General features: G+C 41.7%; 4 protein-coding genes, 1 long non-coding RNA gene and 1 other non-coding gene across 9 annotated transcripts; 5 read left to right on the forward strand and 1 right to left on the reverse strand.

Annotated features, from left to right (window-relative positions):
- Window positions 1–867: 867 nt before the first annotated feature.
- On the forward strand, window positions 868–3,375 carry LOC130990635 (protein FAR1-RELATED SEQUENCE 5-like). Its single transcript, XM_057914859.1, has 3 exons — window positions 868–1,030; window positions 1,137–1,976; window positions 2,240–3,375. The coding sequence occupies exons 1-3, from the start codon at window positions 868–870 to the stop codon at window positions 3,373–3,375; spliced, it is 2,139 nt and encodes a 712-aa protein (XP_057770842.1).
- Window positions 3,376–6,098: 2,723 nt separating this feature from the next.
- LOC130987462 (uncharacterized) lies at window positions 6,099–9,412 on the forward strand. Its single transcript, XR_009089760.1, has 3 exons — window positions 6,099–6,280; window positions 6,363–6,415; window positions 7,040–9,412. It is a non-coding gene; the product is annotated as an uncharacterized LOC130987462 (long non-coding RNA).
- Window positions 9,413–23,332: 13,920 nt separating this feature from the next.
- On the reverse strand, window positions 23,333–23,665 carry LOC130990636 (uncharacterized). The gene has a single exon (XM_057914860.1). The coding sequence runs from the start codon at window positions 23,663–23,665 to the stop codon at window positions 23,333–23,335; it is 333 nt and encodes a 110-aa protein (XP_057770843.1).
- A 4,445-nt stretch (window positions 23,666–28,110) lies between these two features.
- Window positions 28,111–28,217, forward strand: LOC130991098 (small nucleolar RNA R71). Its single transcript, XR_009091061.1, has one exon. It is a non-coding gene; the product is annotated as a small nucleolar RNA R71 (small nucleolar RNA).
- Window positions 28,218–32,001: 3,784 nt separating this feature from the next.
- LOC130987465 (uncharacterized) lies at window positions 32,002–32,739 on the forward strand. Its single transcript, XM_057910993.1, has 2 exons — window positions 32,002–32,117; window positions 32,472–32,739. The coding sequence occupies exons 1-2, from the start codon at window positions 32,018–32,020 to the stop codon at window positions 32,681–32,683; spliced, it is 312 nt and encodes a 103-aa protein (XP_057766976.1). The 5' UTR covers window positions 32,002–32,017; the 3' UTR covers window positions 32,684–32,739.
- Window positions 32,740–32,998: 259 nt separating this feature from the next.
- Window positions 32,999–35,847, forward strand: LOC130987463 (methionine aminopeptidase 1A-like). 4 transcript variants are annotated; one of them, XR_009089761.1, is made up of 4 exons: window positions 32,999–33,869; window positions 34,223–34,273; window positions 35,156–35,235; window positions 35,480–35,847. XR_009089761.1 is itself a non-coding variant. In XM_057910992.1 (3 exons), exons 1-3 carry the CDS (start codon window positions 33,778–33,780, stop codon window positions 34,738–34,740), a joined length of 330 nt encoding a protein of 109 aa, XP_057766975.1. In that variant the 5' UTR covers window positions 32,999–33,777; the 3' UTR covers window positions 34,741–34,787. The 4 variants fall into 4 exon arrangements, 1 of the variants encoding a protein (XP_057766975.1); XR_009089762.1 differs by having other exon boundaries at window positions 35,632–35,847; XM_057910992.1 differs by lacking the exons at window positions 35,156–35,235; window positions 35,480–35,847 and adding an exon at window positions 34,554–34,787.
- Window positions 35,848–71,885: the final 36,038 nt, after the last annotated feature.

Below are 71,885 nucleotides of genomic sequence, written 5' to 3' on the forward strand. Positions count from 1 at the left end.
AACTTCGCCAATTCCATGAAATTTGGATCTGAGCATAGTCTTGACGAAGATGAAGAAGAAGAAGAAGTAGCTGACGAGATCTTGAAACTCTTCAGCATGCTTGATTGCCATGAGAGAAGGAAAGGTGACAGAGACACAATGTTGAGCAAGGGGTGTCAGGTAGTTCTTGAGAAGTGTGAGCGGTGTCACCGAGGATGATGATGCAGCATTGAGGTCAGCAGGTTCTGCAAAATTGACCTTTTTGTTGAAGCCTTCGAGAAAGAATTTGAAGAATCCGATGAGAGAAGGATGAAATTCCTCTTTTGGGCTTTCTTCTTTGTCAGCTGCTTGATACTTGTGTGGCAGCTGTTCTTCTTGACGTTGAGGAGGATCAGCAGAGGATGACGGTGGTTGATGAGGAGTTTTGCAATCCAGAATTGGTACTTCCTCTTCTGTGCAGTTTCCTCAGAGTGTTCTTTGGGTTGTTGCTGAGGAGAGTCAAGAAGGATCTTGATTGGAGTTGAAGAACTATCGAGGTTCCTTTTGACTGAGCATCGAGTTCTATAGTGAGCCTCTGTTGTTGAACAAGGGTTTCACTAATCACACTGGGAATCCCTCTGGTTGATCTCTTTTCCCCTTCAAAGAGATGAATTAATTGTTGAAGGAACTTTGGTGGTGTTCTTCCAGAAGCATTGAGTCCTCTTCGTGCTGTGAAGGATCAAGGATGACACTCTTGTCCCTTGTCGTAAGTGTCTGGAGGAGTGAGTTTCCCTATTTTCTTCAGCAAGAATTTGAAGATATGCCCTTTCCCAATTGAATGGGCCTTCTTGTAGCAGTGCGATCAACACAAGTTTGTGCGGTCTTGACATATGATCAGGTGATCCAAGAATGCCAAACCATCATCTCTTGATCATCTTGGCAATAGGTCTGAGATGGGGATGCAGTCTTGACATGCTCAAAACGTTCTTGATGTTCGTATTGGATGAGGCATCATCCATCAGGGTATCTCTCATGAGATTGGTGGCTTCTTCATCTGAGAAGATTGGAGCAGGTCCTTCAGCAGAAAGATTAAACAGTTCTCTTGCTGCTTGAGAGATGTTGACAGTAAACTTTATCATATGTCAATGTTGAGGATGTGAATCATGTGAATGTTGAAGACGTTAAATCTGAATTTCTCCATGAGACTGAAGATGTGGCCAATGAAGTTGGTCATTCAACTGCTGTAGAGTTGGAGGCTGTAGAGTTGGAGGCGAAATTAGCACCTGGATGTTTAGTTGATGGTCTCGATGAAGCATTTTTGTTGTATTGTGACTATGCGAAACACACTGGATTCAGTGTAAGGAAAGGGAACCAAGAGCGTTTCAGCAAGACAAAAGAGGTACGTATGAAAACATTTGTATGTTCTTGTCGCGGTTTGACACCTACTACTCATATTGAAGGCCGTTTGGCAGTATATAAGAAACATAGCAGTAGGTGCAATTGTCAAGCTCTTTTGAGGATTGCCCGTGTTGAAGGAGGGCCGTGGAAGGTAACGACATTCATTAAAGATCACAACCATGAGTTATTTCCCAAGGATCAAGCCTATTTGCTCAGTTCTTCTCGTCATATATCGCATACTAAGAAGTCTATGTTGGAGGCTTTGCATTCTGCCGGCATACCAATAAGCCGTGCCTGTCGTTTCATGGAAAATGAAGCCGGCGGCCCTGAAAATACCGGATTTATTCGTAGAGATGTCTACCATCATATGGACAATGTTAGAAGAAAGTCGAAGATGGCGGATGGAGTTTCCATAGCCTTTATGCAATACTTTGTAGACAAGTCTAACAAAGAGCCCTTTTTCTACTGGAATATGCAAAAGGATGACGAGGGACGACTTATGAATTTCTTCTACCGTGACTCTCGTAGTGCCCTTGATTACGAGTATTTTGGTGATGTGCTATTTGTTGACACAACCTACAAGACGAACAAATATGATCTTATTTGTGCTCCTTTTGTAGGTAATACTCACCACTTTGGAAACTTATTATATGCCTTTAATACTTTTTTCTGTCATTGCATGTAGTGGTTATAATTGCTGAATTTATTTAAATACATGATACAGCTTGTATACACATAAATTCGGACTCCAGTGTTCGTGGTTAACTGTTGGAGCTTCGTTAATGGTTGGACTCCAGTTGACCTGTAATAACATTACCCAAGTCTTTTGAAACTTATTGTGTTATTATTATGATCATTCATCTGCTCTCTGCTCCTTTTGTAGGTATTAATCATCATTTGAAAAATTGTATGTTCGGAATGGCTTTCCTTTTAGATGAGACGACTGAGACATTTGAATGGTTATTTTTGACATTTTTAGAGTCAATGAATGCAAAGGAACCGGAAGTGGTATTCTCCGATCAATGTCAAGCTTTAATGAATGGTATTGATGGTCAATTCAAAGCTGCGAGCCATCGCCTATGCCAATGGCATATCAATCAAAATGCCCCTTCTCACTTTGGTTCCTTGAATGGTAACAATGACTTCAAAAGAGCATGGCATCATTGTATGAATTGGTGCGAGAGTGAAGAAGAATTCGAAAGCTTGTGGAAGAAAATGATTGAAGATTATGGGTTGGCTGAGCATATGTGGTTTGGAAGTATGTACAAATTGCGCAAGAGATGGGCTTTAGTTTTCATCAATTCTCGCTTTTCTGCTGGACTGCATGCTACTTCACGTAGCGAAGTAACGAATAAGGTTTTGAAGGATTTGTGTGCCAGCAGTGGTTCGTTATTTGATTTTGTTCAAAAATATGAACAAATTCAAAAGGATTGGCGAGTGAAAGAAAGAGCTACTGATGCTTTATGTATCGGGACCCCCGGTCAATTTGTTGAGCATAACCCGTTGGTGATGGCTGCTGCAAAACATTTCACGCGAGCTGTGTTTGTGTCTTATGAGTTCGAGGCAAATCATTCCTTGAATGTGAGCATAATTGGAAATCCGACTGTGGACGACGTGCAACAGTTGCGCTTTGTTGTCAAAACGACAACAAATCCATTGCGTAGTAGATTTGTTATATTCCATCGAACTTCTCATGAAGCCTCATGTAGCTGCCGTTTGTGGGAAACTAGTGACATCTTGTGTCGCCATATTTTTCGAATATATTATCATATGAATGTGCAAAGTATACCGAAGAAATATTTGTTGCGGAGGTTCTCAAAGGATGCTAAAACAGGCATTGGACTAGCTGTCGGAGAAGGGAATACTAGTCACACTCATTGTCATATTTCGTTGCCTAATTCAGCCATGAACAGCCACATCATGCGTGGGATGTACGAGCTCTTGAACGATGATAAATTGGATGAAACTTCTCGTCAAATAATTGTCCACAAATTCGATGAGCTACAAAAAGAAATTTAATTGCGGTTACGGGCTGTTAGGCAGATGGATACATCCCATGATGACGCATCGATTCATAATCCAAATCCGTTACTGCGTACACCCTTCCATGATCCGGCGATTCCTGTGAAGCGAAGGTTTACCAACACTCGTCTTAGCCGACATTGGGAGAGGTCGAAAAAAAAAAGGAAGAAAAACAAGGACTGCTTTAGGTATTTTTATTTGTTTGATTTAGGAGAAAATTTAGTATTAAGCATAAACATTATTGCTTCTAATTACAAAGTTGTCATTTTTCTGTAGGCAGAGAACTAGACTCTCAAGCAACCACATCCAATAATGGGGTAATTTATAGTTAGGATGCAATTTTTTCCTATTTTTGTATATATAATGAAAGGATTGATTTTTTCTAAATTGATTCGATTATTATTTAGTTAGTTTATTTATTTACTTAATAATAACCATGTTGTGTATGTAGGGAATGGATCAATTTGAGCCTTGCTTTTTCTCAACTCAATAAGTGGAAGTGTTCTTGTTTTTTGGGTTTAGTAAGACCTATTATTTTGATGCATCAGGTATGATTCTTTACTAACCAACTTCGTATATATTAATGCTACCATATAGTCTAGTTTTGTTTTTTTCCTTAAGACATATTGATAGGTGCATGCATACAGAGAAGCTTTAACTTGAAATTCAACAAATCATTATTTAAGAGATGCTGCCATGTGATTATAGGTTGAATACGTTTTCATTTTTTGCAGCATGGCAGGTGTTGAGAAAAAGGTCCATTTGAACATGATTGCAAACTAACAAAATTCTTTTGGGTAATTATTTCATAGATTCTTTCATGTGACTTTTTTTTTCCTATTATAACCTGCTACTTAGTTCATAGCTATTCTCAATACTATTTATCATTCGATTTATGTTAATACTTATACTTATATTATCCAGAAATGTCTACAAGCGAGTGACGGGGAAGGGCACGAATGATGATTGTATTTGCTATTTACAAATTAGTAAGCATTTTTTGATGAATTCGTGTAATATAATTGGAGCTCCATTCGTCCATAATTTGTAGCTGAAAATGAGGCTATGCAAAAGGTTAGTTGTTGTATATGGACTGATATGAAGTTCTGGACTGGCATGAAAAAAGGTAATCCAAATGCTGCACTTGAAGATGTCTTGAATTTGTAGCATTACTTTCTTCCATGTGCTTTTGTACCTTTTGGAATCTCCTTTTTGAAATTCAATATTCCATTATAGTTTATGCAGAAATGGTTTCTTTAGTTGAGTATAAATATAGTGAACCTTGTAGCTCTTTTGTATGTGTTCTTGCCTTACTAAAATCCTTGTTTCGCTACTTAAAAATGCCTCCCAACACTCAAGACATATTATATTATAGAGAGCCTTGGACTAGAGTTGTTGAAAAAATAGTTTTGCTACAATTGAAAAAAGCCTACAACGAGGATAGATGGTTCCCGCAAAATGATTATTGGAACAAAATTTGTCTTGATGAAGTGTGTGACGAGTTATCGGGCCGCCCTTTCTTCCTCAACTACATCACGCAACATCAATATCATTTAAAGTATATCGAATGGAAGGTAAGGCATCTGCAATTTAAGATGTTGCTTGAACATTTTACTGTTTGGTACGATTAAGACTCCAACACTGTTTATGCTTCTCAAGAAACATGGGACCTCATTAGTCGTGTAAGTATAATTATATGAAATAAGAAACACGTTTGCAATGTTATATTTTTTTGATGAATTGTAACATTTATTTTATAGCGGTATCCCGATTTGATGTGTTACAATCCAGAAGGAGAGGAAAATTGGGCAATCTTGAAGGAATTGTATGACGAGACTGATACTACTACAAGCGACTCGAGCGCAAACGACGAATGAAAATAATTTATTCAGCTAATATATTAGGATGTCTTTAATTTTGTGTGTTTTCACGCTTTTACTTATTGCAATATTTATTCGAGTTCTCTTTCTTCTTTAGTGGTTTTGGTGTGTTTTGTTGTGTTTTCTTTTCTTTTTTATTCGAGCCTGGTTTGGTGTGTTTTGTTGTGTTTTCTTTTCTTTTTTATAAAAGCTTAATGTAATAAGTGAGGATATTTTGGATATTTTGGATATCATTGCATTCAAGAATTTAGTGGTTTTGGCTCCTATATATTCGGCCTTTAAATTACAACCTTTACAACCCATTTCTCAAAATAAACAAGCATAGTTATTCAAAATGCCTACACCAATTTCTCAAGACATTGTTTATTATTACCCACCATGGTCTCGAGCAATTGAGGGAAATCGGGAAGACGCGCGAACAAGTTTTGCGGTAAAAAATTATGCAGCCCAAAGGTAAAAGTAAAACTTGAAAATTAAATTGAAATTGTACACTTCTATACTGTTTCGGCCGAAAGCTTCCAAGGGAAGCTTTACCAAATGTAGGACCCGCCAAAATAAAATAAATTTTCATAAAAAAAGTTATATATCCAAATCAGTTGCCACTTCACAGCTCTGGGGCCCACGAATCCTAATCACCCGCCCGGCTGGCATGTGGGGCCCGTTTCTGAAACCTGGGTTGAGTTTAAACACAGCAATTAATAAAACAAAATATGAAATCAATGCTGGGACACGTGTCGATCACAGGGACCTAGGTGCAATGCACCTAGGTGCAAGATGGAAGTTACCCCCACACGGCAGCAATTCACATTTTTCAAAGGCTGCAGAAATCTGCTTATTCCCCCCAACAGCAAAATCCTCCAACTCTCCACTTTCCACCATCCCCTTCAACAGCAAAATCCTTCAACCCTATGCAAGACCTCTCCAACTCGCTACAAGAATTTTCATCAACATAACTTCCACCAAAATTATCAGCTCAAAATTGTTAACATACTTCACTCAGCAAAAAATTCTAAAGTGCGGAGGTAAGAAATCTTAAACTCTCTTCATTCTCTTAGACTTGTAAATAAAAGTTATAAACCAACAATATTACTACTATTATTTCAGCTGTTCTTTTACTAAGAAGCCTGGAGTAGAGCGAAACTGCAGAGACAAGAAAGGTAACACTATCTCAACTTTCTTTCCTTATACATAAATATATTACTTCCATTGCTATGTATTACAGATGAAGAGAAAACACCATAACTTTATAGAAAATCAAACAACAGAACTTCTATATCGCTAAGTAGAATACAGAGGAGCATTTTCAAATAGTTGAGTTTTTCTAAAAAGTCTTTTCAAACCATGAACCTGTAAGACTTTCACTTTCTGAGTTTCCAATGATGGGTCTGGGAATACTCGAGGCTAAGCGCGGTGGCTACGACCAACGGCGATTCCGGAAGGCGACTCTAGGCGAGGCAGCGGCTGCGGCGGCTTAGTGGCATCGAAGGGAGGGAGACGATCCCTGCTCGAATGCAAGGTATCAAGGTTCAACAATGCCGATTTTCACCGGAGCTACGTTGTTGGGGAATGAGTCTCAAAGCCCCAGCTATATGGAGAATACAAAGCCTACAAAGTATTGGTGAAACCCATCATTGACGAAAAGCGTCGGTGACTTAACGAGAAAGAAAAGTTCACATGCTACTAACAGAGGAGAAAACCCCTAATTCTTTGAAATCAAAACGTATTTTTTTTTTAGCAATTTCGTGTAAAGCTCAGTGAATCCTGATGATTTTGTTTCACAGCTGCGCTAATTCACAACTCGGGAACAAAGCAGCGTGCGCAGACCTCAATATCCAATTCAGGCTGGGAGAAAATGGACCTGAGCAGAGACCGCTGCTCTTCCACGGCCAGCGGGTCACTGATTCTCTTAGGATAAAATGGAGGAGAAGCAATGTTCAAATTGGAGGTTACTTGTTTTCTGGGAACTACATCAGCGGGAACGTCATTGTTGTTCTTAAAGGGTCTGAGGCTCATGTACAGGGAAAAATAGGGTTGCAAATATGGCTTGGAGAGTAATGTGTATAGAGCTTAAGCTTTACAGAGGCCATGATCGCGACGTCGTTTCGCAATTCGTCAAGCGAGCGGGCAGCAGCCCAATTCATTCTAAAAGCTAAGTTCTACTGCCTCGTATGAGTATAACAATGTTTGATGCATCTTATGTATATGTGAGGGTTTGTGTTAAGCTATTATAGTTCGATTCCTTTTTGTTTGTTTACAAAATCCGTATAAGTATGGGTGCTTCGTGCTGGTATTTGATTCATGTTGTTGTGTGGGGGGAGTCTTCATGGCTTTCGGTTCTAATTATAGTGGAATATACTCAAGCATGAATCATTCTATCGTTGAAAGGTACCGAGATGATGAGGTTGTTGGGATATTTAAGTTTTGGTTAACTAAGTTCTTGACATAGCTTTGTTAGCTCATTTGCTGGACTGATTCCTTAAAATTCATACAACAACTAGTTTATCTCAAGTTTCCATTCTTGTTCATGGGCAATTATAGTTGGGAACCTTGTAAATCAAATATGGTTTATGTAACAACGGTTGCTGAGTTGCTTTGCTTTGTGATAGGGGAAAATTTGGCAATGCAGTGACTAGATTATCGACGTTTGCAAGCACCTGCAATGAAATAGCCAGGACATCAAATTTGGGCAGCGAAATTCGTTGATCTCAGCGAAGGGTGAATTTTAGTTCAGGGCCTATTCTAGCATTTCAGTCCTGGGTTCGCTGCCGCGCACAAAAGACTTGTGACAGCCCTGTATTTTATTCGAGAAAGTTCTTGAGCTTGGAGGGACGTGTAGCAGCCCAGTTTTTTGCGGAATCCAGAAAAACATTATGAATTGACTAATGAAGTTCCAATGCAAAAGACTGTGTATGAGATTAAGATGGGCTCATATTATTGAAGATGCACTCTCAGATTCAGAACTCCTTGACATACGAGGAGGTTGCCTTTCAAAATCTAAATCACGTCTTCGGTAACTCACACCCACCACTGAGGTGAACTAGCTGGGATGACAAAGTCTCAGTTCTTATGATCACCAAGCCAAACAAATTACTCTAGCGTCTCAACTCTATGGGATTTATTGATCTTGATATAACGAAGTTTCCAGCGCTGTGCTGTTATGCTTTGCTCTTCACCAGCGCTGTTGCGCATTCTTTGTTCTTCACCAGGTCAATGCCATATACCGGTACATCTCATTGCCTGCACTGAATTTTCAGCGTTGATAAACACCAATACAAGACGAAGCTAAGTTATCTCTGTTCACTGTGTTAATTCTTGATGAATTAGTTACTTTCTTTGGCTGTGCTTGTTGATTGTTGGTTAAGTTGGTTGGGACAGGGTGTATACTCGGGTTTTATGAAGTTTAATTGGCTGATATGCATTCTTTTCACTGTTTTGGCCGAGTCTTCCTACTAGAGAGATCCACAAGAGGGTAGCGCTGCGCTGAAGAACGCCATGGCTCAGCCTAATTTGATGATATTTAATATCTCGTCAGCTGCGTTGATGCATCGCAGGGAGGGCAGAGGAGAGGGCTCACCCTTCTCCTCTAATTGTTGTTCAGCTGCGCAGCCAGCTCTGGCTTGCCCTTCTCCTCTGTTGTTCAGCTGTACAGCCAGCTTTGGCTCGCTCCTCTCCTCTGAGACCCTGATCATGTTCAAGCGATCTGCGCAGTCGCCCTGATTAAGTTTTCGGTGAAGACATCAAGGCAGCGCAGGTACTTCATGCGAGTGGAGTACTCCTTCCCGTCTTTAGGGTCGATATGGAAGCTGATTGCGAGACATACTTCTGCATGGAACATGAAGGCATTGGGGAGTGAATAGAGAAGAAACACCATTCCTTTGAACATCCGATATGATTGGAAGACCTATAGGTTAATTATAGCTCAATATCAACTGTTTTATAATTTACCTGACACGGTGTTTTTGCCTGTTGTGTCATCAATTGTTGGGTTGATTGTTAAGGTTGCGCTGATCATGTACATTGAACTCAATTCATGATTTGGGTGCTGTTGTATCACTCTTTAACTTCATGAGTTGTTTTTACTTTTATTGGGAATATCATCTTTTGCATGTGCAACAACAATGGGGGATTGAATAAAACGGGTTCTGAACTTTAATGACTGTATTGGGGATTGTGCTATTAAATTTAAGAAGCTTTGATAACCTTTATTTGAAAATATTGATCGGACGAAATGTTTGGGAACCGATTGATAATCTAGCTCGCTTGACTAATCTTATCCACGAGTTCAATCAGACAATGTTTGGGAATTAAAGAATGATATGCTATATGATGAAAATGATTTTCTTGTTCATAATTATGAATTCTTGGCCAAGTATGACGTTGAGAAATGAGTTCTTCAGGCATGTCATTAAGGGCTCATATATTTTTCTAACATTTGTGCTTAAGAAACCATACAGCACAAGATAAACAGATTTGAGGAAAGTCAAGATGGTAAACACCATCACTTGAAAGGTAATCCACTAAGTGGTGACTCGGGTACTTCGCGGAATGAAAACTTGTCGTTACATGATCTTAGTTATTTTATCGAAGCACGTGAGCATGATTGAGATTTGAAAAATATTCTACTTGAACACTTGGGCATACTAATGATTTATATCTTCTGATGGGATTTGGGAATTTGATATTATCTTGGAAGCTGTACAACTTCTGCATATGTGCCTAGACTTGAAATATAAATTGATTAAGTACATGAAGTTGCATACCTTCTGCATATATGCTAGGGCTTGAAACATAATTTGAATATCTTACTTCGGGACTATAGTCATTCATGTCAGCGCTGCCACTAGCATCACAAGTAAGGACACCAAGCACAAGTATACACATAACATATTTAGTTGAATCATGTACATGTTACTAAGGGGGGGGGGGAGTGGAGTATATGCCACCATGTGTATTTTCTCGAAAAACTTAGCAAGATATTTGAGCCTTAACGGCAACTCAACCGCGTAGCGGATATTAAAACCTTAAATGGTAACTTAGCCACAATCTGGAACTGTAAGCTTCAGAATTTATCTGAGCTTTCTCAGCGCAGTCAGGACAGGTTATCTCAGTCTGCGCAACCATCTCAGTTATTTCAGTTATCTTGGCTGGTGGAACTATCTCAGTTATCTCAGTAAAATCAGTGCTCAAATTATCAGCGTAACTATCTCAGTTATCTCAGTACAATCAGTGCTCAAATTATCAGCGTAACTATCTCAGTCATCTCAGTCTGTGCATTCGTCTTCATCTAAGTCATCTGCAACGCAGATTGCATAAATTGTCTCAACGCTGTCAATGTGATTATCTCAACACAATCAATGTGATTATCTCAGCGCAGTCAGTGCGATTATCTCAGCGCAATCAGGGCGATTGTATCAGCGCAGCCAGTGCGGTTATCTCAGCGCAATTAGTGTGATTGTCTCATCTAAGCTACCACAGATTACCTAAGTCATCTTCGGCGCAGATCGTCTAAGTTATCTTAACTAAGGCATTAATTGCAAACTCAGGGGCATTAATTGCAAATTTAGGGGCATTAATTGCAAAACTAAGGCATCAATTGCAAAACTCAGGCATTAATTGCAAAACTTAGGGGCATTAATTGCAAAACTCAGACATCAATTGCAAAACTTAGGCCTTCATGGTAGCGCAGGCCTCAATGTCTATGCTCCACACAGAAACATCGTAAGCCGTGAAAGTTAGACAGAGGTCGAAAGACATTCTTTTAAGGGGCCGAAAGGTATTTTAAGGGGCCATAACATCGGCACATGGGCTGTAAAGCATTTGGGAAATTCCAGGAGTAAATTATATGAAATTTGGCACTCTCAGCACAGGTTCTCTAAGTTCCTGTCGTCTTTAGCGATGACCAGAGAATCAAAAGGAAAATTACTATCTTACCTTTTTACCTTAGTTTGTTTACAACGTTTAAATTTTCGCCTCTATTATTATACAAAATGGACAATGGACAGTTCTTATGAATTACAAGGAATCATGTATTATAAGTTGACTCGGGATAACAGCATTGCGCTGACTCGATATCACACACCACTGGTTGAACACAAAGAAGACACAGATCAACAGACTAGGGGGAGTAGCTGATGAGGACTAGAATACTCATCAGCGCTGTGCTTAGCAATACAAGAACATTTTACTTGATTACTATTATTGTTATTATTATTATTATTATTATTGAACGAAGTCAACCAGCGCAGGTTTAATTGAAGACCTCGGATAATAAAGGGACGACTCACCTGCGCAGCTCAAGGGGACACTACAAGAAACTGGGAGATTAGCGACGGAATTTTCTGTCGCTAATCGCCAAAAATTCGTTGCTAATTTTGATCACCGATGGATCAACGATGGTCGCCATGTGTCGCTGTAAAAGTGGTCGGTAATAAAATTACCGACGGAATTCATTTCCGTCGCTATTTTTTTTACGAATATATATATATATATATATATATATATATATTTTATCAATCTAGATTTATTCTCCACAAGTATTTTGGTATTCTTAATGTATTTTGAACTTAATTGCATACGTTAAGAAGAACTTCCCAGTGGGTCACCCATCTTAGTTGTGCTCTAATTCAAGCACGCTTAACCTTGAAGTTCTTTTCGAGTGGTCACCAGTACAGAACACACGTATTATTGATATAACTATCACCTATTAATTTATTTAAACTTTATTTCGATATACAATTTCATTTATTCATAACCTTAGAATATACTGAAGTCATATCTAAGACTTGTGGTGCCGACGAAAGAATGACGGTAAATATACGATCAAATTTAAAATAATAAAAAATATTAATATTATAGTTAGTTAAAAAAATATATATTATTGTTGAAAATAACAATAAATTTAAAATATTCTCAATAATTTAAAAATAAGAATAAATTAGAATATAAATTAAAAAATAATAAAAATATTTTTAAAAAAAAATAAAAATAACAAAAAAATTAATAATATTTACCGACGGAATTATCGACGGATCATTAATTAAAAAATTAAAATTAAAAAATAATATTTAACGACGGAATATTTTTCGTCGCTATTCCGTCGGTAAATTTAAAAAAATAATTAAAAAATAAATTAAAAATAATAAATAATATTTAACGACGGATTATTTTCCATCGCTAATAATTTTGTCGCTATTCCGTCGGTATATTTAAAAAAAATAATTAAAAAATAAATTAAAAATAATGAATAATATTTAACGACGAATTATTTTCCGTCACTAATAATTCCGTCGCTATTCCGTCGGTAAAATTTTGAAAACATTTTCATCGGAATTCCGTCGGTGATTACCAACGGATTATTTTTCATCGGTAATTCTGTCGGTGTCCGATATGTTTTTTGTAGTGGGACTACTCAGCACGGGCAACGAGGGAGTTCTATTTTCATTACCCGAACCAGCGAGGAAGTCAAAGTGCCTGCGCAGCCTAAAGAGCTCGAAGCACCTGTGCAGGATAAAGAACTTGAAGTCTCGGCACAGTCATAAGATAGCGAAGCTTCCGGCGCAGTCAAACCAGCGCAGATGGGTCAAACCAAGACTAAAGTTAAGTGTATTAAGGCATTAAAGGGCATAAATCCAATTATTAGAGTTCATGGGCCTAAGGCCTTTAGGGCTTACTCTCACATCTATAAATAGAAGGTTTAGCATTATCATTAGAGGAGGATGATTTATTTCTGAGCAATACTTGTAAAATTAATTATCTGGAAGTATAGTGGAAGAACTCGAAAACACCCGTGGATGTAGGTCTTAATGACCGAACCACGTAAATATTGTCTCGTTTATTGTTTTATAGTTTAGGTGTTGGTTTCAGGCTTCACCAATAGGAATTTTGGTTCCTTTCCGTATTTTTGCAGGTGGAGGAGGTTCAGAACCTTATTGATGAGCAGCATAGAGCTGCATTCAAATTTAAAAAAAAAAAAAAAAAAAAAAAGAGGACCTTAAAGAATGTTGTAGCTTTTTGGATGTTGAGATGTTGCAAAATAATGGATTTTATTTGTATATGTTGAATGGTTGATTTCTATCAATGTTTAAATGAAATTTTCAATATGTGTAAATTTGTTATTTTACATAATTTATTGATATTTATAAATTTAAAATAGAAAAAAATAAATAAAATAGGAAAAAATATATATTTTAAATTCTGTAAAAACATAGATGACGGTTGAAAAGTGTCAAGTATGTATAATACAAATGTCATGAATGTCTACATACATGATGGTTACTAAATGTCAAATATAATACCATGAACCGTCATGTTTTGTGTTATCCATGACGGTCATAAATCGTCAAGAAAAATATTACTCCCTCCGTCCCATAATAAGTGGCCACATTTCCTTTTTCGTCTGTCCCACTATAAGTGGCTGCTTTCTAAAAATGGAAATAATTTAACTTAATTAAGATCATTAATTAAGTTACTAATTAAACCCTAAATTATGTTTAAAATAAACACATACACCCTATACACTCACATAGAGAGCAGCCGCCCCTCTCTCTTCTTTCCGGCGGGATGCCACCCCCATCGTCGCCGCCGCCGTCGCCTCTCGCCTCTCCGGCCGCCGCCGCCTTTCGCCCATTCGGCCGTCGCCGCCTCTCTCCCTCTCTCTCTCTCGTTACAGATCTCGTGATCTCTCTCTCCCTCTCTCTCACCGTCGCATCCTTGGGCGATTTGGGGGATTCGAAGCTCGCCGCCCAAATGCGTGAGGTCGTGCGCCGATTTGGGGGCTAAGGCTTGCCTGCGCCGATTTGGGTGAGGTCGGCACATCCTGTGTGCCGATTTGAGGTCGTCGTCCAGGAGAGAGAAGGGAGGTGAGGGCGCCGATTTGGGGGCAAGATCTGGTTTTTGATTTCTGGTGGTGGTGGTTGTTGTTGGCGGCGGTGTTGGTGCTGCTGTCGGCCAGGAGAGAGAAGGGAGGTGAGGGCGCCGATTTGGGGGCAAGATCTGGTTTTTGATTTCTGGTGGTGGTGGTTGTTGTTGGCAGCGGTGGTGGTGCTGCTGTCGGCCAGGAGAGAGAAGGGAGGTGAGGGCGACGCCGGGCAGGAATAGGTGGCGGCTTGGCGCGGCGAGGAGAGGCGAGAGATAAGGGAGAGGGAGAGAGGTCGACGGGGAATGGGAGATGAGGGAGGAGGAAGAGGTCCAAGGTGAAAGGAGAGAGGGGAGGCAGAGCCGCCGGCCTCCGGCGACGGCTCGGCCGTCCAGTGGCGGCGGCAGGGAGAACGAGGGAGGGATAGAGTGAAAATAGGAAGAAATTATTTTAATTAACTCACTAATTTTGATGGGCCCCATTCAATTAAAACATAACACTCCATTTCTTAATCTCCGTGCCGAAAAGAATGTGGCCACTTATTATGGGACGGAGGGAGTACTATTGTCATGTATTATATAATACTTGACAATTTTCAACCGTCAAGTAAACATATATAAATGTCATGAAAAGTAAGCATACATGACAGTTTATAACCGTCATCTATAATAGGGCTATACACTACACCACTATACTTGACAGTTTTCAGAGAGCATAGATGACAGTTTTTAGCCGTCATGTATGAGCATTTTTGTAGTAGTGAAATTACCCTCCATGGCCTTAACAAAATCATAGGCCAACTTGGAACAAGTGGAGCCAAACACAATGTCGTCGACATAAATTTGAGCAACAATGAAATTGTTGTCAACAGAGCGTACAAACAAAGTTCTGTCAACAAGACCTCTGTTAAAACTAAACTGAAGCAAGAAATCAGTTAAACAAACATACCAAGCTCTAGGAGCTTGTTTAAGCCATAAAGAGCTTTCTTGAGTTTGAACACATGGTCAGGAAATTGTGGGTCCTCAAACCCTTTTGGTTGAGACACATAGACTTCTTCAGCTATCAGACCATTTAAGAAAACACTTTTGACATCCATCTGTTGAAGCACAATACCAAACTGACATGCAACAGCAAACAACAAACGAATAGACGACTCAAGTCTAGCAACAGGAGTAAAAGTTTCATCAAAATCAATCCTTTCGATCTGAGTATAACCTTGAGCAATAAGCCTAGCCTTATTTCTAACAATAGTACCATTTTCAACAGACTTGTTTTTGAAAATCCATTTAGTTCATATGATATTGACATTCGAAGGTTTAGTAACAAGTTCCCACACATCATTTCTAACAAACTCATTGAGTTCATCATGCATAGCTTGTACCCGACATTCATCTTTGAGAGCTTCATTCACATTCTTGGGTTCAAAAAATGAGATGAGACAAGTATGAAAAGCGTTATCAAACATAGAAATAGTGTAGGCAAGGTTTACCACATCATGCAGTTTTTCAGACACACGACTCCTTGTTTGAGTTGAGCTAGAAGGTTTACCAATGATCAGAGATGGAGGATGATCTTTCCTGATCCTTCCTAGTGGACCATGATGTCACTGTTTGAAAATCGTTTTTCAGACACACATTGTCACTGTCTGTGTTTGATAGCAGTTGTCGGCTGATCTGCAGCCTATCATAATTGATCTGTTAGATTCATCAAATACCTTACAGATATTTTTATCAAATCTAATCCATCATCACAAAGTTGGCTTATATTGATAAGATTTGCCCTTAACCCATCCACATGAAGCACATTCTTCAGATTGGAAAAATCTTTGACATTTAAGGTACCACGACCAACAATGTTGCCTTGAGCTCCGCCTCCATATGTGACCTTCCCTCCTTTGGATGATTCATAGTCACATAGAACTTCTTTTGATCTTGTCATGTGCCTTGAGCATCCGCTATCAAAATATCAGTTTCCTGCAACGTTAGCTTTCAAAGAAGAATAAATAACAAGACACTTATCATTAGACAAATGTCTCCTCTTATTAAATCGAGAAGTGGCTTTCACGCTCAAACGTTTCTTTATACTCCTGTTGTTGTCAGATGTGGTAGCAGACACATCGTCAGTGTTACCAGTTACTTTCAAAGTGTGTGAGAACACTTTTCCAGCGTTTGTCACACTTTTACCGGGTATCTTTCCTGAAGGATGTAGCCCCACGTGGATCGTTTCTTGGATATCATAATTCACCATACAACGATTAATTCTTAACATGCTCCTATGAATTTAAGTGCTGCACATTGGAGTTAGAATCACTTACTTGTAAATTGGATGCAGAGGCTGTTGACAGCTGAATCGAATGACTCAAATTCTGACCTTCTGAACTGTATCCCGCTCAATTCCCAACGTTGGATGGACAACGAACTATGAGAACTCCCACAGAGAATTCGACCACCTTGAAATCGCCACCCCTTACTGCTCTCTCTAAAACCCTAATTTTGTGTGTCTTATTCTGAGAGCAGATAGTTGTATTTATAGATAAAACACAATCCTATGGCCCTAATAACTATAATAGGCGTCCCTTACTCTTTACTGGGCTCAGGAGACTTTGGGCCAGTCTAGGGATCAGATACAAGGAATAAAGATGGGTCTCTAATGAATTAATTCTTATGATCAGCCCAGACATAATTAATTCATTCCACTAGAGAATCAATACTGACTTACCCCTTTATTACCGATGATGAGTCGGGACTTGTATTTAGACTTATAAAATCTCCGTATTTAAAATATCCGACATCCATTAATTAAATTAAGCTCTGGCAGCTTAAATTAATTAATCTCTTTGTAATCCTTAAGCAGTACCACTCAAACCTTATTATTGCGCCTGAACTTAATCAACCTGCAGGGTTTAACGCAATAAACCTTATTGAGCTCCTTAAGGGGATGTCATTATCATATACCTGATACGGGTACTAATACAGATAACCAAATATCATATATTGACCGCTATCACCCAAGATACAAAGTACTCAAATTAATATATAACTCTTACCCATAGTAAATCAAAGTGATACACGAATCAACATATATATCTGAAATCTTATTAGTATTAAGATTTTATTAAGTCATCGAGATCTTGATTCTTTACTTATGTCAGATAGAAAAATACATCTCACTGTAATCCTATCAATACGTTATGACGTATCAGTATAGACAAATAGTCAAGACAAACTATTTCCATCTATACTACAGCCTATACCAACGACTCGTCCTAGAGTCATCTCGGCTGTGATCTATTTATATCTCTTAAGTTTATTCCAATTATATGACCTTCTGTGATCTGTTAATCACCATATAATCTACTTATATAGAGATAAAGGACATACATATGCAATCATGAACACAATCAGATAGGAGATAAAATAGTGAACACAAGAATCATTGTATACAAGCGTAAAACATTCTTGCTTTCAGTATACAAATCCAACATTTCCATCAGTAATATCCTTCAAGAATGTCTTACAATATGGTTTGAAATTACCATAAATACCACAGTAATGACAAACAAACGCTTTACCTTTGCCTTTGATGTTTTTATGACCTCTGTCAGTTGCTTCCTTAACAGACATGATATTTCCTTGTCCATCTGACACACGAGTGTTGGTTGGTTCATTATGATGACAGCCAAGTCCTATTTTTGCTCTTTGACCAACTGAGAGTACTTCATTCAGACTAGAAGTACCTCTGTTCATTCTTTCAAATGTTTTCTCTGGGCCCTACACTTTCCTGCTGAGCACCTCTGTCTCCGAATCTTTGCGAGTCAATCGCACCTCAAGTCTCATGACTTGACTTTTGAGAATCTGATTTTCATCTAACAGAAATAGAATTTCCTTTCTTTGATCTTCGCACTGGGCTTGCACAACATCGTACAGCCTGCTCACTTCCTCGAGTGCCTTTGTTTGATCAAACTCAGTGAAAGGAACATCAGGGATCTCTTCTTCCTGTAGAGATAGTTCAAACCAAGTTTGTTCCAGGGTAGACAAACCTTTGTTTTCATCAGTGTCATCTTGAACTAACATAACACTGTCATCAGTGTTAGTAGTGACCATATTCGACAATTCACTATTTCCATACTGATGAACACAAGTATGCTTAGCCAAACAAAGATCCCCAACTTGATAATTCATATCATCATCAATGGAAAACTCCTGACACATATCTTCTTTTTCCTCCATAACTATGTCATCAGCCACATCATCGATGTTAGACAAAGCCTCGATCATGTCATTCTCTTCATGTTCATCAATGATGAAGAAAAGTTTCTCTTCATTTGTCTCTTTCTCTTCGTTATCTGAGTTGTCACTCAGGGTAGCTGATTGCTAATTTCTTAACAATAATAACTGCAACTAAACAGTATAATTGTAGCACGAAAACAGCTAACAGAGTATCGTATCCACAAGGACTATTACATAGTAAATAAGAGAACAATTGCAAAAACTAAATTATATAAAATCGTAATAATTGAATGTAACAGCTTGAATCTTCACTCTTGCAGAAATCAAAATCCAGTACTCTAAGAATTTAAAAGCAGTGAAAACTAAAGCTATGAAACTCAAAAATAATAGTTGGGAACCCTAGATAGGTCAAAAGAGGACCTATTTATAGTCTTAGGGTAAAACAAGAGTTTAAAAATTGAAAATAACATTGAAAAGCGTAAAAACGCGGAAACTTCAAAACACACGGCCAAAATGGCGGCCCGTTCGGCGGTCGCCGAACAGGTCGTCGAATTTGGCCATAAAATTGCCCAAAAACGGCGGTCGCCGTTTTTCTTCCACCAAGCGTAAAACCAACTCAGAGATTTCGGCGGCCAACTCGGCGATCGCCGAGTTGGTCGTCGAATTTGCTCTTCAAAACACCAAATTTTGGCGGTCAACTCCTTTGACCGCCGAATTTCCTCCTTCTCGCCCCGACTTCAGAATCTTCGTCTTTTCTCGATTTTTGGGTTCGATTCTCTCAAAACTCTTCTCTTAAACATATCCCTTAGCTCCATGCTCCAGTACCACTCATTTCTTCATCAAAACAGCCAAAACTACACCCGACCGTGATATCATGAAATAATAACCAATGAACTCCAAATGATAATAAAACGGGCGTAAAATTGACTTAAACCGCAGAGTATAAACCATAAAAACCATGCAAAATTAGTGTTTATCAACTCCCCCAAACTTAAGATGTTGCTCGTCCTCGAACAACGAGAAGAACAAAAAAATAAATATGAATGGGTAAGATGATTGGATCATCGATGCCTCAGAAAAATAAAACTTTTAAATTCCCTCAAATCCTCAACACATGAACACAATAATTACCAACAAGCATAATCAATGGCAAATTCAACCTTGACATTCCAACAATTGACTCTCAAGATAAAAGTGTTTCACTCAACTCACAATTGATGGAAAAGGACGTGTATCTCTCATCGACACTCATGCAATGTAGATTACTTACCATAGGCTTGCCAATCGTCTCAAGTCTCCATCGCTAAAAGTGTGCCAAGGGTAGGATCAGATAGGTCTTTATATCGGGTTCTAATGTAGGGACATTGGATTAGGTGGGGAAATTTGGCTAAGTGCTCAAATTAAATTGATTACACCAACCTTATGACTTCACCATTCAAGCATGGAATAAATTCCATCTTCCACCTAACAACATCTCCATAATCACCCCAAACCAAGGGTATAATCATCATAAATCAAAACTAGACATTCTTTTATGCTCTCACTTTTCTAGTAACACACAAAGTCGACTATCCATGAAATTTTCAATTATACACTCGACTTTCTCAACCAACTTTCATCAAAAAAATTCTTTTTTTTAGAGCTTATAAGAATGACTGGTATCATGTTTCACCCCTTATTTCAATCAACCCACAACCAATACCACACAACGATCCCCATATACTCCATCACCCCTATCATCCGGTTAAACAATCAAAGCTTAAGAAGGCTCAAACACGGCTAACAAGGAAATAATATTTTCAAGAAAGTGTTTGGGATATAACGTCGCTTACGAAAGATGGCCTAAGATCATCTCGAACTCTTGGACACAACAAGCAATCTCAACCAAGACCCATGGCAAGTTCTAGAAGTGCACTACATGCATGACAACACTCAAAAATAGAGAACAAACTGCAAAAATGGGCAGTTAAGGCTCAATTCCTCACAAGCTTGTTCAATGTCAAAAGTCAAGGCAAAATATACTCATCAATCGTACATGTCGGTTCAAATCATGTCACAATATCAAGAAAAATTGGAAATTACCTTCTTTTTCGCAGAATTCCTCATAGGCACCTTACCAATCAAACAAACTGGAGCACTAAACATTCAAAAAGCAAAGAAACTATGGAATATATTTGAGAATATATCAATTTAGTTACAGGCCCAAAAATCAAAGACTATGAATACCTCCTCAAAGCAGCAAAAAGAACAAAAATATACTAGGCTAAAAATGCAAACCATAACCAATCTCCCTCCCCCTCCCCCAAACTTATTAAGGAGCGAATGCTCGAAAATAAGTTTGGAGGGAATAATAGATAAAGGTTATGGTGAGCATACTTACAAAGCACTCAAGATGGCGGTCCTCCCTGTCTCCTCTGGAACTCCTGAAACTGTCGTAGGATTTCCTCCTGCATCGCCATCTGCCTAGCATACTCCTGCTGCTGGCTCTCCATCTCTACCCGCTGCCAAGCCTCAAAAGTCGTCTACCGACCAAACTCCGCCCGTGCATACGTCTCAAAAGCGTCAAAATGAGCAAACTGCTCATGCTGATAAGCATCCATAGCTTGCTGCTGCAGGCGAACTGCCGTGACGTCCGTGCGCATAACAGTGAGCTGCGCCTCCTGTTGCTCGGCAAAGGCCTGCAACTGCTGCATCCTCTCGGTGAGCTCGATAACATCAAAATGAGCTCCCTATCCCCATTGTTCTCCTGCTGCTGCTGCTGCGGGCTCCTCTTGCTCTTCTTCCTCCTCATTCACATGCTGAGGGTCCTGCGCGTCAGCCTGCTCACCTGTTATAGCCCTCACATGGGCGCCTGTGTTCATCAACCAATTCTGGGTCTCAAAGCGCCCGCCCACACGGGTGAGAGTCGGGTTCGGCAGAGGAAAGTGGTCACCTTCACTTTGCACCAACTTAAATGGTGGTTGGGCCCTCGACAGGAATCTCATTCGGACCATACGTTGACCATTGAGCAGTTTATCACCCGCTAACGATTCCCATTCAGCAACTGCGGGACAAACGCGGCGCGCGAGGGGTGTAAGCATCCCTCCAATCGTGATCACTCCTTCATTAGCCTTTGATGCCTTGAACAACTGCTTGAGAAGGATTTGGGTTAAATCCATTGGTGTGCGTGTGAGCATCCCCCAAATGATAAACAGCTCGTGCTGCGTCATGTGGCTGTTGTCCTTCCTAGCAAGCACCGTATAAGCCAGAATGCGGTGCGTCATCCTTAGGACAAGATTCCGAATGTCCGCTGCATTTTATGTCCCCGACACAAATGGACCGGCGCTTGGCAGAGCTATCTCTCTCCAGAATGATGCAGCGTTGAACTCTGTACCGCTCGAATGTACGGTGTAGCCTCCCACTCTGCAATTAAGCGCCGTGGTGATCTCCGTCACCGGGATATCAGCCTCCCAAATGTTGTTAAGCTGGAATGAGATCCTGCTTGGTCTGGATTGATTGAAGACCGACTGGTCCAACGTGCTTAGGATCTCTAAAGCTGCTCGTTCATAGGTGGGCCATCCACCATTGAAGATGTAGGTCCACCCAACATGGTAGGACAGATCACGGACGTCATCATAGATTCCCATCGCCCTAAGAAGGTCATGATCGGCATAGCGTGTTATCTCGATCCCCTTCCTTGCAAGCTTTTGAAACCGAATCCGATCATTGTCTGATATGAGAGATACCCCATGAAACTCGGGGTCCTCACGAGTGTACTCGGCCGGTTGGCGGGAGCTTGAGGTGCCAGTAGCTCTACGTTTCTTGGGGGCCATTGTACCTGGATTAACTGCTAGTTAGAAACCATTTATCACTCCATATGATTTTAAAACAGGTTAAACTAGCACCACCTATCAATCTCCCTCTACAATTTCAACTTCATTTGTCTATCATAATCCCCCACATCATGCTTAATCTTCCCAAAGATACAAAGTCTCATGGATTTTATCAATACCACAGTCAACATCACATATAATCATCAAACAAAGACCAAGCAAAAACAAAGCAAAGATAAGAACCCCTTGAGACTTAACAATTCTAAAACTAGCATGCTCTTTTGGATTCAACCACTTCATCATCACCAATAAGCTCAAACAACAACACTAAGCATCAAAACCCCATCTCCTTAAACAATTAAGCTCAAAATATTGTTCTAGCATAAACCCTAGCTCTACTAAATCATCAAAATTCCACATTCAAACCAAAGAATCGTAGTAGTAGCGTAGGAATAACACTAAATCAAGAATTAGATACACATACATTGAAGATTTAGGAGCAAAATTCGAAAATTCTAAATTTCTTGAGCAAAACCCCCAAAATCATGAATCTCCCAATGTGGTGGATGAAAACTCGAAGTAATCGGATGGAATGGAAGCTAATGATGTGGGTAGTAGATGTATGGAAGGAATTGAGAAGATTCAAATCCGTTTGGGAGTAATTTGAAGATGAAAAATTGAAAATTTCGCCACTATGTGTACGGAGTGTGTGTTTTGGGTGTGAAGTATGAAAATTTGGGTAAAAATCGTAAATAAAACATACCTGGGCAACTCGGCGACCAAGTCGGCGATTGCCGAGTTGGTCGCCATTTTTCGGCAAAATGAGGAACAAATTCGGCGGTCGTCGAATTCCAGGCTCCATGTGTAAATTGCGTTCAGGGATTTCGGTGCCCAACTCGGCGATCGCCGAGTTGGTCGCCGAATTTGACGGCCAAAATTCTGAAATCTAGGTCGCCGAGTTGTGATTTCGCCCCTTTTTTTTAACTGCAAAAATGAAAAACACTAGGAAAAACATCAAAAATGAAGATAAACTAACAAGGTAAAACTAGCAAAAACGAGAAAAAAACAAAGACAAACGAAAACAACAAAAAACAAGCAAAAACTAACAAAGCAATAAAAATTGGGTTACCTCCCAACAAGTGCTAAAATTAACGTCTATAGCTTGACGATACCTCACAATCATGGATCAACGAAATTGACCACTTCCACGTCGCGGTCCAACTCTGCTTTGAAGTACGGTTTAAGGCGATGGCCATTAACAGTAAAAGTGGAACCATTCGATGCAAGCAACTCGTAAGTCCCATTCCGATTGCTCTTGTGAACCACATATGGACCTCTCCATTTAGACTGCAGCTTGCCAGGAAATAACCAAAGCTTAGAATCATATAAGAGTACCACATGTCCCGGCTTGAATGTCTTTGTGCGGATGCTCAAATCATGGAACTTCTTGGCTCTTTCCTTGTAGATACGAGAACTCTCATAAGCTTCATTACTCCACTCATCCAATTCCATCAATAAATCACGCCTTGTATGACCGGCCTCCTTAAACTCCAAATTGATTCTCCTCGTCGCCCAATATACCTTGTGCTCAATCTCAACAGGTAAATGACAAGATTTGCCAAAAACAAGTTGATAGGGAGACATACCAATTGGAGTCTTGTAAGCAGTGCGATACGCCCAAAGAGCATCATCCAAGTGTTTTGCCCAATCTTTCCTATTTGCGATGCTCTTCTCCAAAATCTGCTTGATCTCTCGATTGGCCAACTCCGCCTGCCCATTAACTTGAGGATGATATGGAGTCGTCACCTTGTGCTTTACTCCATACTTCGCCAACACGCTTGCTAGCAACTTGTTGTTAAAGTGCGACCCCCCATCACTAAGCAACGCTCTCGGTGCTCCAAACCGAGTCAAAATATTCTTTTGCAAGAATTTAATGACTACCTTGGAATCATTGGTGACAGTTGGGATCGCATCCACCCATCTAGACACATACTCCACAACAAGCAAAATATAGGAAAAACCACATGAAGGAGCGAAAGGACCCATGAAGTCAATTCTCCAAACATCAAACAACTCCACCTCTACAATGATATTTTGTGGCATCTCATCCCGCTTGGTAATATTGCCCATGCGCTGGCATCGATCATAAGACTTCACAAAAGCATGGCAATCTTGGAAAATTGAAGGCCAATAAAAACCACTATGGTTTACCTTCATGGCCGTGCGGTTGGCAGCAAAGTGACCTCCACTAGGCGAGCTATGGCACTCATCAATGATCTTTGGCCATTCATGCTCTCTAACACATCGCCGAATAAAGCCATCGGCGCACCTCCGGTATAAGTAAGGATCCTTAAATAACTTGACATCATGGAGGAACTTCTTCTTTTGATAGTGCGACATCCCCTCGGGAAGAACTCCAATAACCAAGTAGTTGACATAATCCACATACCAAGGATCCTTAAATAACACAGCCCAAATCTGTTCATCGGGAAAAGACTCATTGATGGCCATCTTCGGATCATCGCCCTTGATCGGATTCTCCAAATGAGACAAGTGGTCGGCTACCACATTCTCACATCCCTTTCTATCACGGATCTCCATATCAAACTCTTGAAGCAACAAGATCCAACGAATCAAGCGGGGCTTGGAGTCCTTCTTCGTGAACAAGTAGCGGATGGCGGCATGATCAGTGTAGACAATTGAATGAGTTCCAATCAAATAAAAATGGAACTTATCAAAAGTATACACCACAGCTAGCAGCTCATTTTCCGTGGTAGTGTAATTCATCTGAGCATAATCCAAAGTTTTACTAGTGTAGTAAATGACCTTGAATAACTTATCTCTCTTTTGTCCCAACACAGCTCCCACGGCTCAATCACTAGCATCGCACATCAACTCAAATGGGGCACTCCAATCCGGCGTGATCAACACTGGCGTAGAAATCAGCGCTGCTTTCAACTTCTCAAAGGAGACGAGGCACTCATCGGTGAAGACAAACTTCACATCCTTCTCAAGCAAAGCACAGAGAGGCTTGGACAGCTTGGAGAAATCTTTGATGAAGCGCCTATAAAATCCTACATGCCCAAGAAAGCTCCGCACAGATTTCACAGAAGTAGGAGGCGGCAACTTTTCAATAGCCACGATCTTAGCACGATCCACCTCCAAACCTTGGGCAGAAACCTTATGCCCCAAAATAATGCCCTCACGAACTATGAAGTGACACTTTTCCCAATTGAGCACGAGCGTCGTTTCCTCACAACGCTGCAACACTTGAGCAAGATTGTCTAAACAATTATCAAAGGAGGAGCCGAAAACAGAAAAGTCATCCATAAATACCTCCATAATGTTCTCAATCAAACCATGGAAAATCATCATCATGCAGCATTGGAAAGTGGCAGGAGCATTGCAAAGACCAAAAGAAATCCTCCTAAAAGCAAATATGCCATAGGGACAAGTAAATGCGGTCTTATGCTGATCCTCCGGGGCTATCATAATCTGGTTATAGCCCGAGTACCCATCCAAGAAACAGTAGTACTCATACCCTGCCAAACGGTCAAGCATCTGATCAATAAATGGCAATGGAAAGTGATCCTTACGTGTGGCTGCATTCAAAGCTCGATAATCAATGCACACGCGCCATCCTGTGACCAGCCTCGTAGCTATCAGCTCATCTCTCTCATCCTTAACCACAGTCATGCCTCCTTTCTTAGAGACCACTTGAGTCGGACTCTCCCACTCACTATCAGAGATGGCATAAATGGTACCTGCATCCAACCACTTGAGCACCTCCTTTCTCACCACCTCTTTCATAGCCGGATTTAAACGTCTTTGTGGCTTCACCTTAGGCTTGTATTCCTGCTCCAACAAAATACGATGCATGCAAATAGAAGGACTAATTCCTTTGATGTCAAAAATAGACCATCCTATAGCAGACTTGTACTTCCTCAAAACTCGCATCAACTTTTCCAACTCCAACGGAGATAAATAAGCAGACACAATAACAGGAAAAGTCTCATTCTCGCCCAAAAATTGATACCTCAAATGCTCGGGAAATGGTTTCAGCTCAAGTTTGGGTGCAGCTGCAGCTAGTGCAGATAAATCAACTTCCTTTTTCCACCGACTTGCTTCCCCCATCAACAGGTTTGTGAATATCCATGTATGAAACAGGATCGATGGGATGACTCTCTACGGCCTCCAGCTCTGCAATATAATCCAAAATCTCATCACACGCTTCATCAAGCTCGGAGTATGGAAATAACGACTATGTGATGCACTCCTCCAAAGGATCCTCTACAGCTGCAGGAAAATCCACTACGGCCTCAATTAAATTGCAATCCTCAAGTTGTGGCTCAGCTGGCTTCTTCATCGCATCATAAATGGACAACGTCATCTTTTCATCATTGACGCGGAAAGTCAAATCTCCCTCTTGCACGTCTATCAACGCATGGCCCGTAGCTAGAAACGGACGCCCCAAGATCAATGGAGTATTCTTGTCCTCCGGCATGTCCAAAACTACGAAATCTGCAGGAAAATTAAATTGTTCCACCTGCACTAGAACATCCTCCACAATTCCCTTGGGATAAGTAAGGGAACGATCTGCCATCTGCAAAGCAATAGAGGTAGGCTTGATATCTCCAATCTCCAACCGGTTGAAAATATAGAGAGGCATCAAATTGATGCTTGCCCCTAAATCACAAAGAACGCGGGAGAAATTCTGCCCTCCAATCACACAATCGTTAGTAAAGCTGCCAGGATCCTTCTGCTTCATTGGTAGCTTTCTTTGTAGCACAGCACTGCATTCCTCGGAAAGATTAATCGTCTCATATTTCCCCAACTTCTTCTTGTTGGAGGCTGCATCCTTGAGGAACTTGGCATAGCCTGGCATATCTCTCAAAGCATCAAGTAAAGGAATGTTAATGTGAAGCTTTGAAAACATCTCCATGAACTTGGCTAACTCCTCATCCATCTTTGGCTTTGCCAGGCAACGCGGGAAGGGCGCTACAGGCTCTGGCCTGGGAAACGTAAGAGTAGGAATAGGCTCCTTAACAGCAGAAGTATTTGACGATACCTTAGAAATAGGCGGCGAATCGCATACAATCGTCTCCAAGTCATCCTCCTCCACAATCTCTACACTTTTTTCCTTGCCATCCTGCAGCTCTGGATGATTCTGATACTGAGTCCCGCTCCTTAATTGAATCGCATTACACTGATTTTTTGGATTGACCTCAATGTTGCTAGGGAATTTTCCTGGTGTGTGCTGCGCAGCTGCTTGGTTGGCCATCTGACCAACTTGAGTCTCCAATATCTGCACTTGCTTGGACAGTGCTGAAAAATTATTCCCAATATGACCCACTTGAGACTCCAAATTGGTCATCCTTGTATTAACAGTTGTCTTCATACTAGACACCTCTGTTAACACCTGCTGCATCATATCCTCAAGTGATCCCTTCTTCGGCTCATTTATAACTCCTCCGCTAGACACAGAAAACCTAGGTGGAGGCTGCACAACATTGTTGGGATTTGAATAGGAAAAACTTGGATGATTCCTATTATTGGGATGATACGGTGGATTTCCGCCCTGATGTCCCTGATAGTTTGGTCTATTGAATTAGTACTGCCGCTGGACATAATTAGCATCTTCAAACTGTGACACATCAGATAAACTCGGCTGCTGAGGAATTTTAGCTAGCAGTGGTTTTCTCTCCAACTCATACTGCTTTTGAAGAGCTTCATATTTCTCCTTAAAATCATCTCTCTCCTCATGCACAGCTGCAATTCTTCTCGTAGATTTTCTATCATTCGGCCATTGATAACTATTGGAGGCCATCTCTTCTATCACACGATAAGCCTATTTTGTATTTCTATGGAGAAGACGTCCACCTGCAGTAGCATCCACCATACTTTTTGTTAGACCAGTCAAACCATTATAAAAATGAATGATCTGCTGATCCTCCGTGAAACCATGTTGTGGACAGTTCCTGAGCAGCTCACGAAATCTTTCCCATGCATCATGAATGGTCTCATCTCCTAGCTGAGAAAAATGAGAAATCTCTGCAATGATTTTCTGAGCTTTAGAAGCAGGAAAGTATTTTGCCAGGAACGCTCTACACAAATCCTCCCATCCAGTAATAGCACCCATATCCAAACTCTTGAACCACTCATTTGTGTCCCTGAGAGAGAATCCAAACATCTTCATTCTGATGGCATCTGGTGGCGCTCCATTCTGCTTAATAGTGTCGCAAATATCTAGAAACTGAGTAATGTGAGCATGCGGGTTTTCAGAAGCCGTTCCACTAAACTGTTCATCTTACACCATGTTTATCAATCCAGGCTTCAGCTCAAATGTGGTAGCCTGCACAGTTGGTCCCCATCTGCCTCCTTGAAATTGATCAACCCGAGGCTGATACATGTGATTCAGTGGTGGCTCTGGTGGAGGAGCCGAGTTGCGCCTGCTCTCCTCTCTCTCTTCATCTAGCTGCCTCTGAAGGTCTGTCACTGCTCTCATAAGGGTTTCAAGATCCAAGTTATTACGTTGCTCTGCCATTGCTTGCTTCTTCTTTTTGCGGTTGTCTTTTTTATATTGCTTTTCAATTTCCAAATTCAAAGGTACAAGATGTTCCTTTCCTTTGGATCTCGTGATCATACACTCCTGAGACAACAAACAAAAATCAGAAACAGAAATTAAAAACTATAAATAAAATTAAAACTTATAATGCTTGAAATAATGCTTAAGTCTAGTCAGAAATATTAAAGTAAATTCTAAATAGTCCCCGGCAACGGCGCCAAAAAGTTGATTGCTAATTTCTTAACAATAATAACTGCAACTAAAACAGTATAATTGTAGCACGAAAACAGCAAGCAGAGTATCGTATCCACAAGGACTATTACAACGAATCACTTTAAGTAATCCTAAATAAACTCTAGTAATATTCAGGCAAACTCAAATAAGAATGAAGAATAAAACTTAAATCAAAACAAAGCAAATAAAATAGTATAAAAACTCAAATAATAAAAGACTCTGACCCTAGGGATGTACTTTTACTAATCAATTACATGCATTTAATCTATTGATTTAATTACCAATTCAATCCAACCCTGGTGAAAGATCACTATATTATTCACAAGCTTCTCTAACGAACACCTATGAACGTAGATTAATTTACCCCTTTTCACATTCAAGACTCCAAGGAATAAATTAACTCCAAATAGCACACAAAGAATAACTTCCTATAGCTTCACATGTCGCATTCAAGACTCAAGGCTAACACTATATCATGCATTCCTGAATCGACTGAACAATTATCGCATTCAAGACTCAAACTGAACAGCTAAACATGTAAATTATTGATCAGATAATTCACAAGAAACTAAGCACCAGAAATCATGAATCACAAGTTGGAGGGCAAATTGATATCAATAAATCATAAACACATAATTAATCAGCTATGTACAAACCCTAGGTTCAGATTAACGAACTAGCCAGACATCGTAAAATAAAACATAAACATAGTAAATAAGAGAACAATTGCAAAAACTAAATTATATAAAACCGTAATAATTGAATGTAACAGCTTGAATCTTCACTCTTGCAGAAATCAAAATCCAGTATTCTAAGAATTTAAAAGCAATGAAAACTAAAGCTATGAAACTAAAAAATAATAGTTGGGAACCCTAGATAGGTCAAAAGAGGACATATTTATAGTCTTAGGGTAAAACAAGAGTTTAAAAATCGAAAATAACATTGAAAAGCGTAAAAACGCGGAAACTTCAAAACACGCGGCCAAAACGGCGACCCGTTCGGCGGTTGCCGAACAGGTTGCCGAATTTGGCCATAAAATTGCCCAAAAACGGGGGTCGCCGTTTTTCTTCCACCAAGTGTAAAACCAACTCAGGGATTTCAGCGGCCAACTCGGCGATCGCCGAGTTGGTCGCCGAATTTGCTCTTCAAAACACCAAATTTCGGCGGTCAACTCCTTTGACCGCCGAATTTCCTCCTTCTCGCCCCGACTTCAGAATCTTCATCTTTTCTCGATTTTTGGGTTCGATTCTCTCAAAACTCTTCTCTTAAACATATCCCTTAGCTCCATGCTCCAGTACCACTCATTTCTGCATCAAAACAGCCAAAACTACACCCGACCGTGAAATCATGAAATAATAGCCAATGAACTCCAAATGATAATAGAACGGGCGTAAAATCGACTTAAACCCACTACTACAAAAGTTTACATACATAACAGTGCATAGATAACGGTTTTTTTCAAAAACCGTTATGTATGAGCGCACTTTTAGGAATAGATAACGGTTTTGGAAAAATCCGTTATCTATGTAGTGTTGTCTATATGCATAGATAACGGTTTTTGAAAAACCGTTATGTTTTTGCGTTATCTATTAGTTGCATACATAACGGTATTACAAAACCGTTAAGCCACCGTTATCTATGACCATCTTTTATAACAGTTTATTCATAACGTTAAAGAACCGTTATGTATAAGAGTCATTTATAACGGTTTTGGAACCGTTATGTTTGAGCGTATCTAAAAACTGTTATGTATAATTTTTTTTTAATTTTTTTAATTATTTTTTTAAAATTTTTTTTAAAACTTATATTTTATTAAATCATTTGAAACTTTCAAATTTTACACAAAGAACATTCTCTCCCTTATCTTTCAAGCTGAGCGGACCAGCTAGGGCTCCGCCGCCGCGGCCGCCGAAGTTCCGGCGAGGAGCGCCGGCCTCGCCCACCTTATCTCTCATTCTTTTGACTCAATTCGGGCATTCACAAACTCACACCACCGCCCAATTTCTCAATCTCCGGCGAACGGCAGTGAGGCCGCCGCCACTCTCCCTCAAAATCTCACTTAACCACCGCCTCAATCTGAAAAGGTTCCAGCCGCCACCACCGCCTGTATCTCAAGAGGCGGCGCCGCTCTCTCCTCTAAACCCTAGATCCCTAATTCCTCCGTCTGAAACCCTAGGGCCCCAGATATATGAACTTACAATGCGTCGGAAAACTGGAAATCGCGCGGCCGAAGCCTGTCGGTTTTTTCTGCGGCTCAATTCCCGTGACCACTGATGAGGCTTTTCACGATTTTAGCTCCGCCGCGCTAGTTCCGTCTCCGAATACGTATGTGAATCTTGTTGTTGAATAATGGTAGTATAACATCTGTTTTAGCGTTTTTTTTTTGTTGGATTCATAATTTGAGGTGATAGGAGGTCGTTGCTTTGGATGATGAATTTCGGAGTCGAATTGTGGGAACAGTTTTTGGACTAGAAGATAGGGTGATCGTGTTTGTGTTGATGCGGTTTTTAGTATATTTTAGTATGTTTATGTTTGGGGTTCTGTTTTGCAGGGAATCCATGTGTATTTTGTAACTGTACATGCATTGATTAGTTTAAATTGCGTTGTCTCTAAAGTGTATCCGCGTCTGAATACAGGGATGTGGTAGATGATAAATGTATTTTTGTTTAGGAAACATCAAACATTAGCATGGGTGGTGCAAGATAGTGTTTGTTTTCACTTAGGCTCTCCTTTTGTATCATATACTCCCTCCGTCCCACTCCAATAGGCTCAGTTTCCTTTTTGGGTTGTCCCACTCCAATAGGCTCAGTTTCCTTTTTGGGTAAAAAAGTTGTACTTAATTGGTGTGGACCACACCACTTTACTACCATTTTCCTACTAAAAAGTAAGTTTTCTTAATCTCCGTGCCCAAAAGAAGTGAGCCTATTGGAGTGGGACGGAGGGAGTAGAAATTAGTGTTTCTGTTAATTTAGAACTTCAATGATGCACGTGCTTGAGTAATAAAATTATCTATTGTTATTTAATTGAGTTTTGGGTAACATAGGGTAAGTGCTCCAAGGTTTGGGATGATTCCAACAGAAACTGATCTGAATGCGCTCCCTTTACTATCAAGTATTCCTGAAAGAGTGCTACCAGTTGCAGCCACACAGGCAAGAACAAATGGAGGTAATGATTCTTACATTCTCTCGAAATATTTTTAATCATTTAGGGGCCAGTTCATACAGAAGACTAATGCAAAATACATAGACATGCACCAAAATACAACAAAATACAGGATAAAGTGATAATTCCATAAACGTTGGTCCATGAAGCAAATACTGCATGTTCATAGTGGATGATATGTCATTTCTCGTGCATAACCTTTTATCTGATAAATGTTATGGAAATTCTTATCTTACTATGACCATCAGAAGGAGTATGGTATTTCCTTGATTTTTTTGCATTTTTCTGAGCTAGTGAGCTCTTGCCTGTGAGCTATAGCTATGTTATCATGTGGTTAAAATATGTTGATGCTGGCAGATTCATCCTGGCAAGGTGCGCCTATTACGTCTAGTCTTGCAAGGAAAGGGGAAGCACTTGCTGTAACTGGCTTAACTGAATATGGAGATGAGATAGATGTGGTAGCCCCAGCTGATATTCTAAAACAACTTTTTAAGATACCATACTCCAAGGCTCGAGTCTCAATTGCAGTTCACCGTGTTGGACAGACACTCGTCCTGAATAGCGGTTAGGATTCTATTCATATTGTAGTTTTCTTTGTTCTGAATGCTTTAGTTCTCAAATGTTGTTTGACAGGCCTGATACTGAAGTTCCATAATTTTCGTATGCTTTTGGGTAGTGACTTGCTAATCTTTAGTAATGAAAAGTTCGCAGCCGTGAGTTTGCATTTGTGGATGAGTATCTACTATTGAATACCTTTCTCGCTGGTTATAGCCTCACAATTGTAGATGTTGCAGTCTGGACTGCTCTTGCTGGTAAAATTTATGCAATTCTATTATTGAGCTTCTTTATATCGATGATCCTTGATGTGGTCTCGACTTTTTTTTTTTTCCAAAGGACTTCTTTTCGTGAAAGAGATTACTCATGTTTTCAATGTGTATTATAGCTTGCCTTTGATTGCTATGTCTTTTCTATATAAATCATGGCACACAAGTGTTCTACTTCTCAGAGAATATATGTTCTTTTATTTCTATTACAGGAGCTGGTCTGAGATGGGAAAGTTTAAGGAAATGTTCTTTTATATTCTCCCAAATTGTATATTATCCAATTCGAAGCTAAGTTTCCTATCCCATCTCTTTTCTATTGATGATAGTGTAAGAAAGATATCAGAACTTAACATCTATCATTGAGCTTGCCATGGCTATCTTGTTCATCTATTTATGACAATAGTGGGCTAAGGTTTTTCCCATATTCTGTGTGTATGCTATTTGTTCATCTATTTGAAAGAATTGAAGACAAGGTTTACCTTGAAGTCTGGTAGAGTAATGAATGAAGGCCCTCTTACTTTTCGGCTGTTGAAGTATTAAGAACTGAAACTTGAAGTTTCTGGTAGCAGGTAGATCAATTTACTTCCCTGGTGAATAAGGAATGAATAAGGGTGTGTGTTGGCTGAAATGTTAAAGAGTGTAGGGTGGTTGGCTGAAGACTTGAGTACCTACGAAATGGTACAATGTTGGGTGGCTGATTTGAGCCCTTTGTGTACTATGGTATGGCTGGAGTATGGGGTAGCTCAGCTGGTGTCTGGTGAGGCAGAGCTACCGTGAAGAATATATGCAGCGAGGCAGACAAAATAATTCAGATTGGTAATTTGAAGCACCTCTTTCAAATGTTAATTAGTGTTTCTGATTTTGCTGCAGGTTATTTCGGAGAAGAACAGGAAAGAGATCTCCAAGTACAGGCTATTTTGGAGAAGAACAGGTTATGTCACGTGCTTTTTTTTTTGTTGAATGCGGTCAAGCGATAATCAGCTATGAATCTACAAACTCATTTTGTCACAGAGGATATCAACTCAATTTTCGTCTTCTTCTTTTTCCCAGTATTTAATTATACTATAATTTAGGGTGATTTTGTTTAGTTCAATATGAGCGTGGAAGGGAGCTAGGATAAAACCCTTCAATCTCATCTATTGACTATTTGGTTAACTTTGGTTTGCTGGTGACTGGTGGCGGGTCTTTCATTTACTGGATTTATGTTTTTGTTTTGGAAATTTTAGAAGTGTGTTGAATTGCTATGAACTGTGCACTATTCATGGTGGTGTTTGCTGATTACAGGTGCCCCAAGTGCGTAGAACTAAAGCTTCGCCGTGAAGGTGCTGCTTTCTGGTTCGTTCTTTGATTGCGCTTTTGGAGTGTAATTTTACTAGCTTCTAGTTTTATTTCCATTGAAGCTGGATTAAATTTGTCCTAGACTTAGAAATTGTAGGTAAGACAATTGGGGATCTTCGAAGCTAGGTGCGTTGTAGACTGACTCCCTGGCCTTAGTATTGTATTAGCCTCTACAGAGCATCTATCTGACTTTGTTCTGCATGAAACACTTCTGCTGATTAGGCTTCATTCCTTTTGGAATTGGTTGCAAGTAATGCCTATTCTTGATCCTTTCCAGTTCCCAAGAGTGTTTCAAGGCATCCTGGAGTTCCCATAAATCTGTTCACTTGAATGCAAAATCTTCTTTAATTGCATCTGAAAGTTATAGTGAACAGAACTTAGGTCTGCCGGGTGACGGCTGGCTCTACTGCTTGATAGAAGGACAAGCACAGACACCAAAACTTCCACATTTTGACTGGTTTTAATTTATGTTTGTCCCAACTACAAAATTTATGTTTAATTTTTTTATCATTTTAATTACCTCTAACCCCAAAAATAAAACAATGCTTGTCCCAACTACAAAATTTATGTTTAATTTTTTTATCTGGTTTATTTCTCTATCCTTTTCAGGCCATTAAGACCATATCCAATATCACAGAAACGTATAGTACCTACTCATATTGATCAACCTGACAATTAGTTTGAATGTTAAGATACTTTAGCAATATACAAGGTGTGGTTACTTTTTGTTTGGCTGTGTAATTCTCTATGTTTAATCATATATGATTTTGTGGTTGATATTTCCTGATACTCATGATAAATAGTTATTTGGATCATATATTCTCGTCTTGTTTCATTTTCCAGTTTGAATTGCTATGACGTTAGTTTCATGGTTTGCAGAGTCAATTTCATGCCTGGAGGAATCTGTAAATATCTTTCTGGATATTGGAAGGTTTAATATGTCTGCAAGGTATTATAAGGTAAAAGATTAAATGTTTGCAGATATCTGATTTTCCAATTCTTTCTTTTGAATTTCACGTTAGCCACCGGGTTGGTTCTGTTCCATATGCTGAATTTTTCAGCCTTACGTAACAAAAGTAGTTCTCTGTATAAGGACATTGGTATGTTATTAGTCACCATTTAGGCATAATCTTGATTCTTGAGTATTATTACAGTACTGAGAAGTAATTGAAAGATGGTAATTTGAGATATCTTAATATGCAGGAAATTCTTGAGTATTATTATCAGCATTAGTCACCATTTACACTTATGTGGAGATGGATAATTTTGAAAAATAGATGCCTTTACTTGAACTGAGCTTTGGAAGGAAAATTCTTGAGCAAATAAATTAGTGTGCATCAGTGTTGGACTTGTAGTTTGATGTATTCCAGCTGAGCCTTTGTGTGCACGCATATGAGTTTTTATCAAGGGAGGAAGATCAAGATGGAGATGTTACTTTCAAAAAGGGAGGAAGATCAAGATGGAGATGAGCGCGAAGGAAGCCTTTGAGAGGTCGATGAGGACTTTGTCGGAGTGGATAAGCCAGGAAGTGAATCGAAATATGTAATGATCTTAGATACTTGATACTTGGTTCATTCAGATGATAATATACGAATATTTTGGATAATATATAATATTGTTATTGTTGATTTTATCATTTTGTTGTTTTAAAGTTATTTATTTATTTCTTTATATAAATAACATAAAAATTGAGAAAAAAATATTAAATATTAAAGATAATGGTTAAAATCGTTATAAAAGGTACAAAAAACCGTTATCTATGTCTTACAAAGATAACGGTTTAAACTGTTATAAAAAGTATAAAAAACTGTTAACTATAATATGGAAAAAAAATATTATATAATACATAACGGATAAATTCTAATACATAACAGTGGAAAACCGTTATCTATATCTTACAAAGATAACGGTTTAAACCGTTATAAAAAGTATAAAAAACTGTTAACTATGTTATGAGAAAAAAGAAATATTATATAATACATAACGGATTAATTCTAATACATAACAGTCGAAAACCGTTATCTTTTTCTTACAAAGATAACGGTTTAAACCGTTATAAAAAGTATAAAAAACTGTTAACTATAATATGAAAAAATATATATTATGGAATAGATAACGGATAAATTATAATACATAACAGTCGAAAACCGTTATGTATAATCAATATAGATAACGGTTTTATAACCGTTATGTATGTGTGGTTGTACTGTTATCTTTTCCCTTCATAGATAACGGTTTTATAACCGTTATGTATGTGTGGTTGTACTGTTATCTTTTCCCTTCATAGATAACGGTTTTTAAACCGTTGTGTATGACACCTATAATAGATAACACTACTATACACAACACTTTTTTTGCTTATAGATAACGGATAAAATCCTTTATCTATGAGCGTTTTTCTAGTAGTGACCGCAGAGTATAAACCATAAAAATCATGCAAAATGAGTGTTTATCAATAGCACTGTGACTAGTTCTTTGTTTTCTGAGAGCAGTAGGACATTTTTTAACAAAGTGTCCCACACCATTACAACCTTGACATTGAACAGAATCAATGTTTGTTGGATACTTCCTCATTTGCTGTCCAGACACCGTTCTATTTGTTGGTACCGAGGATGGCATAATATACTTTGGCTTGAACCTTGACTTATCTTTGTTTCTTCTTAAAGAACGTACCACAGAATTGAACCTCTTTGTCAGAAGAGCTAGATTTGGAGAATCTTCATCAATGAGCTCAACATCTGACAGGTTCATGTTATCTTCTTCTTCTTCTTGAATCTTTGAAGATTGAGCCTGGAATGCAATGGCTTGGGACTTCATCATAGATCTTTGTTGATCCAAATTTATCTCAATGTGAGCAAAATGCTAATCAACTCATTAACACGAAGAGTTGATAAATATTTGGTTTCTTCAATAGTCGAGATCTTAACATTGAAGCATTCGGGCAAAGATCTCATGATCTTTCTTACTAAACGTTCGTTACTGATAGTTCACCCAAACTTATAGCTTCATTCGCAATCTCACTCATTTTTTCTGATAGAGTTAAGGCAGAACTCAAGAAGTAAAATACGTACTATAATATCTCTCCTCAATTGAGGCCTACGGCAAGCCGTCCCAAACACAATAATAATTCTCAATACCTAGAATGATCCAGAAAACTCCTATAAATACTAACCCTAAGCCCATGCACAGCGGGCTGACCCAATTAATTAAAAGAACAATAAAATGAAATAACCAAAACTATTCTAAAATAATAATTTAGTACTGGGCCACAGCCCTCTTCCCGCGAGTGTAGACTCTCCACGGAACTCGGCCTCGATCTCTATCAACTGCTCGATCTCTATCAACTGCCTCTTCTACTGAAACAGCCTTGTCCTCAAGGCTGAAGTAAGGAAACTGACCACGAACGTCTGCAATGTCCATCCAAGTCACTTCCTCATCATGTAATCCATTCCACTTGATCAATACTTGCTCAATCGATTGGCCATCTCGTACTGCCGTTCGACGTTGTAGCACCGCCTCCGGTAAGTAAGGAGGGTCAACAGATAACAAATCTTCAGGTAGCGTCGGTTCGGCTTGTACCTGCCCAATGGCCTTCTTAAGCAGCGAAATGTGGAATACCGGGTGAACTCTACAAGTCGCTGGCAGCTTCAAACGATAAGCCACTGCACCCACGCGGGCTTCAACTTCAAAAGGCCAGAAGAAAAGAGGCTCCAACTTGGGATTACCAGCCTTGAACAAGGTTGTCTATCGATACGGTCGAAATTTTAGATAAACGAAGTCGCCCACCTGTAACTCCACATCCCGGCGGTGCTTGTTTGCTTCTCGAACCATACACTGATGTGCTCGCTCAAGATGGAACCGTAATTGATCCAATATGACGTCACGAGAATGTAATGAGTCAGCTAAGGCCTGAACTCGAACCTCCCCCGATAAAAAATGCATCAAGGTAGGCGGGGGCCGACGCCGACCATAAACCACTCAAACGGCGTGGTACCTGCTGCAGTGTGATATCCTGTATTGTACAATATTCGGCCCATGACAACCATTTTCCCCACTGTTTTGATTTTTCAGAGGAAAAGCAACGAAGATACGTCTCCAAACAACGGTTGAGCACTTCGGTTTGACCATCATTTTTGGATGATACGCCGAACTCATCTTCAGTTTAGTGTCGGCCAATTGAAATAGCTCATGCCAAAAAGAACTCAAGAATATTGGGTCACGGCCTGATACAATAGAACTAGGAATGCCATGTAATCGCACACTTCTCGAGTGAATACTTCAGCCACTGTCCTAGCTGTGAATGGATGGCGCAAGGCTAGGAAATGACCGTATTTGGAAAACCGGTCCACTACTACCAACACGCTATCAACCCCTCTAGAACAAGGCAATCCTGACACAAAATCAAGGCTAATATCCTCCCAAACCGCCGAAGGTATAGGCAAAGGGGCCAACAATCCTGCTGGTGACTTTGCTTCGTACTTATTCCGCTAGCACACTTCACACTTTGCCACAAACTGTGTCACTCTTTTCATCATGCTCGGCCAATAAACATTGGAAGCTAAACGGTGATAAGTACGGAAAGCACCTGAATGGCCGTCTGTTGGAGTCGAATGAAACTCCACAAGAAGTCTAGGAATCCAATCAGATTGCGGTGGAATGACCAGCCGCCCTTTATAAAATAGCAACCCATAGACCAAGGTGTAGTGTTTAGTACTTGCCTGACCCACCTATAATGTTGTAGCAGTCTGAGACAAGCGTGAATCTGCTCTCAATTCTTGTTGTACGGCAGTCCAGCCTACCTACTGAGGAAGAGAGATAGCAGCTAATTCTCCCTTCTCATCCCAACGCGACAATGCATCCGCTGCTCGATTAAGATCACCCGCCTTATACACCACAGAAAAGTCAAATCCCAGTAACTTAGCAGCCCAATTCTGCTGAGCTGGAGTTGTCAAAGGCTGTGTGAGTAAGTGTCGTAGACTTCTTTTATCAGACCGGACTAAAAATCGGTGACCCAATAGATACGGTCTCCAATGCTGCACAGCTAAAACGAGTGCCATTAATTCCTTCTCGTAGGCCGACTTGGACAACAATCGAGGAGAGAGACTCTTACTATAATAAGCTATAGGTTGCTGCTCTTGCATAAGCACGGCACCTATACCTCTTCCTGACGCATCACATTCCACAACAAATTCCTTTGAGAAATCTGGCATACGCAAAACTGGTGCCATGGTCAAAGCTTGTTTGAGATTCTGAAAAGCTAGCTCAGCATCGGCCGACCACACCCAAGGTCGCAGTGCCTCTTTCTTCAGTATTGCAGTGAGGGGAGCCGCAATTTTCCCATAATCTCGAATGAAGCGCCGATAATATCCTGTAAGACCTAGAAAACCCCTCAATCCCCGGGCAGATTTCGGAATCGGCCATTGTAAAATAGCTGATATCTTCATCGGGTCCATTCGCACTCCTTGGCTCGAGACAAGGTGGCCCAAATACTCCACCTCTTGCCGTCCCAGCAAGCATTTCTTGGGATTGATGACCAACGACTGGTTATGGAGAACTTGAAATGTCTGCTGAAGATGCTTTAAATGTTCTGGCCAGGAACGGCTATAAACCAGGATATCATCAAAAAATACCAACACGAATCTGCGTATGAATGGTTGAAAAATGTCATTCATCAAACTCTGAAACGTAGCTGGAGCATTTGTCAAACCAAAGGGCATGACCAAGAATTCATAATGTCCTGAGTGAGTTCGAAAGGCGATTTTGGGTACGTCTGCTCGAGCCACTCGAATCTGATGATACCCAGCTCGAAGATCCAATTTGCTGAACCATGCCGCTCCATGTAACTCGTCTAATAATTCTTGGATCACTGGTATTGGATATTTGTCTGGTACTGTTATCTTATTCAACTCACGGTAATCAACACAGAAAAGCCATGATCCATCCTTCTTGCGAACCAAGAGCATAGGACTGGAATACGGACTATTGCTCGGCTGTATAATCCCTGCCGCAATCATCTCGGCCACCAACTTCTCCATCTCATCTTTTTGCAAGTGATTGTATCGGTAGGGACGCACAGAAATAGGTCCAGCTCCTGGTTGAAGCACAATTCGGTGATCACACTCCCTTGCTGGAGGAAGACTCGTTGAGGGCGCACTCACAGATGGAAAAGCTACCAAGACAGCCTTCAGTTCGTTCTTAGCAGATGGTGAAAGGGACTCAGAAACCCCGAATTGCTCCAACGTCGCACCCCCATCCAAAGACCTCAACACCCAGCACGCATCTCCTTGCTCACATGAACAGAGCTCGTGAATGGAACAGGCCCTGTGAGTGAGTGAGGGATCTCCACGCAGGCATTGTAAACGCCCATTCAACAAAAATTCCATGGTAAGATTTCTCCAATTTGCTTTCACCTCTCCTAGGGTAGCCAGCCACGACACACCCAATATCATATCCACACTGCAAATAGGAAAAACATAGCAAGAGATATAAAATGTCTAAGTATCCAATGTGAGTGGAACATCCTTACATATTCCTCCAGTGCAAACTCGAGAGCCATCACCGAGTACCACCGAAAAAGAAGTTGTGGGCTCAATTTGCCAATTTAGCTTTCGGGCCACCTTTTCGGACACAAAATAGTGGCTCGCCCCACTGTCAACCATCAGTAACATAGGGAAGAAGCGTATCTCAATCACCTCTTCAGCGATCGTCAGAACACAAGGCCGGCAAATCTACTTCGATAGGGAAACAGGGTATCCCAGATCATCATTCACGGGACGAAGGATTATCCCAATGTCTACTAGCCGGAGATGTTGCCATTTTCAGATAGATTCTGATTTCTCAAAGTTGCAAAAGGTGGACCCAAACCTTCTCCTAAAACGAAGGTAATCATTCTCTCCTCCCCTGAGTCAACTGAATCAGAAGTCCCTGAACCCCCTGCTTCAAATCCTTCCATCCTCACAAATGTGCCCCATCGATCTCGTTCCATCCTTCCTAAAACGACATCCAAGAAAATCTCTAAATCAAAGCCAAAAACTGCCTCCAGAAAGCTTATCTCTCCTAAATCCAAAGGCAAAGCTGTTTTGGAAACTATCTCTGAACCAGCTCCCACTGGTTTATCTGATAAAAGTCAAGTAGTCGTTGAACTGCAGTCTGAAGCTCTACAAGATGCAACAAATCACCTCCGACGTCTTTTTGGTGATTTTGATACATCTCAAGAAGTCTATCAGAACCTTCATAGACTTCTTACCTACACTTTCCTAAAGACGGCACCCTACCCTCAGGTCAACAGTCTTCAAAACACCAAAACTGAAGACTCGTTTGAAATTGAAGAAGCATCCTTAATCAGCCTCTTTCAAATCACAAGAGTCTGGGATATCATCTATGGATTTGATAGATTCGCCATGGATTATCTGGATTTCATCGGTTATTCCAGGCGCCCAACTCCATTCAACAACAATGCTGGCGCATCCAAAGTCTCTGAAGAGTCTACAGTCCCTGAGCCTGCAGATGATTTACCCACTGCATCGCCACTTCATCAGGATCCAATTTCTGAGATCCATCTCCGAGAAGCACCTGCATCTGAGACTGCTCCTCAAGCGGACTCTGCAGCTGACATCACTTCTCCAGAGCAACTGATGACTGATCCGATCAGTCAGTTGCAGTTTGAGACATCAATTGTTCTGCCATCCTCCATTGAGGATATTCAACCCAGTGATGTTGATATGGCTGCACCTCCTTGCTCCTCGCCAGCAACAAAAATGCAATCAGCCGACACCGCTGATCCCTCATCTCCAGAAGGTCAAATTGAGGATATCATAGAGACTCCTCGACCATCTTCACCACCTCTCGTCAACACTGATGAGCCCACTCCTTCCAAGGGCCTCAACATCAGTCAAGAGCGTATGTATGCTCCCGCGCCTTCTACAGAAGAAGTTCTCCGTTCTACTCCTCCCAGAGATGTTGTCGTCACAACCAATGTTTCCTCAATCACTGATTAGGCTTCCACCTCCCAAGGACCAGCACAAACACCACCTGCTCCCACTGATCAACCAGAAGAAGTCATCAATGCTCCCCTTGAGCAACCAGAGCAAGTCGTCGATGCTTTGCCTGAGCAACTTGAGGAAATCATCAAAATCTCTCGCCGACCCGGTGTCATCTGATATGACTCGGATGTTGACACTGATGGTTTTCTAACTAATGGAAAAAGAAAGAACCTATCAAACCTAAGCTCAACATACCGGAAGGAACTGAGAATCCGATAGATGCCCTGCTAGATATCATCGCCGAACAACAATTTACAATTGAGACACTGAAGCATGAAAAGGAGCGACAAGATATCTATGGTGCAAAGTTCACAAGGCATCTCACAGCGGTTGAAGCTCAAGCCAAAGATGACATGATCCATCACGATGCTCGCCTCATTGAACTCCAAAGAAAAATCAATCGAGCTGAAATCAGTCATCTCACCTTCCAAAGACATCTAATCCAAGATGACTTACCAAAAATTAAGTCAGAGCTCAAGGAGATTCATCAATTCGTCTTGGAAGCCGAAATCAAATCCAAGGAGCAACTTCTTGAGATTCAAGATAAGCTCAGAAACATGCACATAGAGTTCATGATAGAATTCATGACTTCTACTGATGCTCAACTGATGATCGCGCAAGAACTTCAACCGATTCTCGTTCGTTTGGCTAAAGTTGAAAGTGAGCTGAACTCCGTTCGAGAGTCATCCAACTCGTCGCTCATGCAATCAATGCTGAGTGACATCAATGATCTTCAAAAGAAGGTTAGCTCTCTCCCTCGCGATGATGCCAAAAAGGGGGAAGAGTATTTGGAACCTTCCTTGCCCAAAGAACTGGCACAAGACTTTGCCAGGGCACAAGCCATCTTCTCCGGTACTACTCAAGCTCCCTCTGTCTCAAGGGACCTCAGCAGGAAGAGACCAAGAGAAGAAAGCTCATCCTCAGAGCCGAAGGCCAAGAAAGCTCTCTCCATGGGCGAAGAAATCAAACAACCCTTTCAACAGAGCCTTCAAGATCAACAAATGATTGTTCAATACATCAGTGAAGGCCTCTTTGCATCCCACCTGGATAGATGTGAAAGACAAGATCGTTGGATGGCTTCAGAAATGAATGAATGGTGGGAAAAGTTGAAAGAAAGCTACACCAAATAGGTTGTCTTCGCGAACCTCGATAGGAGCAGAGAATTTCAAATTGAAGCTTGGAAATACTTCCTTGCAAATTGGCCTGAAAGAGCAATGGTTGAGAGAATGCAGGATGCTCAGAGAAAAGCCAAGAATTCGACTGAAAATACGCTGATGAAGACTGTCTGCCCTCCAAGAACAAGAAACGGCGTGAACAGAGATTCCATCAAAAGAGAAGTCGAAAGCATTTGCAAGATCTGGAAGGTACCTACTAATGTCCATTCAGAGGCTCTCAACAATATCTGGAATGCAGTCTTTAGCTTGTATGGACAGAAACCTTAGATCTCTGTTCTGTGTTCTTAAGAAGTTTTTCTTTTCTTGCTCTGTAATTCAGACTGATATCTTATTAGTCTTACTTTTAATGAAAAGAACTTCTTATGATCTCAACCTGAAGACAATGACTCTTTGTCCAGGCTCTGATTAATGTTTTACTGTCTTCTCCTTGTTTTGTGTTAGAACTGTTGCGTTCTTGACTCTAAGTACAAGTTATTAGGTTCCATTGTTAAGGGGGAATAGTATTCACCCTGTTTTAGGACTTGTGCTTGATCGCTAATTTCTTAACAACAATAACTGCAACTAACACAGGCAATTGTAGCAAATAATAAGCAATCGAGTATCGTATCCACAGAGACTGTAAAACCAAAATTACTCTATCTATTTCCTAAACAGACTCTAACAGTAGACAGGTAAAATAAAAACGAAGGTGAATCACGAACTAAAATTAACCAAATAAAAATTAAAGAGCATATAAAAATTGATAACTAACTCAAATATAAAGAAAACTCTGACCCTAGGGATGTACTATCGTTAATCAAACACATGCATTCAACCTATTGATTCAATTACCAATTTTAATCCAACCCTCATGAAAGATCACTATATTATTCACAAGCTTCTCTAACGAACACCTATGAACGTAGATTAATTAACCCCTTTTCGCATTCAAGACTCCAAGGAATAAATTAACTCCAAATAGCACATAAAGAATAGCTTCCTATAGCTTCACCTGTCGCATTCAAGACTCAAGGCTAACACTATATCATGCATTCCTGAATCGGCTGAACAATTATCACATTCAAGACTCAAACTGAACAGCTAAACATGTAAATTATTGATCAGGTAATTCACAAGAAATCAAGCACCAGGAATCATGAATCACAAGTTGGAGGGCAAATTGATATCAATAAATCAAGCACACATATTTAACTAATTATGTACAAACCCTAGGTTCAGATAAAAGAACTAGCCAAACATAATAAAAGAAAGCAAAAACATAATTAATGAGAACGCAATTGAAAGAACTGAATTAAATAAAACTCTGAATAAAACAATTGTAGCGGCTTGAATCTTCAATCTTGTGGAAATCCAATCCAAGCTGTAAAAACTGGAAAGCAATAATAATCTAAAGCTATGAAACTGAGAAAATAAAGTTGGGAACTGAAAAAGGAACCCTAGATAGGTCAAAAGAAGACCTATTTATAGTGTCAGGGTAAAATACAGTGTTTGAAACCCAGAAGAACTCCAAAAACGCGCAAAACTGAAAAATCCGGGTAGCCGGCGACCCACCCGGCGACCCATCCGGCGGTCGCCGGCCTAAGCACAAAAATCCTTCATAACACGGCGATCGCCGCATCTTTTCCAACGTTCCAGAAGGTCCGGCGACCCAGGCGGCGGTCGCCGGTCAGGTCGCCGGAAATCCTTCTTCGGGCGGTGGTCAACGGTGTTTGACCGCCGAGTTCTGACTGCTGCGCGCGATGTTTTTGTTTTAGCCATAACGTTCTCGTCCGAACTCGGATTTGCGATCTGTTTGCGCTCACAAACTCCTATCGAGACGATCTACAACTTATATTTAAGCATAGTTTTCTAAATTCGAACTCAATAAACCTGAAATTTCCTTCAAAGTTCGAGTAAGAATCGTGTTTCACAAGATAAAGCAAATTAAGCACAAAACAACCATCCAACACTCAATTTCCTATAAAAATGACATCATATGAATACTAAAAACCATGAAAACATGAGTGTTATCAACTTCCCCAAACTTAATCCATTGTTCGTCCTCGAATAATGAGAAGAACACAAACAATAACACGAATGGGTAAGAAATCTAGCTCATCGATGCCTCCGAAAAATAAAGAATGATAGAATTCTCAAATCCTCAATAATTAAGCACAAAATTCTCCAATAAACACAACCTATAGCAAAATCAACCTTGACATTCCAAACAATTGAATCTCACAAGGTATGTGTATCACTCAACTCTCAATTTGATGGAATAGATAGGACGTGTATGCTCTCATCGAATTCAATACAATGTAGATCACTTACCATAAGCTTGCCAATCGTCTACAATCTTCATCGCTAAAAGTGTGTCAGGACTAAGATCAAAAAGGCCTTTTTCTTCGGGTTATAATGTAGGGACATTGGTTAAGGTAGGAAAATATAGGCTAAGTGACTCAAATAGATCAAGAACACCAACCTTATGACTTCACTAATCAAATATGGAATAAATTCCATCTTCCACCCAACTATGTCACCATAAACAACACAACTCAAGGGATTTAATCATCACCATACAAAACTAAACACTCTTTTATGCTCTCCATTTATTTCCAACAAACAAAGTCGATTTTCTAACAAATTTCTCAATGTACACTCGACTACACTTTTTTTTTCCTTTTTTTTTTCTCAACAACTTTTTTTTTTCTTTCCACAACTTTTCTAGAGCTTATAAGAGTAAATAGTAACACAAATGCATCCCTTTTTTTTCACAACCCACTATGAATATTCACCACACAAAGATCTCCATATACTTCATCACCCCCTATCATCCGGTTAAAGAATAAAAGCTAAATAGGCTCAAAGTGGATAACAAAAGATAATTTTTCGTTAAGGACAGTGTTTGGGATAATAATGTGGCTAACAAAAGATGACCTAAAATCATCTCCTAATCCTGGGCACAACAACAACCTCGACACAGAAACCATGGCAAGTTCTAGAAGATCACCACATGCATGACAAAACTCACAACAAAGAATAAACTGTGTATGATAAACAGTTATGGCTCAAATCCTCACAGGTTTATTCAACGTCTAAAATTCAAGGTCAAAATCATTCTAGAATTATGCAAATTAGTTCCAATTATGCTTAAATCATCAAAGAAAAATCAAATTCCAATTTGTTTTTTCACAGAAATCATCATTGGCATCTCACCAGAAACTAATGGAGCAATAATCATCTCAAAAACAAAACAAACACACATCACCAACCAAGCAGGATAAAACAATAAAGCCAACAAAAAGATAAAAGTGATACACATATCTATTCTCACCCCCCTCCCCCAAACTTATTACAGAACATAAGTTCGAAAATAAGTTTGGAGGGATGATGATATGTGCGTCACTACTCACATAAAAACATGCTCCATGGTGGTGGTATGAACAAAGCGTGAGTTCCCGCATCTTCCAAGCTCAACACTGCACTAACAACCCCAAAACGAAGAAAACAAAGAAAAGAAAGAAACAAAAAGAAATAAAAGAAACTAAAAGAAAGAAAACAAAACAAACGGTTGGGTTACCTCCCAACAAGTGCTTAATTTAACGTCTAGAGCTCGACGATACCTCATGGTCTCAATGAACATCAAACGCAGAGGGCGTGACAGACCGCCTAACACGAACAGAGACAGAGGACTCATGCGCATCAGCTGCGTGAAAGACGACACTTCCGTTGGGCACATCTATCATAGCCCTCCCCGTAGCTAAGAATGACCGACCAAGAATCAACGGCGGATTTGCATCTTCAGGAATATCGAGGACCAAGAAATCCGTAGAAAATACGAGTTTGTCAACCTTCACAAAGATGTCTTCAAGCTTTCCTCTCGGCTTCACTCTTGATCTATCCGCCATTTGAATCTCCATCGAGGTCGGCTTGAGATCTCCAATTCCCAACCGCTTGAAAACAGAGATGGGCATCACATTGACACTAGCCCCTAAATCGCAAAGAGCCTCGGGAAATAGCTCTCCTCCAATCTCGCACTCAATGGTGAAGCTACCCGGATCTTTCTTCTTCGAAAGTAGCTTCATTGGCAGCTCAGTGCACACAGCTTTCGCCTGCGGGATTTTCTCATCCTCATCACCCATCTTCTTGGTGTGAACAACTACCTTTTCTTCTTTCTCCTTGGGATCCTGCAATTGTGAGAGAGTTTGAGGCTGTGCACGTCGGTCTGATTCTTCAAGTAGTCTCTCTAGCTCATCCACTATACGTCTATGCTCTGTCTCCTCGGGATTGTCAATTTTTTTTCTCATTCTTGCAATGGGAGACCTCCAGCTTGCTTTCCTTGACATCCACCTTTTTGCTCGGCTGCACAGCACATTGCTCTTCAAGCACCTCCCTCTTCATCAGCCTACGGGGGAATGGAACCTTTGGGATGTATTCCCTAAGTGGAATAGGAGCCTTGTATGGTTCCTCACTTGGTTGATCGTTCTCCTTGCTCATTTTTCTATCTTTTGGAGACAGAGTGCCATCGAAAATAGCATTGCATTGGCCCTTTGAATTGACAGTAGTGTTGCTCGGGAATTGGCCCGACTTGTGCTGCGCAGCTGCTTGGTTGGCCATCTGACCAACTTGAGTCTCCAATATCTGCAGTTGCTTGGACAGTGCTGAAAAATTATTTCCAATATGACCCACTTGAGACTCCAAATTGGTCATCATTGTATTAACAGTTGTCTTCATACTAGACACCTCTGTTAAAACCTGCTGCATCATATCCTCAAGCGATCCCTTCTTCGGCTCATTGATAACTCCTCCATTAGACACAGAAAACCCAGGTGGAGGCTGCAAAGCATTGTTCGGATTGCCGTAAGAAAGATTAGGATGCGGGCGTGCTCCTGTCTGGAACTGCTGCTGACCCTGCTGATATTGCTGACCTCTGCTATACATTCCTGGCTGTCCTCGCTGGAAATTCTCATAGTTTCTGCCATTAACATAATTGACATCTACCATGCCTGAAGGGTCTATCACAGCTTGCTCAGGACGTCCAACATTCAACTCACCAAGTTTCGTAGTCAACTCTGCCAGCTGTGTAGCCATCGCTGTCTGCTGTGTAGCCATCACTGCTTGTTGAGTAACCATTTCTGCAATAGGATCAGAACTGGACGCAGCTGCAACCTTCTTCAATTGTATTCGCTCAGATGGCCATTGGTAGCTCGTAGAAGCCATACTATCAATAATGCTCCATGCTTCAGAACTGCTTTTCTGGAGTAGAGAGCCACCTGCAGCTGTATCCATGTGCATCCTTGTACGCTCCCCGCAGGCATTGTAGAACATTATCACGAGCGTGCCTTCATCAAATCCATGGCTTGGGCACTTTCTGAGCTTCTCCTAATACCGCTCCCAAGTCTCCGCTAGCTTTTCTCCCTCGTACTGTTGAAACTGCACGATGTCCATCTTCAATTTCAACGTAAGGCCAGGCGGATGAAACTTGCGTAGGAACGCATGAGCCAAATCCTCCCACATGATATTCTCTCCCAGCTGCAGCGTATGATACCACGACTTCGCCTTATCCCGCAGTGAGAAGGGAAAAAGACGAAGACGGATAATGTCATCGGGGACACCATTCATCTTCACCGTGCTACACAGCTCCAGGAAATGCGCCAGGTGCGCATTAGGGTCTTCGATCGCATGTCCACCATATTGGCTCTGTTGGACCATTGTGATCAAACCCATTTTCAGCTCAAAGTTGTTAACATTCACTCGTGGGGACTCCTGGTACACATACTGTGGTATGAACGCTTCATTGATGGCTGGTTGCTTCTGAGCCTCTTCAGCCTCCGTTTTATCAATCAGCTTCTTCAACTGCTCTTGCAGAGCTCGAATTTGGATTTGCTCAGGAGTAGCCATCGTATCTGTCTCAACTTGGTTCTTCTGTTTCTTGAGAGTGCGCAACGTAGCGTTGATTTCAGGGTCCAACTCAAAAAGAGGATTTCCGTGAGATCGTGTGTTCATACGCAACCTACAGAAACACACCTTTTAAAACTCAGAAAAGAAAAAAAAAACAAATAAAACCTGTTTACCTCGTTTTTGGGTGGTCTTTGCTAGTGTTTCTGTTGTGCTTTCGAGCGTGTTTCATGACTTTTTGCCTTATATTTCACATGCTCGATGATCTTTTTGGGTTTACTGTCGTCGTGTGCAGGATTCGAGAGTTGTCAAGTATTTTCAGCTCGATTGGAGCAAATCTCGAAGCTAACCTCATGGCCGCCGCCGTGCCACGGCCGCCACCGTCGAGACGGCGGCCGCGGCCCTACGGTGCGGGCCGTGTTGGTTTTGGATGTTTCTGCGAAGGGGCCTCACGGCGGCGCCGTCCCACGGCGGCCGCCGTCCACGGCACCGCCGTCTCACGGCGGCCGCCGCCTCCGTTCAAATCCGGCAGTTACGGTTTTTGGTATAAAAACCCATTTTTAGGGTTTTACTTGACACTTTTCGATCAGAACAGCTTCTAGGGCGATTTTCCATTATTTTCCATTGTTTTTTTGAGTTCTAAACTTTTACTTTCGCTTTTGGATTCATCGGATCGCTTGTGATTCCAACTATCCTTTCATCGGATTATTTTTCATCGGATTGCTACGTTGTGTAAGAACTCATTTATTTTCCTCAGTAATTTGAATCCTTTGGTTTATTTGAATTCCTTAGTTTATGCTTTGATGAATGTGATGATGATGAATGTGATGTTTTGAGATTGTTGACATTGATCTTAATGAATTGTGTGAATCGTTGGATTGTTATTGTTGCTTTTGGATTTATCTTATTGGTGAATGTTTTAATAATCTCTTTAATAGTCTTTGAAGTTTTCTCGAGTTGAATTGATGTTTAATTAGTTTCATGCCTAGGTAATTATTAATCATTGTTGGTTCATAAGTTGGTGATCGTTTGGTTGGAGTGCTCGATTGAAACCCTAAGTTGATAGTCTTCATGTTTAATACTTGTGTTCTTAGTTGTTCATGTCTCCTGCATTAGTTAATGTTTTAGTGCTTTTTTCTGATAAAAAAAAAATGTTTTAGTGCTTTTTCTGTTTATGTTGTGGTGATTAGAGTGCGAGATAGTGTCAGACCCAATTACCCGATTAGAGTGTTTAGGTTTTATTTCCGTACTTGTGAGTAGCACAATTGAAGCCCTGCTAAGTCTTCCTTGAGAGACGACTTGAGTCACCTTACCACCCTAGGACGGCCTCGTATAAATTCGAGTCCATCCGTTAGGTGTTTTTGGATGAGTCAAATTTTGGCGCCGTTGTCGGGGAAGGCTTTAGGCATTTGATTGTGTTGCATTGTTTTCCATGTTTTTTCCTTTTGTTTATTTATTTTGACTCGATTATTTTCTCCCTCCGGTGCGTTTGATTTGTTTGTTCGTGTTGTGTATGCAAGGACGTAGAAGCTTGAAGAGAAAGCTCGCACCTTACTACGACAACATACATCGACCCCGTGAGATCCTTTCAAGCCTGGAGGAGGAGTCCGAGTCCAGTTCGAGAAACCTTGTGGAATCACTGTTTCGAGAGGAAGACTGTGAAGAGAGAATCACTTCCAACCCCATTCTGGAAGACTTTGAGGATTCACGCTCAGTTGACTTAGAAGATCCGTTAGAGAACGGCGAAGGGCGTGAGCAAGAAGAAGAAGAAGTTCATCCCAATCCTCACCAAGAAGCCATGGCGGAGCGGAACGTACAGTACATGGGAGATTTCTCCAGGCCGGTCATCGGGAACACTAGCACCTCAGCGATAATGCTTCCCACAGCAGTCCGGAATTATAATCTGAAGCCCAACGACTCAAATCTGCTGCCGCTCTTTCATGGGATGCCCAGTTAGGACGCCTTACAGTTCATCCGTGATTTCTGCACTCAAGTGCAGACCTTCCCACTGTTGGACCTCACCGAAGATCAGTTGAGACTCAAGTGCCTACCTTATGCACTCAAGGACCGGGCGAGAATGTGGTTATTGTCCTTGCCGCCGAACTCCATCACTACATGGGGAGAGGCGTGCGAGAAGTTCATGCTCAGTACTACCCCAACCACAAGACACGGGAGATTAGGAGCCAGATAATGAACTTCCTGCAAGGAGCTGACGAGCCTCTCCACGAGGCTTGGGAGAGATTCCAAGAGCTCCTCCGCCAGTGTCCACAGCACCAGTTAGCACCCGTCATGTTGATGCAGTTCTTCTATGACGGATTGATTCAGACGGCACAATTCATGGTGGACAGTACCGCTGGGGGCAACATTGCCCGAAAGACAGCTGATGAGCTCAAGGAGATCTTCGACACACTGGCCGCGAGCTCTCAACAGAAATCAGTCAGAGGGAGGAGGGTCGAAGCCCATGATGTAGCCCCTAACAATGAGCTGCAGAAGCAAGTAGCGGACCTGATGAGGCAAGTTCAGCATTTAAGAATGAACCAGGTGGAGCCTCAAACCGTCCAAGCACCGCCAGCTCAAGCACCTCCAGCCCAGGCACCGCCAGCAGAAGGATGTGGCATATGTGGCGACTTTGGCCACGGAACCAACGAGTGTCATCGAATGGGGGAGTTCACACCCGAAGGGGAGGCAGAGGTCTACGCTGCCCAGGGATACCCAGGAAGGCCTCAATTTGAGCAGAGGCCCATGTTTAATCAAGGGCAACAGAATTCCAACTCTGGTTGGAGAGCTCAGCAGAATTCTGGATGGAGGAACCAAGCTCCTGGCCAAGGATCGGTATCAAATCAGGGAAATCAATTCCGCCGCCCTCCTCAGCAATTTGGGTATCAGAACCAGCAGCAGTTTTATCCACCTCAACAGCAGTTCCCCTTTCCTCAGCAACAGAACTACCCGCAAGCTTATCAGCAGAAGCAGCAGCCCCCGCAGTATCAGCAGTATCAACAGTTCCCTATGCCGCAAGGGAATTTTCAGCAGCAGCAGCAATACCAGAATGCGCCCCAGCAGTTCCAGAAGCAAGCCCAACCTCATAAGCCGTCTCTCGAGGACACCATGCAATAATTTATGGAGATGACCAAACAGAACATGGAATCCCAGTCGGCTACTATCAAGCGTCTCGAGACAACCGTTGGACAGCTCTCCGGGACATTGAACCAGATGCAACAGCAGCAACAACCAGGGAAGCTCCATGGACAAGGATTGCAACCTCATCAAGCTCAAGTTGTCACAGTCCTACGGAGTGGAAAGAAGGTGGACAACAAAGTGGAGATCCCTACTGACGAGCCTCCTAAGGAAACCTGTGGGAAGGAGATGGTGAAAGAAGTGCCCCCACCGAGAGAAGAAGAGCAGCAAGGAGAGCCCTCGGTGAAGCTTCACAAGGCAACCAAGCCCTACAGACCACCGATCCCGTACCCTGGTCGGTTGAGGAACGAGAAGCAAGATCAACAATTCACCGACTTCTACAACATGTTGGCAAAGGTGAATGTCAACTTGCCACTTCTGGACGTGATCAGAAATGTCTCGGCCTATGTGAAGTTCTTTAAGGAGCTAGCGTCCAAGAAGAGGAAGTTTGTTGACAATGAGAAGATTCTTGTGTCCGAGGTTGCCAATTCTATCATGCAACAACCCTTGCCACCCAAGCAACGAGATCCAGGTAGTTTTGTTATCAATATTGCTTTGGGGAATGGTAAGGAGGCCTCAGGTATGCTTGATTTGGGGGCAGGGATTAATTTGATGTCGTACTCTATTTTTAAACAACTAGAGTTAGGCGATTTAAAACCCACTCGTATGTGTTTGCAATTGGTGGATAGATCTGTTAGGTATCCTCGCGGGGTCATTGAGGATATTCTAGTTAGAGTGGGTGGTTTGATTGTGCCTGTCGATTTTGTTGTGCTTGAGATAGGAGAAGTTCATGAGAATGGCAAGGAACATACTTTACTGCTAGGAAGACCATTCATGGCCACCACTAACACGTTGATTGATGTGAAAAATGGAACAATAAAAATGACCGTGTTAGGAGAGTCTGTGTCTTTTTCTGTGCATCATAGTCGCGCTTTGCCATCATCTTCATTTACTAATGAATGCTCCTATATAGATGCTATTGACGGCCTCGCCGAGATGGTTTATGTGCAGGAACAAGAGATAGTGGAGATCTTTGCAGGATCGGCGGATATGGAGGAGTTTGCTCGGGAAGCCGAGGAAAGAGAGAGAGAACGAAGAGACAAACTCCCCATTGATGAGCCTGTGGTGCTTGAAGATGCCACGAAGTGCAAAAAGCCCAAGTTGGAACTCAAGGATCTCCCCAAACACCTAAAATACGTGTACTTGGAAGAAGGAGAGGAGAAGCCCGTGATAATATCCGCCGAGCTCACGCATGAGCAAGAAATGGCATTGATGGAAGTGCTAAGGAGCAACAAGTTGGCATTTGGTTGGGGCCTTGCCGACATTAGTGGCATTAGCCCCGCCACATGCATGCATCGGATTCACCTCGAGGATGGAGCAACACCTAAGAGGGATGGTCAACGAAGACTCAACCCCGTCCTCATGGAGGTAGTACGCAAGGAGATACTCAAACTATTAGCGGAAGGGATCATTTACCCTATCGCCGATAGTGAGTGGGTAAGCCCGGTGCATGTGGTGCCCAAGAAGGGAGGAATCACGGTTGTCCTGAATGACAACAAGGAGCTGGTGCCGACCCGCCCGGTCACGGGTTGGCATATGTGTATTGACTACAGGAAGCTAAATGCCGTCACAAAGAAGGATCATTTCCCTCTTCCTTTCATTGATCAAATGTTGGATTGTTTAGCTGGTCATGATTTTTACTGTTTCCTTGATGATTTGTCAGGTTATTATCAAATAGCAATCGCGCCGGAGGACCAGGACAAGACGGCGTTCACCACCCCTTTTGGTACCTTTGCGTGGAAGAGGATGCCATTTGGGCTGTGCAATGCACCGGGGACCTTCCAACGGTGCATGATGTCGATCTTCGCAGAAATGATAGGTGATTTTGTTGAAATTTTCATGGATGATTTTTCCGTGTTTGGTAATTCGTTTAGCGATTGTTTGGGAAAAATTAATTTGGTGCTAAAAAGGTGTATAGAGAGTGGGCTAACTCTTAGTTGGGAAAAGAGTCACTTCATGGTGACTAGTGGCATCGTTCTTGGCCACGTTGTGTCTAAAGACGGTATAGAGGTTGATAGGGCTAAGGTGGAGGTGATTGAAAAATTACCCCCGCCAATTGATGTGAAAGGAATAAGGAGTTTCCTAGGTCATGCCGGGTTTTACCGGCGTTTCATTAAGGATTTCTCTAAGATTACCCAACCTTTATGTCGTCTGCTTGCTCAAGATGTGAATTTTGATTTTGATGAAACTTGCATGCATGCTTTTGAATTGCTGAAGTTAAAGTTGAGCACTGCACCTGTTGTTGTTGCACCCAATTGGTCATTGCCGTTTGAAATTATGTGTGATGCATCAAACTCCACTGTAGGAGCCGTTCTTGGTCAACGTGTTGATAAAATGTTGCGTGTAATTTACTATGCTAGCTTGACTTTGAATAGTGCCCAAGTGAATTATACCACCACTGAGAAAGAGTTACTTGCTGTGGTTTTTGCTTTAGACAAGTTTCGTGCTTATATTATTGGGTCTAAAGTAATCGTCCATAGTGATCATGCGGCTCTAAGATATTTGTTGACTAAGTCCCAAGCTAAGCCACGCCTAATCCGTTGGATTCTATTATTGCAAGAGTTTGATCTTGAGATTAAGGATAGGAAGGGGAGTGAAAACTCCGTTGCCGATCACTTATCTAGACTTGAGCATAATGTGGTTGAATCGAGTCAAGATGTCATACATGAGTCCTTCCCGTTTGAACACACATATGAAATTGCCTCTGTGCCTTGGTTTGCTGATATCGTCAATTACCTTGCTTGTGGGGAATTAAGACCCGATCTAACATCCCAAGAGAGGAAAAGGTTTTTGGCTACTTGCAGGCAATATTATTGGGAAGACCCTTATCTCTTTAAGTTGGGAAAGGACGAGGTGATTCGAAGATGCATCCCGAATGTGGAGCAACAACAAGTGTTGAGGCTCTGCCATGAAGCCCATTGTGGTGGGCATTTTGGTGGACAAAAGACGGCTCATAAGGTCCTACAATCCGGTTTGTTTTGGCCCACTCTTTTCAAAGATGCTCATTCTTTTTATCTTGCTTGTGATCGGTGCCAAAGAGTTGGTAACATTGGGTGCAGGAATGAAATGCCTCTCACGAGCATTCTTGTGGTTGAGATTTTTGATGTGTGGGGCATCGATTTCATGGGCCCCTTCCCTATTTCTTACGGTTTTGAGTATATCTTGCTTGCTGTAGATTATGTGTCCAAGTGGGTTGAGGCCATCCCCACAAGGACATGTGATGCTAATGTGGTTTTGAAGTTTGTGCAGGAGAACATATTGTGTAGGTTTGGATTCCCCAAGGCCATAATCAGTGATGGAGGCAAACACTTCTGCAACAAGCTTTTTGAGAAACTTATGAGAAAAAACGGCATCACTCACAAGGTGGCCACACCCTACCATCCCCAGACCTTGGGGCAAGCCGAAACAAGTAATCGGCAAATCAAGGGCATACTGGAAAAGACGGTCCAACCCTCCCGTAAGGATTGGTCTCTTAAGCTCAATGATGTCTTGTGGGCGTACCGCACCGCCTTTAAAGGAGTCCTGGGAATGAGCCCCTACCGCCTGGTCTACGGTAAAGCATGCCACTTACAGGTGGAGGTTGAGCACCGAGCTTATTGGGCAATCAAGGCCACAAATTGCGACCTTACAACCGCGGGGAAGCACAGAGCCTTGCAAATGGAAGAGCTCGATGAATTACGCAACGAGGCGTACGAGAATGCAAGGATCTACAAAGATAAAGTCAAAAGGTTGCATGATAGCCGTATTGTGCCCAAGCATCTCAAACCCGGCATGAAAGTTCTTTTGTTCAACTCAAGGTTGAAACTCTTCCCGGGCAAGCTCAAGTCTCGTTGGAGTGGCCCTTTCATTCTTAAAGAGATTCTCCCTCATGGCGCTGTGATATTAAGCAAAGAGAACAACGAAGAGACGTTTACCGTCAACGGGCATAGGGTGAAGCCCTACTTGGAGCATGAAGTGGTTGTCGTTGTAGTGGAGTCCCAAGCACTCCACGACCCAACGTTTTGACACGCTTAATACCGTCGAGCTCTCGACCTTAACTAGAGCGCTTCGTGGGAGGCAACCCACGTTTCTTCTCTTCTCTTTTCCTTTTTGTTTTTGTTTTAGTTGGGTTTTCATTGGTGTTCTTTTGTGGTGTTGCAGGAAATAAGCTTACCGGACTGTCCCCGAGCTTAAAGGTTGTGATTTTGGCTGCCGGATAGCAAAAAGTAGCAAAAGGCCGAAGGGGAGGGACGGCGGCGCCGTCTCACGGCGGCCGCCGCCGCACGGCGGCCGCCGCCACTTACACACCACCAAAACTTTCAAAACCTTCACAAAATACCGAAGGGGGGGCGGCGGCGCCGTCCCACGGCGGCCGCCGTCCACGGCGCCGCCACTCCACAGCGGGCGCCGTGCCCCCAATTTCCCACCTTTTTCCCCAGTTCAACCAAAAAACCCCGAAGGGGGTGCACGGCGGCGCCGTCCCACGGCGGCCGCCGTCACCCCCAGCCCGCTTCTCCCAGCTCGGCCCAGCCCAGCCCAGCCCGCTACATCCCTTTAAAAAACCTAAACCCTACCTTTTCCCTCCCACCTTCAGCCACCCGCATCCCTCACACTCTCTCTCTCTCTTCATTTCTCCATAACCACCACACCACCACCAATATCCACCCAACTCCGGCCACCACCACCACCGCCGCACAGCCACCACCACCAAACACAACCACCGCCTCCGTCACCACCTGAACACCACCATTACCCACTGCCAACCACCGCCCTACCTTCCCACCATCGCCCACCAAACTCCACCACCATTCCCCAACCGTCTCCACCTTTACCAGCCTCCACCCCAACCGCCGCTGAAACCGCCGCCGCCACACAGCAACCGCCACAGCCGCAGCGCCGCCCAGCAGCCTCTTCTTCCTCCGTCCACGGCCGCCGCCGCCGTGACCCACAGCCACCGCCGTATCCACGGCCGCCGCCGCCTGAACCACCGCCGCCGTGCTCTGCAGCCGCCGCCGTCGTCTGCCTCCATCCACTTCTTCCCATGGCACCTCTCACCACCTACAAGCGACGCCGCCACCTCATAGTCGACAACGACGAGGATGAGACCCCATCTAGCCCTACGGCCACCTCTAGCCGCCAGCCGGCCTCTTCCAGCCGCCAGCCGGCCTCGCCTATCCCCCGCCCTCCCTCGCCACCGAAGGATATCCGGCATGTCTATAATGCTCCTTTTGCCATCTTTGAAGACTGGGAGGGCACTCGATGGAAGGCCCTTAAAGGGAAGAAGGTTACCCAGCCTCGATGTCTCGATTGGCCACTGCTCCGAAGGGTGAAACCTGACCAAGACATAACGACACATTTGAAGAATTTGGGACTATTCAAGTTTACACAAACCACGCCGCCGGGTTTGCTTCCATTGCACTTGGAGTTCCTTTGCACCCTCAACATGACCGCCGACAAGTCCCAGCTACATTGCCGCATGCTCAATACGCCATGCGTCGTCACCTACCGGATCATGAGTGAAGTCTTTGGGTTTCACCTGAAGCGATTGAAGGGAATCCCGGATACGTGGGTGCCGGCTAATGCTTGGAAGGAATTGACTGGATTGCCCACTTGAACCGGCCAGGGTGCCCCGAGCAACCAACTCATTGACGCCGACATTGGCGTGCTCTACAAGTTCTTGTCTTTCTGCATTCTGGGCAAGGAGCAGGCGAACAAAGTCAATGAGACCGAACTCTATATGCTATGGTCTGCAAAGCGACAAGGCCGAAGGGGAGGGACGGCGGCGCCGTCTCACGGCGGCCGCCGCCGCACGGCGGGCGCCGCCACTTACACACCACCAAAACTTTCAAAACCTTCACAAAATGCCGAAGGGGGGGGCGGCGGCGCCGTCCCACGGCGGCCGCCGTCCACGGCGCCGCCACTCCACAGCGGGCGCCGTGCCCCCATTTTCCCACCTTTTTCCCCAGTTCAACCAAAAAACCCCGAAGGGGGTGCACGGCGGCGCCGTCCCACGGCGGCCGCCGTCACCCCCAGCCCGCTTCTCCCAGCTCGGCCCAGCCCAGCCCAGCCCGCTACATCCCTTTAAAAAACCTAAACCCTACCTTTTCCCTCCCACCTTCAGCCACCCGCATCCCTCACACTCTCTCTCTCTCTTCATTTCTCCATAACCACCACACCACCACCAATATCCACCCAACTCCGGCCACCACCATCATTTGGAACCAGCTTCACAGCATGGCCCGGTATGGGGGTTTCAAGCCTTCCCTGAGCCCCATCTCTACCGTCCTGGCCCTTCATTTCGGTCTCTTCACGCCGACCCAGGTCCCCGCACACCTGCATGCCTCTGAGACAAGGACGATTGATCGCTCTGAGCTCAAGACATTTGTGGCCAAAGACTTCACCATCATTCCACAGGCACAACGCCCCAATGTTCGTTCCATTTTGCAGCAATTCAAACGGGGCGAGGGCACGTCATCCTCGGCGCGCCATGTCTTAGATGACAATGATGAGGACGATGATGAGGAGGAGTACGAGGAGCCCGTGCCGCCACCTGCTTTCGTTTATGATCCTGAGGCCGGCCCCTCCAATGCCTTTCAGCAGTTTCAGGCCCACTTTGACGAGTCCTTTGGCCAGTTCCGCCAGGAGGTCTCCTCCCATTTTGATACAGTGGAGGACTCGGTGGGTGGCATCTACGCCAGGATCGACGACATCTATGGTCATCTGGACCATCTGGGGGGCCACGTGACGCCCATGCAGCAGCAGTTGGGCGACGTCTATGGACGTGTCAATACTATAGGCGGAGAGGTCACGCGTCTGCGTGAACAGGTGTCGTCATATGATGCTCGGTTTGCCCAATACAACCAGGGCCTCACTGACGCCAACCAGGGACTCACCGACACCAACTACTACCTCGCCGACCTAGAGAGACAGTGGGCCGCCTTCTCTTTGCAGAACCAGGACCAGTTCTGGCACCCTCCCCCGGGCCCCCCTCGGGGCCCCAACTGAGCATCCCTTTTACCCACTTTTGTACATATTTTCTTTGCTTTCTTTTCTTTCTTATTTTATGCTGTCTTCTTTTGTGGGTTTTTGTGGTTGCTCGTTTTACAGGTTGTGGTCGCCGCCCTCTCTACCGCCGTCGCCGTGTTGGCTGCACTCCTATCCAGGGATGTTCTTAAACTTTCTCTTTATTGTGCCCTGAGGACAGTGCATGTTTTTCTCTGTGGGGGAGGGGCGTGCTTTATGAGTTGTGGGGGTTTTATGGTTCTGTCTTGGTTGTGTTGTTGGTTGTGCCGCATGCGGATTTTATGATGCTTTATCTTTGCGTTGCATGCTTGGTTGTGGTGCCCTGTTTTGCTTGTCTTGGGGCGAATGGTCCCCTTCTCTTGTTTTCTTGCCTGTTCTTAAGTACATCACATGATTGATAGTGATTCACTGGCGATTCGGGATTGTGTTTGTTTGGTTTGTTGTCCTTGTTTTTCTTGATTGATTTGTTCCCAATGAAGTGCAATTAGCTTAAGGTTTTGGTGCAACACCCTGATGAGCAACTCTTCACGTGATTAGTCCGGTAGATGCTAAGGGGAATGTTTTCAGTGCAATTACCTAATATCTGTCTCTGTTTTGAATTGTTTGGTTGGTTGTTGAGTTTCTGATAGCCTGGGTCTCTGCTCCTCTAATGATTTCATTATGAGCATGGGTAACCACACGAGAACATTTTGGATCACCTCCAAAAGTTCAATCTCGTGAATTATGGCCCATCTATCAAGAGCGAAAATAACTTAACCCCCCCCCAAAAAAAAGGGTAATGTGAAAAGTGAAAGAATATGAAAAAGGAATGAGACATGATTGTAAAGGAAATTGCATTAGGAAATTCACCCTTAGCGGAGAATTGGGTCTGATCGGATTGAGTTGTATCACCTTGTTGTTGCACTTTTAAATTTTAGCTTTGCACACTTGATTGGGGGACATTGATTTCTTGAAGGGCTTGGATTGGTTTGTGTTTGCTTGGTGAGAAGAATCGCTTGTGGGTTTTCTTTCGATCTTGTGTTTGTTGCTTGAGGACAAGCAAGGATTTAAGTGTGGGGGGGTTGTTTACCTCATTTTTGGGTGGTCTTTGCTAGTGTTTCTGTTGTGCTTTCGAGCGTGTTTCATGACTTTTTGCCTTATATTTCACATGCTCGATGATCTTTTTGGGTTTACTGTCGTCGTGTGCAGGATTGGAGAGTTGTCAAGTATTTTCAGCTCGATTGGAGCAAATCTCAAAGCTAACCTCACGGTCGCCGCCGTGCCACGGCGGCCGCCGTCGAGACGGCGGCCGCGGCCCTACGGCGCGGGCCGTGCTGGTTTTGGATGTTTCTGCGAAGGGGCCTCACGGCGGCCGCCGTCCGTTCAAATCCGGCAGTTACGATTTTTGGTATAAAAACCCATTTTTAGGGTTTTACTTGACACTTTTCGATCAGAACAGCCTCTAGGGCGATTTTCCATTATTTTCCATTGTTTTTTAGAGTTCTAAACTTTTACTTTCGCTTTTGGATTCATCGGATCGCTTGTGATTCCAACTATCCTTTCATTGGATTATTTTTCATCGGATTGCTACGTTGTGTAAGAACTCATTTATTTTCCTCAGTAATTTGAATCCTTTGGTTTATTTGAATTCCTTAGTTTATGCTTTGATGAATGTGATGATGATGAATGTGATGTTTTGAGATTGTTGACATTGATCTTAATGAATTGTGTGAATCGTTGGATTGTTATTGTTGTTTTCGGATTTATCTTATTGGTGAATGTTTTAATAATCTCTTTAATAGTCTTTGAAGTTTTCTCGAGTTGAATTGATGTTTAATTAGTTTCATGCCTAGGTAATTATTAATCATTGTTGGTTCATAAGTTGGTGATCGTTTGGTTGGAGTGCTCGATTGAAACCCTAAGTTGATAGTCTTCATGTTTAATACTTGTGTTCTTAGTTGTTCATGTCTCCTGCATTAGTTAATGTTTTAGTGCTTTTTCTGTTTATGTTGTGGTGATTAGAGTGCGAGATAGTGTCAGACCCAATTACCCGATTAGAGTGTTTAGGTTTTATTTCCGTACTTGTGAGTAGCACAATTGAAGCCCTGCTAAGTCTTCCTTGAGAGACGACTTGAGTCACCTTACCACCCTAGGACGACCTCGTATAAATTCGAGTCCATCCGTTAGGTGTTTTTGGATGAGTCAAAACCTGTAGTACTATAGAGTCCTATCGAAAATATTAAAGCACTTCTTAACAGTCCCCGGCAACGGCGCCAAAAAGTTGATCGCTAATTTCTTAACAACAATAACTGCAACTAACACAGGCAATTGTAGCAAATAATAAGCAATCGAGTATCGTATCCACAGAGACTGTAAAACCGAAATTACTCTATCTATTTCCTAAACAGACTCTAACAGTAGACAGGTAAAATAAAAACGAAGGTGAATCACGAACTAAAATTAACCAAATAAAAATTAAAGAGCATATAAAAATTGATAACTAACTCAAATATAAAGAAAACTCTGACCCTAGGGATGTACTATCGTTAATCAAACACATGCATTCAACTTATTGATTCAATTACCAATTTTAATCCAACCCTGATGAAAGATCACTATATTATTCACAAGCTTCTCTAACGAACACCTATGAACGTAGATTAATTAACCCCTTTCGCATTCAAGACTCCAAGGAATAAATTAACTCCAAATAGCACATAAAGAATAGCTTCCTATAGTTTCACCTGTCGCATTCAAGACTCAAGGCTAACACTATATCATGCATTCCTGAATCGGCTGAACAATTATCACATTCAAGACTCAAACTGAACAGCTAAACATGTAAATTATTGATCAGGTAATTCACAAGAAATCAAGCATCAGGAATCATGAATCACAAGTTGGAGGGCAAATTGATATCAATAAATCAAGCACACATATTTAACTAATTATGTACAAACCCTAGGTTCAGATAAAAGAACTAGCCAAACATAATAAAAGAAAGCAAAAACATAATTAATGAGAACGCAATTGAAAGAACTGAATTAAATAAAACCCTGAATAAAACAATTGTAGCGGCTTGAATCTTCAATCTTGTGGAAATCCAATCCAAGCTGTAAAAACTGGAAAGCAATAATAATCTAAAGCTATGAAACTGAGAAAATAAAGTTGGGAACTGAAAAAGGAACCCTAGATAGGTCAAAAGAAGACCTATTTATAGTGTCAGGGTAAAATACAGTGTTTGAAACCCAGAAGAACTCCAAAAACGCGCAAAACTGAAAAATCCGGGTACCCGGCGACCCATCCGGCGGTCGCCGGTCCAAGCACAAAAATCCTTCATAACACGGCGATCACCGCGTCTTTTCCAATGTTCCAGAAGGTCCGGCGACCCAGGCGGCGGTCGCCGGTCAGGTCGCCGGAAATCCTTCTTCGGGCGGTGGTCAACGGTGTTTGACCGCCGAGTTCTGACTGCTACGCGCGATGTTTTTGTTTCGGCCATAACTTTCTCGTCCGAACTCATATTTATGATCCATTTGCGCTCACGAACTCCTATCGAGAAGGTCTACAACTTGTATTTCAAAACAGTTTTCCAAATTCGAACTCAATAAACCTGAAATTTCCTTCAAAGTTAGAGTAAGAATCGTGTTTCACAAGATAAAGCAAATTAAGCACAAAACAACCATCCAACACTCAATTTCCTATAAAAATGACATCATATGAATACTAAAAACCATGGAAACATGAGTGTTATCAGTGCTCTGAGTTCAGTCTTTTATATGTCTAGAACTGCTGTATGTTTTGGCATCATCAAAAAAGGAGAAATTGTTGGGAACTTTATGGAATATCCTAATCTTTGTTTTGATGATACCAAAATCCATAGGTCTTAATTGTAATAGACTAGAACTGTTTGAACTCAAGTGTTAGAGTTCGTTTTTAGTTTAGTTTGCGGTTCTGAAGACTGAAGGACGAAGGACTGAAGACTGAAGATACCAACTGAAGTATCAGTTGAAGAATCAGTTCAGAACTGATTACTTAATGCGTGCCGCGTGGATTCAGCGGACTGATACTAAAGTCAAGTATCAGTTAAACATTCTTCCTCGGACTGAACTTTCAACGTTCAAAGGAAGCCACGTACTCAAAAAGTACAGCCGCATTAAATGCAGAGATCTCAGGATCATCCCTCTCTGCAGAGGTCATTCCTATTTGGTGACTACTTTATCAGAGACGTCACATCTCCTGCTCATCAAAATAGCCGTTCTCACCAAACAAGAAACCTCGAAGATTGAAGCCTCAGCCCAAATTCGAAATGCTCTCCAACGGAAGAAATCTTGAAGACGTTCTCCGCCAACGGATCTATTCAAGACCTCTCCTATAAATAGCGCTCGAGGATCACTTCAATCTTCACCGATTCAACAACACAAGCTGAAGCTCTGCCAAAATTGCGACTCAGCCCAAAGCCTAACTTTCCAAAGTTTGAATCGAAGAAGAGAATTCCAAAGTCAAAAATCAGTCACTGCTGATTACACACATTCTCTTAGACCTTAGGCAAACATCTGTTTACCCAAAAGCCTAGGTCAAACTAGCTCCAAAGAACTTGTTCTTTGAAGTTTAGTTGGCAGGATTTCAAACCTCCCTTCGAGTTAGAATCGAGTGTTTGAGTGAAAAGGAGTTTAGGAAGGTACTCTGACTCCGTGAGATCCTCGTGCAAGGTCGTGCTAGGAGTGAGAAATCCAACGCGAGTGAAGTGTTGGTACTGAAGAGTGGAATCTTCAGTGGTACGGTTGTGTGCACCCGGCAAGCACACGGTTCGGTTTGCAGTGCACTAGTTAAGCACTTGCGGAGTGGATTGTTGGTCTGATCAACCGATCGTGGATGTAGGAAGTATTTTCCGAACCACGTAAAAGTCTCTGTGTTATTTACAGCTTTCAGTTTTACATTCTTACTTGTGTTCTTACATTTGATAAACTGAATTCTAACTAACTGCAAAGAGAAATTTAAGACTAACAACGTGCTCAACCGAGGCTATTATGAAACAAAGTTATTTCCGCTGCGTATGATATCAGTCTGAATGATCTATCCTCTGATAGTCAGGAAGAGCGATATCATCTCTGTTTTAGCAAACTCGACTGAAGCCTTAACGTGCATCAGTTAAGTTCTAGTGACTTAACTGATAACTCCTTACTGAAGAGTTTTTCAGTATCAGTCGTCAATCATGTTTGGTCAAAACTCCTTTCTGTTAACAGGTGTCTTAGTTTTCTTGTAAAGTTTCGTTTTGATCTCTATCTTGAGATCCCTCAGTTTTAGAGGAGAAAAATAGCCCATATCTCCCCTCCCCATACACCTATTCGAGACCCTCCGGACCTAACATATATAAAATATTAAAAAATACTAAAATTTATATTTTTTCATTATCTATAAATAGATATTACTCTTGCTATATTTCAACACATCTTCAAATTCTTCCATTTCCTCTCTCTACATATAACATCTAATAGTTCTTTTTCTATTTTTCAATGGATCGAGGCAATAATTGTTTCATAAACTCTCAAAATTTCAATCCCTCCCAAGACTATTATCCAAATCTTGTTGATATTCCTAACTCCAATGAATTCCCAGAGTTTGATTATGTTATGTGATGTGTTTGATAATTTCACCCTTTAATTATAGGGAGAGTGATTCACCTGTAGTGTGTTGATGAATCGAGAGAAAAGGCGAGAACAGCTAAAGCGAGTAAGGAGAATATTGTATTAGAGTTTTGATAGCATGTGTTTACAATGACCGACGTATCCTCTATTTATAGAAGCCTAAGACAAGACTAGTGATTACATGACTGATAGTGACCCTGGCGGTTAGAGGGAATCTTTCAAGGTCGTTATCGATCGGTGGTGCTACCAATCTTTCCCAACGCTGCACCTCTCTACCAGCTTTGAAGTTCCCCTTCTAACTATGCCAACTCTGCTCAAGTTTCAGCGTTGCCCCTTCTTACTTCATTCCAACCCTAACACATGTAGTGTTTAAATCCTCTCAAGATAGCCCTGATGCTCTTGCCCTTCGTGCTTTTCTCCCAGAAACCCTATTCAAGCTCCTTTCTTCATGGTCATTCCCAATGCTGACGAATTTAGTGCTGTCACCTTTGCTTTACGCACACTTTACTCCTCATCATTATGAATCCAGAATTCTCGCATAATCCAACTCATTCTACTATTTCTAAATACCACCAAACCTCTGAAAATTTCTCTGAATGGTCATCGTGCATAATATGATAGTGGAATATCAAAGAAGCACTTACTTAACTATCATGATCCTATAGAATTTATCAAAAATCGACTAAGATAGAATACTCGTCGAAGTGAAGATGGAGAGGAAACTAATGATTTCGTATACTCTACAAATAGGATTGCAAGCCTAGCGAGCTATATGAGAACTAGGTCTTTACTTCGCAATAGAGAAACTCACAGCTCTCTATTACATGACTTGATCGAGCATATATGGCAAAAGTTTGTGATCACTATTTTTATTAGCAACAAAACTTCAACTAAACAGTGAAATTGTTGCACAAAAATAGCAAGTAGAGTATCGAATCCACAGGGACTAAAATAACGAATCACTCTAAGTAATCCTAAGTAAACTCTAGTAATATTCAGGCAAACGATAAAGGAAGAAGTTTTGATTAAAACAAAATTCAAACAGCAGTAAATTAAATTCAAAAAGAAAAATCAAATAATAAAAACGACTGATTCTAGGGTAGTAAATTCATTAACTAAATCCTCATAATCAATCTATTAATCCTATTAACCAATTTAATTCAGTTATGATGAGAGATTACTTAATTAATCAATTACTCTCGCTAGAGCAGCAACGTTGGTAGATTAGTAAATTCTCTATCTCTGCTAGGTCTCAAGAAAATCTACTAACTCCCAAAAGCACATAAGAATAGCTCTTATTATGATCCACCTATCTCCGCTAGGTCTCAAGGTTAAGATCATATCATACATTCCTGAATCCACTAAACAGTTATCTCCGCTAGGTCTCAAACCGAATAGCTACACATGCAAACTATTGATCGGATAATTCACACGAATTCAAGCACCAGGAATTATGAATCATAAACTGGAAGGTAAATAAGTATTAACAAAATAAATCACATGAATTCAATTAACTATTTACAAATCCTAGAATCAGATAAAGAACTAATTAGCCAGGCATATTGAAAATAACATATACGTACATAATTAAAAAGAACGCAATTGTAAAAACTAAATTAAATAAAATTGAATGAAAAATCTTGAATCTTCAATCTTCGCAGAAATCCAATCCAAACTCTAAAAACTGGAAAGCAATAATAATCTAAAGCTATGAAACTGAAAAACTAAAGTTGGGAACCCTAGATAGGTCAAAAGATGACATATATATAGTGTCAGGGTAAAATACAGAGTTTGAGCTCGTAAATAACACAGAAAACGCGTAAGAAAACAAAAACCCGGACACGCGGCGACCCAGCCGGTGGTCTCACGGTGGTCACCACGTCCTTCACAAAATTCCTTCATGATGCAGCGGGCATGTGACGAAGCCGTCGTTTGAGCTTCGCGCAAATAAAATATCCTGTGCCCACAACTAGGCTAGCTAGTGGTAAGTCCAGAGTCGAATCCACAAGGAACTGAGCAGTAACTTCTCCTGCAAGGGTGTCACTAAAAGGGTTTTGTTTTCTGCAGTGTTCTGACCAAAACGTGGTTATGGGCAGAACGGGTATCCAACCTAAACTGAAATAACAAAGGAAATAAATCAAATAACAAAACAATTCTGACTTGGGTTCGAATCACTAAACATGAATTAACACTCGATCATTGGTGCAAAGATTAATCACTTTATTCGCATACCAGTGGTTATAGGCATAAGAATTGTTGTGCCCCTATTGTCACTCGTCACGCACACAACAAACCCCCTGCCCAATCTATCATTTCAGTTTATGATCCCTTAGAAGGGTCAGCTAATGGAAATCAACTACCCCGGACAACATACACGCTCTCTGCGATGGCCTATCGCTAGTTGTGCTTTGCCCAGAATGCTTTAAGAACTAGATAGACCCACTTGACTCTTACGCCGATATTTCACAGCAGTCACGGCTCCAACACCAGTTGTACTATTTTGGAGGTCGATGGCAACTCGCCTTATGCCCAAATTACTACTTGTGGTCAGAAGTTCCTAGTTAACTAGTGATCAATTAATTAACCAAGTTGTTACAACCTTTTTGGAATCAAACCTAGTGTATCGGGAATATGCTCATATAGTTGTTATGCTCAAATTAGACCTCTCAAGTTTATTCATTCATGCTTAGATCCTCTTGCCCAAATCAAAATATAAACTTAGCCAACCATAACGTAAATAACACAAGCAAAAGATGTAAAGGAAAACATAACTGGAATTTAAATTACTCAAATGAAAGTAGAAGTACCTACGGCCGAAAGTGCCGTGCAAAACATAAACAGAAAAGTACGAGGTTACGCCCACAGCCTGGGCTAGCTTCAACTCTCAAACAATGCACAACAGAACGGAATTTCAGCACCCATGGCTTGTGAAGCTCGTCGGGTATTTATAGGAGTCATTAGGGTACGAAGGCCCAGCCCATTAGGTGTGGCCGGATCCATGCAAGCATGGAGATGCTTATCCCTTTTCAGACCTAATCTTCATGAAGATATGTTTCCTTTTGGATAAGGCGTTGGTTTGGCCTTATCGGTCTCTTTTGGATAGCTGTCGCCTTCCGCCTTTCTCGGACCCCTACTTGCAATCCTTCCTCGCCCGTCTGTTGTGCCTCCGTCTTCTCTTGCCTTCCTTCCTTCTCTTGCCTGCCAGCTCTCGTGCGGTACTTATGGGCATAAGGGATGGTTTTGCCTCCAAATCCCTTTTGCTTCCGGCGCATACCTCTTTCACGAGAAGTGACAGCACTATCGACCCCTGGAGTACTCGGAGGATTCTTCTGCTCGGCTGATTCCGCTGCTCGGATGATTCCTCTGGCAAAGCCGACTTCGCTGCTCTGGCACTTTGATTCCGCTGGCAGCTTCGATTTCTCTGGCAAAGCCGACTTCGCTGCTCTGGCATTTTGAATCCTCTGGCCCTTTGAATCCTCTGGCCCTTTGAATCCGCTGACAGCTTGATTCCTCTGGCACTCCGCTTCTCTGGCATTTTGGCCTCTTTCCCACGAGCTGGTCCCTGCCATTGAACTACGCCCTCCCAAGAGACCAAACGACACAAAAACAAGGAAAAAGACTCGATCTAGACTTAAAACACACACAAAAACATAGCACAAACCTGGGCTCATCAGCATGCGGCGGTCACCGCCGTTGCCGAAATCTCGGCGGTCTGCCCGGTGGTTGCCTCCTAGGTGCCACGCTCTTCCCAAAATTTCCTCTACAGGTGGCGGTCGTCGCCTGGGCGCCGTGGGGTCGCCGCCATCTCGCTACTGCATGCAACTTTCTTATTTCGGTCATATCTTTCTCGTTCGAACTCTGATTTGAGATCCGTTTGCGCTCCCAAACTCGTATCGAGACGAACTACAACTTTTATTTCAGACTGTTTGTCTAAATTCGAACTTAATATTCCTGTAAATTCCTTCAAAGTTCGAACAAGAATCATATTTCACAAGATAAAGCAATGTAAGCACAAAACAATCATCCAACAATCAATTTCCTATAAAATTAACATCATATGAACATTAAAAACCATGGAAACATGAGTGTTATCAACTCCCCCAAACTTAAGCCATTGTTCGTCCTCGAATAATGAGAAGAACACAATCAATAAACACGAATGGGTAAGAAATCTAGCTCATTGATGCCTCCGAAAAATAAAGAATAATAGAATTCTCAAATCCTCAATAATCAAGCACAAAATTCACCAATAAACACAACCTATAGCAAAATCAACCTTGACATTCCAAAATAATTGAATCTCACAAGGTATGTGTATCACTCAACTCTCAAGGAACGGGACGTGTATACTCTCATCGAATTCAATGCATTGTAGATCACTTACCATAGGCTTGTCAATCGTCTACAATCTCCATCGCTAAAAGTGTGCCAGGACTAAGATCAAAAAGGTCTTTTTTTCTTTGGGTTATAATGTAGGGACATTGGTTAAGGTAGGGAAATATAGGCTAAGTGACTTAAAAATATATCAAGAACACTAACACCTTATAACTTCGCAAAACAAGTATGGAACTAAATTCCATCTTCCACCTAACTATGTCACCATAATCAACATAACTCAAGGGATTTAATCATCACAATACAAAACTAAACACTCTTTTATGCTCTCCACTTATTTCCAACAAACAAAGTCGATTCTCTAACAAATTTCTCAATAAACACTCGACTTCACACTTCTCTTTTTTTTTCTTTTCTCAACAATTTTTTTTTCTTTTCTTTCTTTTCACAACTTTTTTAGAGCTTATAAGAGTAAATAGTAACACAAAATCACCCCTTCTTTTTCATGACCCACTATGAACGTTCACCACACAGATATCCCCATATACTACATCACCCCCTATCATTCGGCTAAAGAATAAAAGCTAATTAGGCTCAAAGTGGATAACAAAGGATAAATTTTTTCAAGGACAGTGTTTGGGGTAATAATGTTGCTAACAAAATATGGCCTAAAATCATCTCCTACTCCTGGGCACAACAGCAACCTCAACACAGAAACCATGGCAAGTTCTAGAAGATCACCACATGCATGACAAAACTCACAACAAAGAACAAACTGTGTAATATAAATAGTTATGGCTCAAAATCTCACAGGTTTATTCAACGTCTAAAAGTCAAGGTTAAAATCACTCTAAAGTTATGCAAATTAGTTATAATTATGCTCAAACCATCAAAGAAAATCAAACTCCAATTTTTTCACAGAACTCATCATTGGCATCTTACCAGAAATCTAATGGAACAATAATCATCTAACAAACAAAACAATCACACACCACCAACCAAGCAAGATAAAGCAATAAAGCTATGAAAAAATAATAAAAGTGATACACATATCTACTCTCACCCCCTCCCCCAAACTTATTACAGAACATAAGTTCAAAAATAAATTTAAAGAGATGATGATATGTGTGTCACTACTTACAGAAACACATGCTCCATGTGGTTGTATGGACAAGACGCGAGTTCTACCTCTTCCAAGCTCAACTGCACTAATACCCCGAAAGAAACAAAACAAAGAAAACAAAGAAACAAAAAGAAAGAAAAACAAAACAAAGAAAAACGGTTGGGTTACCTCCCAACAAGTGCTTAATTTAACGTCTAGAGCTCGATGATATCTCATGGCCTCAATGAACATCAAACGCAGCGGGTGTGACAGACTGCCCAACACGAACAGAGACAAAGGACTCATGCGCATCAGCTGCGTGAAAAATAACGCTTCCATTCGGCACGTCTATCATAGCTCGCCCCGTAGCTAAGAATGATCGACCAAGAATCAACGGCGGATTTGCATCTTCAGGAATGTCGAGGACCAAGAAATCTGTTGGAAAGACGAGCTTGTCAACCTTCACAAAGATGTCTTCAAGCTTGCCTCTCGGTTTTACTCTTGATCTATCTGTCATCTGAATCACCATCGAAGTCGGTTTGAGAACTCCACTTCCAAGACGGTCGAAAACAGTAAAGGGCATCACATTTACACTAGCCCCTAAATCACAAAGAGCCTCGGAAAAATTTCCCTGCCAATCTCGCACTCAATGGTGAAGCTACCCGGATAGTAGCTTTATTGGCAGTTCAATGCATAAATCTTTTTCTGGCTCAATTTTCTCCTCTTCATCTTTTTCCTTGGCATCATGCAGCTTGGAGTGAGTCTGAGGTTGTGCACGCCGGTCCGATTCTTCGAGTAATCTTTCCAGATCTTTCACTATACGCCTATGTTGTGGTTTCTCGAGAATTGCAGCTTCCTTCTCATTTTTTCTATGGGTGATCTCCAACTTGGTTTTCTTGGCGTCCACCTTTTTGCTCGACTTCACAGCACATTGCTCTTCAAGCACCTCCCTCTTCATCAGCGTACGGGGGAACGAAGCCTTTGGGATGTATTCCCTAAGTGGAATATGAGCCTTGTATGGTTCCTCACTTGGCGGTTCGTGCTCCTTGCTCGTCTTCCCATCTTTTGGGGATAGAGTGCCATCAAAAATTGCATTGCATTGACTCTTCTGCTTGCCTTCGGTACGTCCAGGCATGTTCTGCACAGCTGCATGGTTAGCCATTTGGCCCACTCGAGTCTCCAACATCTTCATCTGCTTGGATAGAGCTGAAACAGTAT

Source organism: Salvia miltiorrhiza, chromosome 6 (assembly GCF_028751815.1).
Source record: "Salvia miltiorrhiza cultivar Shanhuang (shh) chromosome 6, IMPLAD_Smil_shh, whole genome shotgun sequence".
Lineage (NCBI taxonomy): Eukaryota > Viridiplantae > Streptophyta > Magnoliopsida > Lamiales > Lamiaceae > Salvia > Salvia miltiorrhiza.

Bases quoted from the DNA above. Each gene is read 5' to 3' on its own strand.
- LOC130987465 (XM_057910993.1), top strand. From the start codon at position 32,018: ATGATTCCAACAGAAACTGATCTGAATGCGCTCCCTTTACTATCAAGT. The intron at 32,118-32,471 runs GTAATGATTCTT...TGATGCTGGCAG, and splicing joins ACAGGCAAGAACAAATGGAG to ATTCATCCTGGCAAGGTGCG.
- LOC130987463 (XM_057910992.1), top strand. From the start codon at position 33,778: ATGTTAATTAGTGTTTCTGATTTTGCTGCAGGTTATTTCGGAGAAGAA. The intron at 33,870-34,222 runs GTTATGTCACGT...TGCTGATTACAG, and splicing joins GCTATTTTGGAGAAGAACAG to GTGCCCCAAGTGCGTAGAAC. The intron at 34,274-34,553 runs GTTCGTTCTTTG...GATCCTTTCCAG, and splicing joins CGTGAAGGTGCTGCTTTCTG to TTCCCAAGAGTGTTTCAAGG.
- LOC130990635 (XM_057914859.1), top strand. From the start codon at position 868: ATGCCAAACCATCATCTCTTGATCATCTTGGCAATAGGTCTGAGATGG. The intron at 1,031-1,136 runs GTCCTTCAGCAG...TGAATGTTGAAG, and splicing joins ATCTGAGAAGATTGGAGCAG to ACGTTAAATCTGAATTTCTC. The intron at 1,977-2,239 runs GTAATACTCACC...CTCCTTTTGTAG, and splicing joins TATTTGTGCTCCTTTTGTAG to GTATTAATCATCATTTGAAA.
- LOC130990636 (XM_057914860.1), bottom strand. From the start codon at position 23,665: ATGGAATTGGATGAGTGGAGTAATGAAGCTTATGAGAGTTCTCGTATC.